Here is a 72,089-nt window from a genome sequence, read left to right on the forward strand (position 1 = left end):
TAAGCTGCCTGGCTCGCATCCCGGATGGTCTTCAACTACTCCATCATGATCCCTGCCTGGCGTATCGCCTCCTTCGCGGCATCAGCTTGGTCCTCTGGGACGTGGTGCATCATGAAGAGGGAGGGCTACAGAGCACTCGTCAGTGGATCTGCGAAGGACACAGTGTGTCGAGTGGTGTTTTCCTCCTCCGCGACCAGAGTCTCAGGCACCGTCACATCCTGGGGCACCCTGCCGGCAGACGCTTTCCTATTCCTTCTATGCTTCAGCGGCTCCTCATCTTCATCATCATCAGGGAGAGTGATAACAACATTGGATGGAGCTACAGAAAAGAATCAGAATTAGAGATCATGAGTCAGTCGACTAGAAACGGTGTTAAGAGTATAGTACCAGGTTTTGAGGTTGTTGCGTCCTCCATCTCATGGTCGTCAGCCCGGGCTGAGGTCTCAGAAGTAGCAGCACTGCAACTCCAAAGAGTCAGTCGACTAACTCCAGCGCCAACCAGAGATAATGTTCGCACAAAACAAGAAGACTCAAGCAACATGATTACCCTGATATGGTGGGGATGGACACCTTCATCTTCGGCAGGAGCTTGGTCAGCTTCGACGGGGCCGCCCTGGGCTGCTTCGATGCCTTTTCAGTCGGCGCCGGAGAGGTGGTCCGAGGGCGCTTGGTCGACTGTGTAACAGTCGCAACCCCCTTGCCACGTTCAGTCGCAGGGTCATGGACAAGTTTCGACCGCCTTTCCGAGCGCGGTGGTGCGACCTCCTCCTTCTCCTCCTCTTCCTCGTCCTCATCGTCATCATCATCATCCTCAGCGGCGTCCGAGTCCCACTCCTCCTCCTGGCTCTCGCCCCCGCTCGCTTCTCCCTCCTCGGTCGGAGCCTGTGCTCCATTGGGCATCGAGTACAGCTCAGTGAGGGCCTGATAGACATCAAGACAAAGATCAGTCGACCGATCGGCAGAGAAAACAGAAATAAATGTGACGAAAATACAATGGGAAGTGGAGCAGACATACCTTGTTTGGATCACTATGGCAGTCGAGTGGAGGAATCCTTCTGGCTCCGCGAGGGTTATCCTTGTTCCCAGTAACAGCGGCCATCCACCTTTCCAGAGTGGCATCGTCGACTGCTTCTGGGTTGACCCGAGTCACATCCTCAGTCCCGCAGTACAACCACATGCAATGGCTCCGGAACTGAAGAGGCTGGATACGACGCCTAAGAAAAACCTCCAGGAGATCCATACCCGTCACTCCCTCCCGAACCAACTGAACTACACGCTCCATCAGCATCTTCACGTCAGCTTTCTCCTCCGGAATCACCTTCAGAGAGGAGGGCTTGTTCACTCGGCCCATGGTGAACTGAGGGAGTCCACTCGACTGCCCCGGCGTCGACTGATCCTGGCAGTAGAACCAGGTCGACTGCCAGCCTCTGACTGACTCGGGAAATGTCATGGCTGGGAAGGTGCTCTTGTTCCTCATCTGGATCCCCAGACCCCCACACATTTGGACAACTCGGGTTTTTTCGTCGCCTGGGCTCGCCTTCTTCACGGTCTGAGAGCGACATGTGAATATGTGCTTGAACAAACCCCAATGCGGTCGACAACCCAGGAAACTGTCACACATGGACACAAACGCGGCAAGATAGGCGATAGAATTCGGGGTGAAGTCGTGGAGTTGCGCTCCAAAAAAGTTCAAGAAACCACGGAAGAAAATGCTCAGCGGCAAAGAAAATCCGCGGTCGACATGGGTAGCCAGAAGCACGCACTCACCCTCTTCCGGCTGGGGCTGCCACTCTTTCCCCGGAAGCCTCGCAGCTCCATGAGGGATCAGGCCCTCGTTGGCCATGTCGAGGAGATCCTTCTCCGTGATGGTCGACTAGATCCAATCTCCCTGGACCCAGCCTTTCGGTAGGCGAGATCTAGACGAAGACCTGCCACGACTGGTGGATCTCCCCTTCGCCTTCTCCGTCGCCAACGCCTTCTTCGCGCGTTCCAACACCGCCGTCTTCTCCTTGACCATGGCTGCCGGCGGGACGCGCGAGGAGAAGTTGTGCGGAGGCGAGAGCGAGCGCGTTGGGCGGAGACGAAGGGAACAGAGGGAGAATGCTGAGGCACTGTTCAAAAAACCCTCGTCGGGCGCATTTATAAGATCCCTTCCGACTGGATGACAGGTGGGCCCGGTCGATCTAATCATATCCTGAACAGTTACGCAGACGCGATACGTGGCGAAAAAAGCGGCGCGGGGATCGAGGCGTCTATGCCCTGTCCCGTCCGAACACCGCGGTCCGCCCTGCTTCGCGCGCTTCCCCAAATTTCGCATCCCGCGGAATCCGCGAACGGCAGATCGGTCTGCCAAACGCGGGATTTCCTGCGATCCGTCGCTCGAAAATCGGCGAAGTCCAAAAGATCACTCGACGAAGGAAAAGAATGGATCGAGTCGACTGAAGAAAAGTTGCTCACTATCAACAAAGAGATTTTTTCAAAACAACGAACGACCAGTACGCGAAGGCTAATCGGAAACAACATCAACTCCTTCATCACTCGAGCCTCAATCCATTCGGGGGCTAATGATGGAGTCATGTACCTAGGGTAGGGTCACAGACCTGATCTAAGTACCCTGCCCGAGGACACCCTTAGAAGAGATCACCTTCCAGTCGACCTACGAGGGTCTCACTCGACTGACTTGAAGGACTCGACCACGAAGACTCACTCGACCACCAGAAGGTCAAGAGGCACTTTGCACTGCAACGGCCTGTAATTAAGTAGACTTTATGATAGTAAAGACACTTTATGTGGGGCGTTACCAGTAACGCCCCGGACTTAATGTACCTTAAACCCTTCATTACGTGGGTTGGCTGGGGTCCTGGCGCACTCTATATAAGCCACCCCCCTCCACAGGCAGAAGGGTTCGGCACCTTGTAATCCATATACACATAATCCACTCGACCGCCTCCGGGCTCCGAGACGTAGGGCTTTTACTTCCTCCGAGAAGGGCCTGAACTCGTACATCTCTTGTGTTTACAACCTCTCCATAGCTAGGACCTTGCCTCTCCATACCTACCCCCCACTCTACCGTCAGACTTAGATCCACGACACCAGTCTCATGAACGAGGTCATGTAATGTCGGCCCGGGACGCTTCATCCAACAATAGCGCCGAATCAAAGTAAGACGTTGGTGGTAAGCAGTATGACTATTATAGCCCACAACTCTTTGTGTTCTACTCGTTCATAAAACATCTCCGCATAGACCTGGCTCGGATGCCACTGTTGGGAACGTAGTATTTCAAAAAAATGTTTGCGATCACGCAAGATCTATCTAGGAGATGAATAGAAACGAGAGGGGAGAGTGTGTCCACGTACCCTCGTAGACCAAAAGCGAAAGCGTTTTAGTAAAGCGGTTGATGTAGTCGAACTTCTTCACGATCCAACCAATCCAAGTACCGAGCATACGGCACCTCCGTGTTCAGCACACGTTCAGCTCAATGACGTCCCTCGTGCTCTTGATCCAGTTGAGGATGAGGGTGAGTTCCGTCAGCACGACGGTGTGGCGATGGTGATGATGATGCTATCGGCACAGGGCTTCCCCTAAGCACTACGGCAATATGATCGAGGTGTGTAACTGTGGAGGGGGGCATCGCACACGGCTAAGAGAAGACTTGGTGTGTTCTAGGGTGCCCCCTTGCCCCGTATATAAAGGAGGGAGGAGGAGGAGGCCGTCCCTAGAGGGGGCGCGCCAATGAGGGAGTCCTACTTGGACTCCCGGTCCAAGTAGGATTCGCCTCCCCCCTTTCCTATTCCAACTAGGAGAAGGAGGAAGGGGGAAGAGGGGAGAAGGAACGAGAGGGGGGCGCCGCCCCCTCCTAGTCCAATTCGGACTAGCCCATGGGGGGGGGCGCGGCCACCCCTTGTGGCCCTTCTCTCCTTTCCCCTAAAGCCCATTAAGGCCCAACTACTCCCCGGGGGGTTCCGTTAACCTCCCGGTACTCCGGAAAATACCTGAACTTGTCCGGAACCATTCTGATGTCCGAATATGGCCTTCCAATATATCAATATTTATGTCTAGACTATTTCAAGACTCCTCATCACGTCCGTGATCTCATCTGGGACTCCGAAAAAACTTCGGTCATCAAAGCACATAACTCATAATATAGATCGTCATCAAACGTTAAGCATACGGACCCTACGGGTTAGAGAACTATGTAGACATGATCGAGACACATCTCTAATCAATAACCAATAGCAGAACCTGGATGCTCATATTGGCTCCTACATATTCTACGAAGATCTTTATCGGTCAAACCGCATAACAACATACATTGTTCCCTTTGTCATCTATATGTTACTTGCCCCAGATTCGATCGTCGGTATCATCATACCTAGTTCAATCTCGTTACTGGCAAGTCTCTTTACTCGTTTCGTAATGCTTCATCCCATAACTAAACCATTAGTCACATTGTTTGCAAGGCTTATAGTGATGAGCATTACCAAGAGGGCCCAAAGATACCTCTCCGATACACAGAGTGACAAATCCTAATCTCGATTTATGCCAACCCAACAAACACCTTCTGAGACACATGTAGAGCATATTTATAATCACCCATTTTACGTTGTGACGTTTGATAGTATACAAGGTGTTCCTCTGGTATTCGGGATTTGCATAATCTCATAGTATGAGGAACATGTATAAGTCATGAAGAAAGCAGTAGCAATGAAACTGTAACGATCATAATGCTAAGCTAACGGATGGGTCATGTCCATCACATCATTCTCCTCTACGGTTAGGAAACATAACCATCTTTGATTAACGAGCTAGTCAAGTAGAGGCATACTAGGGACACTTTGTTTTGTCGATGTATTCACACATGTACTAAGTTTCCGGTTAATACAATTATAGCATGAATAATAAACATTTATCATGATATAAGGAAATATAAATAACAACTTTATTATTGCCTCTAGGGCATATTTCCTTCAACTAGGCGGACACTTTGAAGTTCCCTGTAGTCGACATAGCTGAAACTCCTAGTGGTTAAACTAAATCACACTGATCAAGGGAGCACCTTGCTCTCATACCAATTGAAAGTGCTAGTTATCGTCTAGAGGGGGTGAATGGGTATTTTTATGAATGTCTTTGAACATAGCTAATTCTTCAAAGACGTGGAAGCAAGATTTAAGCACGTCTAAGCTATACATGCAATTAGTATGCAGACAACATCATCAAAAAAGATAGGATGCAAACGAGGTAGCAGAATATGTAAATTAGATGCAGCACAAGAAGGCGCACTAAAGAATAGCTAGACTGAAGACAAAGCAAAGCATGATTACATAGAAATACTAAAAGTCTTTAGGCAAAGTCTTCGAACAGAAAGCAAGCAAAGCCTTCCCATCAAGTACAACAATAAATAGGGTGAAGTGATAGAACCAGTTACTCGACAAAGACACAGGATTTGTTGCACTAGTTCCAATTGTTGTGAGAATTGTATGTTTGGTTAGAGAGGCTGAGATTTAACTCAGAAGACCGAGTCTTCACCTTATTCTCCTTGAGCTAAGGTCACTTAGACCTCGCCCAATCAGTTGTGGTAAGTCTCCAAGGTAGACTTCTAAAACCTTCACAGACTCGTTCTTTGGCCTTTCACAATTGACTGCTAGAAGCTTAGAACATGGGCCTAACTGTATGTAAGATCATATTCTTCAAGTATAATAAGTCTTCGGTTCACGCAGAACAAATTATTTGATAATGCTCAATCACTTTGGCTCTTGGGTGTTTGAGTTTCCTCACTTAGGATTCTCTCAAATGCTTTGGAGGTTGGGTTGCTCTAGAATGACACTTGTCATGCAATAACTCGGAGCAGCCAACCAAATTATGGTGGGAGGGGGCTATTTATAGCTAGGGTAGCAACTCAAGGTGATATGACTGAAATGACCTTGGGCCATCAGCCAACTGACACGTGTCCTAGTGGGCTACAAGTAGAGCTGACTCAACCACTCGGAAGAGATTTCCAATGTCTTCACTCGAAGAAATAGGTTTGGGTTGAGCATCACGTCGAACTCATTCTTTGTTCACCTTGACCCCACTTAATAGTATGCTGGTTCATATGACTCAAATAAGAAGAAAATGAAACTACCAAAAAGACTAAGTCTTTGTGTTCCAAGTCTTCAAGCTAAGTCTTTGCAGGACACCGAAGTATTCAATGTCTTCGGACATTTTTAGGGGTCGTCTACGATGGTTAAACCAAATCTCCAGGGATTTTCTCTTGTGTTATCATGTGTAAACTCACAAACACAATAGTCCTTTAACCAAGTTTGTCCTCATTACACCAAAACCACAAAGGGGGCAGTAGATGCACTTACACAGTGGTGCGGGCTCCTCGCTCATTGGCTCTGAGTCGCTGCCCTCCGGAGAGCCCGGCAGGCCTGCCAGGTGGCCGCAAAGCCAGAGTGCTCCTTCCTCTGTTCGCTGAAGAGGCCGTCCCACAACGCTTTTCGAGGCCATGGCAGGTGTAGTGCAGAGAGCAGATCGGAGAGCGAAGGTGGGATGCGCCTCTTGCGGGCCCTGGCCACGTTTAAATAGCGAGTGGATGGACACCAGGCCAAGCGGCGAGGTGTTTAATGCCGGCCAATAGACAGAAGGACGGGTGGTCTCGCATGCGGGCATTGAAGTAGGTTGCTCGGCAATCGCACATGTTTAATGCGGGGAGGCAGACAGATGGGTGGCATTTGAATGTGGAGTAAGGGCTCATGCACCGATACATGGCGCATGCGGCGCTCTCGGCCGACGTGCCGCTTCAATGTCGGCTCTAGTGAGAGGTCGCATCCACTCTGGGCTGGCATGAATACGACGCCGACACTCTAGAGAGGACCATTTCGGGCAGGAAAGGCACGTGCAATGAAGAGGTCTTTAGGTGGGTCCGGGTTGTCAAAAGCGTGTGTGGCAGCGGTCCGGACACCCGCAAGCCCCCCCCCCCCCAGGCGTTTGCTTCTAGTTTGCAGGGTCTGCCTTGGAGATGCCCTTATCCTTGAAGTTTGTGCGCAAACACAGAGTTGTCCAATAGTTGTCTTCATATCTTTTGTTCTATGTTTTGTTACATCAAACCAATAGTCACACACTAAGTTGGAGGATTAAAACACTATGTTAAGCTAACATTGCATTGTAAAGTTCTTACATAGGGAGAAAAAACTCGATTAGCGACTTTTTACATTCATAAAACTAAATCAATGAAACTAAACCATTTGTCGCCACGACAATTGCGACAACAGCAAGATTGTGAGGATGTTGGAGAATGCTTGAACGGGGGCTAGTATGGTCTAGAATTCCACCTCAACAACCGGGTCCATGGTCAGCAATGTGTGGCCAGGTGCTAGTGTGGGGACATGTGGGGCTAGTATGGTCTAGAATTCCACCTCAACAACCGGATCCACGGTCAGCAATGTGTGGCCAGGTGCTAGTGTGGGGACATGTGCAGGCATGGAGACAAGCACTGGAAGAGGGTGGCTTGGAGTAGGGAAGAGGAGGGGAGGGGGGAGGCCCCGATAAATGGATTAGAATAGGGTAGTGTCTAGCGTTACTCCCTCTGTAAAGAAATATAAAGTGACTGAGACGCTCTTACATTTCTTTAGAGGGAGTACATATGAGCTGTCAGATTACTAAAGCGGGGAGTACACATGAGCTGTCTAGAATGGTGTTGGCCGTGCGATGCTACCCATAACTAGACTTGCGGGGCGTATAAAAAATACTGTGTTGGGTCGGTCACCTAGATGCACTAACCACTTGCAATTTCAAACGAACCTTCCTGGTTGAGCATCCAGCAGGTTACCCATATATCTTGCCCATCAAACCATTGCGCTTAGAGCACAAGACACGGGTTGCACCAAAATAGTAAAGGTAATAGATGTTAAATTTACATTAAATAATGCTTAAATTACATTCAGACACACAGGTTTAGTCACATTGCTCGAGACAAATAAAACTCTGACACCACACGAGGTTTTTACCTGGCCACAGGAAGGCTTCCTAGCATTCCTGAGGAGCCAGCACCAACAACAAAATATGCACCCAGACCTACATCTTCAAGCACGCATTGTGCCAGTACTTGTGGAACTACTGGGTCGTTTAGCTATTGCTGCTGCTGCTGTGGCTCATGCTGTGGGGTGGTTGGGGAGTCTGGAGCGATGGTAAACTGAAGGGCACGGCCCTGGGCTGATTGCAGGATGAATGCTACCTCTGCCGTGGCAATTGAGGCCGCTTCCTGCCAATAATTAAAAAACTGTAAGGTTAGATGCTTCTCAATGGTTAAGAGGATACAAAAACTAATACATGTAACGATTTCAACAAAAAGGTTCACATGAACTAATGGTGGGAGATATTCGCAAAAAAGAATTGGCGAGAGACACCATTGATATTGGATAAAAAAAATACCTCCCTTTGTCGCCGGCGATGCAAAATGCTGAAGATCCATGCCATTATATAGCATGGCAGCAGAAATCCAGCAGCTCGGAGAAGAAAAAGCTGCAAAACATCGGTTGAGAATTCATGTAATGAGATTAACAGGAAAAAAAAGGGAAATAAGACCATGTGACTCACAGAGAACATGGTAGAAGAGTCATCATCTCCTTCATTGTCCGAGATCGACAATGCATGCCTTAGAAGCAACAGGGCCATTAGCTGGGAAAAAATAGCAATTTTCAGATATTCTTCTCTTGAAAATACCAGAAATATGATAAAATGTCAAGGAAGCAGGCTGGAACAGAAAGATGCACTCGATTCTGAACTATTTGTAACCAACTAAAAGAACAGTTACTCAATCCATAAACCAAACTGTAGGTATGGACAATATCTAAAAGCACTGAACAGTAGGAAGTGTTGGAGGCTGGACAATAGAACCTGCAAATAGTAAATACTTACAATGAGTGCAGCAGAACGACAGAATGCAGCACCATTAGCATCAGTACCACCATATTCGTCGTACTCTGCTTCAAGAAGACGACGCTGTGCAGCTGCTACAGCAAGAATTCTTGGGTCGCGCATATCCAGAGGAGCTCCTGTAATGGTCCAATCCCCACTGCAAATCAATAGACCTGACTCAGATATGTTCGAATTTTTAATGCACTTGAATCTACTACACCTATAAAAGCACGAAGGGCGGAGATCCAAATCTATCATGTTCATCCATACAACAAATTCTACAGCCTAAGATCCTCGAATGTTTAACGCTAATTGCAATTAGCACGTAACTCCCGAATGCATGTCTCCCACTGCCCACCTTCAGTCAATAACTGCCGAATTGCAGAGCAGTATCCTCTTGAAATCTCTCGGTGCAGCTGTCCGTTCCATACACCCTATTTTACAACCAATTGCTTCATTCATTACTTCACACACCATGGCCCATGCTACGAGTTAACCGGATTCAACATTTGTGTACATCAAACCTCCAGTGGGTGCAGATTCGGGGTGTACTACTAAAAGAGTGAATGCATATTAGGTATCTGTAATAAGTTATTGCTCCTTTATATACATGAATTTCCAGCAGAAACTTGGTCGATCTTTTAGTTATGTATATTCTTGAAAATGTGTATCGATTTTTCTGTTGTCCTTACAATTTTATTGGTAGTTAGGTGCCTAAGTGCCTTAGGTCAGTGAAAGGAGAGCAAAGTGCCATTCAGATCATAGTTGTTCCAGGATATTTTTGCACTTGCACTTGGGTTAACAATTTGCTATGATTTTCAATTTTTGATAACTGGGCATACGCCCCTTAGAAATTTAGCCGGTAACTTTCTCCCTGTTACAATCATTTTATTTATCTTTACTTGGATTAGCAAGCAAAGCATAGATAATAATACACTTAATTTCTATCTCTAACTTGTTAACTACACCAAAGTCCTACATGTATGTCCTTCTGATATGTTCTCTCTATCACAATTGGGTACTCAAAGTTGTTAGAAAATATGCAATACCTGGTACAATATGAAGATAGCCCCTTATAGAAAAGAGAAAATACAACCCCCCCCCAAAAAAAAACTCATGGTGGATCAACAACACTGAGTTTTGAGAGATAGAAGCCGTGTTGTGCTGTAGCTTGGGCCTTCGTAAAGTTCGTAAAGAAGTCCAGCAACTCTAACTCGGAAGGCAAATACTGAAGAGCAACAACCTGAATGAAGCATCAACACCAATATGCTTGGTGAGCTCATGCTTCACAGGGTCGAGCGCAAAGCTGACAGCACTTGTACGACAATAATGCAGTCAGTGTAGTGACAGACACACCAAACTACTGAAGTAACCACCGGAACCAAGTAACCTCTGTTGTCAAAGGAGCCATAGCTCGCAACTCAGCCTCTGCACTCGAATGGAAAACTGCAGACTGTTTCTTCATAATGAGAGAACCATCAAGGAGAACACAATAAGCAGAAAGTGAACAGCGATTCGAGAGATCACTAGCCCACGTAGCATCCGATATCTGAAGTAGTAAGGAACTAGAGCGAGGAAAGAACAGACTCTGAGAAATCATGCCATGAAGATACTGTTGAACACGAAGAGGGTGACTAGTGAACCAAAGTAGGCACAAAAACAAACTGACTCAAAACATGAACAGGATAGGAGATACCCGAACGAGTGACAGCTAAATCAACAAGAGTCCCAACAAGATGACGATAAAGCGCCGGATTAGACAAGGGGTCACCATGAGAAGCACGGAGGTGAACATTGAGCTCCATGGGAGTCTCAACAGTGCGCTCATCAGTAAGAGCAGCACGAGCAAGATGCTGGGTATACTTTTCTTGGGAAATAAAAAAGGCGTCAGAGGTCGAAGAGACCCCAATCCCAAGAAAGTAGCGAAGAGAGCCAAGATCAGACATAAGAAACTGCTCACTGAGACGTGCCTTAACAAAGTCAATGTACTAGGTCGTCGCCAGTGATGATCATGTCATCAACATATAAAAGAAGAGTCCAACTACGAGGAGAAAGGTGGACAAACAGTCAGGATCATGAGCAGTCAGGATCAATGTACTAGGTTGTCGCCAGTGATGATCATGTCATCAACATATAAAAGAAGAGTCCAACCACGAGGTGAAAGGTGGACAAACAGTCAGGATCATGAGCGCTCGTCAATAAACCAGCGACAGTCACCACAGAGGCGAAACGCTCAAACCAAACACAAGGGACTTGCTTGCCATATAGAGAGCAACGAAGACGGCAGACCATGCCATCAGGAACAAAATACCTAGGTGGCGGCTGCATGTAAACCTCCGCACGCAAGTCACCATTAAGAAAAGCATTCTTAACATCAAGCTGAGATACAGACCAATGATGAATAGAAGCCACAACAAATAAGTGTGCAAACAGTGATCATATGGGCCACATGAGCGAAACTCTCATCGTAATCACGACCATGCTCCTGCAGAAAACCACGAGCCATAAGACAAGCTTTGTAGCACTCAAGAGAACAATTGGAGCGAGTCTTAACCTTGTAGACCCACTTACAAGCGATGAGACGAACATGAGGAAGAGAGAGAAGATCCCACGTGTCGGTCTGCACAAGAGCAGCAATCTCCTCTGCCATCACAAGTTGCCATTCAGGATGAACAAGAGCATCATGATACGAAGTCGGCTTAAGAACAGCAGCGCCAACACTAGAAAAAACAAGGCGGTCAACAGGCGAAAATGGGCAAGCACGTAGCCATAAGTAGGCTGAGACAAGGAAGATGGCACATCAAAAGTAGATTGCGCATCGGTAGAATCATCCACGACATGCGAATGGCGAGTATAATAGTGAGGAGAAGATGGAAGAATACGAGGATGAACCACCACGATAGACTCGGTGATGGAGGCCAGGAAGCCACTGACGAAGGTGCAGAATCCTGTGATAAGTGAGGTAAGGAAACCATAGGAGATGGCGTCGTTGGATCTGCAGCAGTCTGAGAAGTAGTAGTAGTGAGAAGGGTAAACAGGGGCTCCACCGGAGTGATAGGTGTCGGGAAAAGTGAGCAAGGAGATATCCTCCACTGAAAAGGTCGAGGAAGATGGACGCGGGTAGAAGGGGTGAGGCTCATTAAAAGTCACAACCCGAAAAATACGCATCCGACGACCGACGGGATCCAACAATGATAGCCCTTATGCTCATCATTGTATCCTAAGAAGACACACTCGATAGATTGAGCGGTCAGTTTGGTGCATTCGCGGGAGGCGGGAAGAACATAGCAAACACAAACAAAGCGTTGAATAATCAGGAGAACGATCAAAAAGACCCTCGAAAGGAATGCCACCGTGTAGAGCAGCAGACGGCTGAATATAGATGAGACAGGTAGAAGTGGAAACAAGCCCAAAGTTGAGGCAGAAGAGAGGTGGCAATCATCAATGCACGAGCAGTCTTAAGAAGATGACGATGCTTACGCTCAGCCACACCATTCTAAGACGGGCACGATGGACAGGGGACCTTGCCGGAAAGCCCCCGAGACAAATGCCACACATATGAATGCACATAAAGGCAACAAACTAGGTGTACTCCCTCCGTCCCATAATGTAAGACGTTTTTTTTACGCTAGTGTAGTGTCAAAAAACGTCTTACATTATGGGACGGAGGGAGTAGTTAGTATCATAAAAAAAACTGGGCAACAAGGGAGAGCAACAAAGCGGAGGATGAAGACATTGTACCCGTTTTTCTTTCCTTTTCTTTACAACTGAAATCAACTACTCAGGAACCGGCTCTGTTCCAGGACAGCGGAGCACACACCCGATGCAACAAAGAGGAAGTCCGCCAGACGGTGGAAGGAGCACGTGCAGCCGTAAGAGTCAGGTGTCGTTGACTTGCAATCCAAAGCCCACGGGACTGGGTGGACCGGCTAGATCCAGTTGGTCAGATCTGCAGCAACCAGGTCGGGCGGATCAGGCAACTACAAATGCAGCTTTCAAGGCGTTGACCAGAGCAGCCTTCAGGACAAGCGAATCAAGCGGGGTTACGCGGCGGGTAGCGACCAGGGCAAGTGATCTGGCAAGGAGGTTGTTTGACCAGGCGGCGGCAACCTTGACGACTGGATCGAAGAGGTGGCTCATGGATGAAGCATGGACCAGGGCGGAAAAAGACAGCAACCACCAGCCCAAGGAGAGGGGTGGCAGCGCAAGCAGCATCGACCAAGAGGAGCCGAAGACGCAAGAGGGGATCAGCACGACTTGTGCGTGCGAATAAAAATACCTAGGGCTCTAGTACCATGTTAGGAAATATGCAACTTGTATTTCCAGGTGGCCATAGGCCGATATATATACATGTACAGGTGTGATACAATATGCAAAAGGCCCCTTATAGAATGGAGAAAATACAAAGGGCACACGGCTAAATATAAATAACTCTAACAATTATCATATTACTATTTGTAAACATCTGAGATCCTATGCTAGCAGACAAGTTGGTATATATTTCTTCTAATTGCATATTCATGCTAGCAGAGTATCAAAGGCAGAACCAAGAGCAGTGTTCATGATGATCTCGAGTAATGCTTTGTCATGTGAAAGATCTAGGACGGTCGATATATCCTTTCAAAATTGCATCAATGTGGAAACATGGTGGGCACAATGAATATTTATTTAACTTGTCATGTTCTTAATTTCATGGGTAGTGCTTTGTTTATATATCCAATAGTACTGTGAATTTGATTGTAGACGTACAATTCACTTGATTGAACTGTGTGAAGGTAATTAATTTTCATACAGTTTAGAATCACACAAGATGATGCATCACCCCTCTTTTCATTACGCATGCTCAGGTCGTATATGTAGACTAAGAAAAAAGGTTGTGTGACAACATATGGCGAGGTTATGTGACAACATGGCGAGGTTGTTGCTCTGCATGTGATCGAGATGGTCGATCAGCGTGTGTAGCGGGCACGAAGACCTATTGCAAAAAAAATACCGAGTGGGAAACATGGGGGAAAATAGCACAAAACGGGACTTTATTAGAGTTAAATGAATAATCAAATATTTGATGAATGACATTTGAAATTACAGGTTTCATGTAAATGGTGGAGTACTACCAAGCTATATATGTGCTCCAAAGCTCCATGTTTCCGCTGGAGCACAACAAGTGGGATTCCGTTACACATTCGCCTTTTTGTATGTACTCCCTCGACGTTCCTTTAGTACTCCCTCCGTCCCAAAATAAGTGTCTCAACTTTGTACTAGCTCTAGTATAAATTTGTACTAAGCTCAAGACACTTATTTTAGGACGGAGGGAGTACAACTTTAGTACAAAGTAAAGTTGTACTAAAGGAGCGTCAATTAATTTAGATCGGTAGGAGTAACTCTTTTCCATGTTTCCGAGTGGGAAACATGGGGGAAACATGGGGGGAAAATAGCACAAAACGGGACTTTATTAGAGTTAAATGAATAATCAAATATTTGATGAATGACATTTGAAATTACAGGTTTCATGTAAATGGTGGAGTACTACCAAGCTATATATGTACTCCAAAGTAAAGTTGTACTAAAGGAGCGTCAATTAATTTAGATCGATAGGAGTAACTCTTTTCCATGTTTCCGAGTGGGAAACATGGGGGGGAAATAGCACAAAACGGGACTTTATTAGAGTTAAATGAATAATCAAATATTTGATGAATGACATTTGAAATTACAGGTTTCATGTAAATGGTGGAGTACTACCAAGCTATATATGTACTCCAAAGCTCCATGTTTCCGCTGGAGCACAAGTGGGATTCCGTTACACATTCGCCTTTTTGTATGTACTCCCTCGACGTTCCTTTAGTACTCCCTCCGTCCCAAAATAAGTGTCTCAACTTTGTACTAGCTCTAGTATAAATTTGTACTAAGCTCAAGACACTTATTTTAGGACGGAGGGAGTACAACTTTAGTACAAAGTAAAGTTGTACTAAAGGAGCGTCAATTAATTTAGATCGGAAGGAGTAACTCTTTTCCTAGCCTGATTAGGGAATGACTCTAGCAAAAACAAGGCCTTCTATTTTACTCACATGTATGCACAATTCTTTTGGTACAATGCTACTTGTTGTAATCCAAATATGTCATAAATTTACCTGAGAATTTCCCAGAGTAAGGCTCTGTACTTTGAACTTTGAACTCAACCCACAACCAACAAAACAAGCTATTTGTCTATAGTAAACTCACATGACTTGACATCTATTACCTCCGTCCCAAATTACTTGTCTTTGTCTAGATATGGATGTTTTTGTTTGTTTTTCTTTTTTGCGGGGAAAAAAATATCTGTATCTAGACAAAGACAAGTAATTTGGTACGGATGTATCTAACACTAAAACGTTTCTAGAAACATCCGTAGCTAGACAAATCTAAGACAACCTTTTTAGGACGGAGGGAGTACAATTATGTCGAGTTGTTGAACCAATTTGTTGGACTATATAGGTTACCTTCTCCTTGGGAATCTTAATGCAGTTCCTTCTACTCCCTCCGTTCCTAAATATTTGTCTTTCTAGAGATTTCAACAAGTGATATATGTAGCAGTAGTTGTTAGAAAAAGCATTCCTGTCTTCTGCTCAAGAAAAGACAATCCATCCGGTTGGGTTAACTTCGGTTTTTCTACAAAATATTGCTAATTACCGGTTCTAAAATAGTTTCATTTCCTGTTGCAGTGTTCAGGGTTATCAAGCAGGGGTTAGCCGTTTGCTTCAAGCTGCTTCAGAGGACATCGCCGCGTGTTTGAGCCATGCCCATGTCTTCCACAATGCATGATTGGTACAGCAGGATGTGCCCTGTTTTGCAGGCGCTTGCTGTCGATTCCTTCCGCTATATAGACTAAGACCATACATGATGCATGGTTTTTGTGAGGCGATGGACATTCTTTTGTATGCAACTAGAAACACTTCAAATGCTATCGTTGTTTGACGGACTTCCCCAGACTGTTGAGTTATGTTAGTTTTAATTGTATTTGATACCACAATTCCACTGAACAAAATCTTTTGGTTTAATCTCTGCAAAGATGGGTTTTATGCTATGGAGAAAGTGAAAAACTACTAGCACCAGCCATAATAAGGTTTTTGTGCATTAATTGAACAAAAGGCAGTATCTGAAAATAAACTTGCCTTATATCTATGCTGGTCTCATCTGGTTGAACACGTGGTGGTGCTGTGTACCCAGGCTTATATTGCTGCAGGGTACCATCAGAGCTTCAAATTAGTAAACAGGGATAGCAAGGGCACCATAAATGTGCACACTGGACAAATCAACGAGTATCCTACCAGAATATAACCATATCTGAAACATTTGAATCCATGAAAACAGCATCGAATTTCTCATTCTCTTAATGATTTCTTATTATCTACCATGGTAATTACCGGCAAAATTTAGGAAATACAGAATAAAAGATGATCTGGAAGAACAACATACGGACACTATATGAGAAAACTAGAAATGGAGCAGTTAAGTACCCCCAGCAAATCTTTTTTTTATTGCATGTCCACCTCATCGAACTTAAGAAAATCGAAGAAGAAAAAATAACTTCGCCCCTCCAGACAACAATCATTCATGGCAGTAATTCCTCCAGGTAGACAATACAGCAACTGCACATACTCATGCATGAGCAAATGAGACAGCATTTCTGGGTGGTGGCACATAAAGGCATAAAGCTCCATGGAGTGAGGCTTTCATGTGAGCATAACATAAGGCACACAACATGAAATGCTAAGTGGTGTCGCAGGGAAATTCTGGTGGAACTACTGTGACGCATGAAGTCAACAGGTCACAACACACGGAAAAAATTTAAGTGGGAAAACTGGGGTTGCCGTTCTGGATTGTGTGTAGATTAACATACTATTCAAAATTTGGATCAATACAAAGATGAAACATGTACAATTGGTGTGAAATGAGAAAAATACTAACCTCATGGCAAATTTCACATGTAATGTCTCCTTTCTCATTGCACCAGCGTTGCACACACGCTCTATGAGCATACTGTACATGAGAAATAGAACTGTCAACTAGATACTGCATAATTTGATAGATCAAACATACAAACATTTATATGATTTACAAGGATGAAAGTAGAACATAGATAGCTCAAGGTAAGGGCACGTACAATGGTTGATAAGATAGTCTTATCTTAAGTTTTGCATGTAATTTAGAGATGACAAAAAAACATGTCTACAATGGGTCATCTCTTAGCCTTATCTTCAATAACTAGTTATTCCTAAAAACATGGTGAGGCATATTATGCTAAGAGATCATCTCTTGTCTTTTCTTAAATAAGAGAAGTCAAGCCTTTTCTTATGGGTTCTCTCTCCTCCACCTCATCATTTATCCTACGTGGCAGTCCTAAGATAGTACCATTGTACATGCCCTAAGTTTTACATATATGATGTGCGTCTCCGCAAGCACAATAGGACAACATGCATACACGATTCATGTAACGGGATTCAGTTGACATACATAAGCAACACAAAAGATAAAGATGTAGGATCAGCAGTTCCAATGTCAATAAATCATCATTACAATAGATCTAAAAAGATTGAACTTGATAAATGACCCATAAACTGAACCAGAAAACACAGGGTTAAATTACTGGTGAGGCAATGATACGAAACAATGAAACATGTGGATGCAAAATCAACCACACAACTCGATGCTGCAAATATGTGAATGATCTGAAAGATCATGAGAACTAACGAAGATGCACTAGGTTGTAGGTATTATTGAGGCCAAGCCAGATAATTTCAGTAGCCTTTAACGCTCCCACTAGAAGAAGATATGCAGCATTAAGACTTAGAATAATTTAAGTGAAACAATCATGCTTTATTCTTGGTGTAGATTGTACGAATTTTGGCCAGCAAAACTATCATATATCTCATTGTCGCATGCTGCTTGGGAAGTTAGCGCCAAGGTAGCATCGGAACGACATAGTGGCAATACAAGCTTTGCATTGTTCGTCTCTTTTTACTCTACATACAGTACAGAAGATGAACATAGCTAGTCCCTTAATGATGTAAAACGGATTTTAAAGCTCCTTTATTCAAAGCCCGACAATGTTATAAACTTCACTGTCATGTAAGTTTCTCCATACAAGATCAAAGTCAGTTCTTTGTTAAGAAATAGATGGCAGGTCATCCAACTTGACCATGGCATGGCGCACCTTAGAGGAACATAAATGACATGACCCAACTGGACATAATTATAGGATGAGTCAAAACTTTTGATACATAGCGTTTTTCCAGTTAGTGTCCTTTAAAGGTGGATCCTTCCACTAAACTATTGCTGCCATATGGAAGAAAAAGAAAATACAAACATGATACTATCCTAAATATACACACAATCGGCTACTGCCTAGTAAATTTGAAACATATCGGAGCATACTTATAAACTATACCACATGTCAAAGGAAATGGCTGACACATGCTGAAATAAAGCACAAAAACTAAGGACCCCCACCATATGTGCAGTGCACAAACAACAAAACGCCTAGCAGTTTTCAGCCTTCCAGGAACATGAGAATCATATGCGAGATTTGAGAATAAGATTGGAGAGGACCCAAACCTTCAGACTGCCGTTGCACGTACACGGCTTCTCGAGATTCTTGATACTGTCCTCTTCCTGGCATATGCGGCACTCTGCAGCCTGGATGAGTGGCTCATCCTCGCCACCATCCTCCGCCATATCAACAACAGCCACCGACACAGCCTCAGATGGCTTCTCAGCAACGCCATCATCCTTGGTGTTCGCAAAACCGTCCACATTCACCACCACATGGTCCCCCATCCAAAACTCCCCTCAACAAATCGAACTCCTGTAACAAATGATCGCAACAATCGCAAGACGTTCAGATACTAGCAGAGACACAGTTGCAGGCCATAAAGCATGTATTGAAGTGACGGAACAGATAACAGTGACCAATATAGGGTGCAGCGGCGGTGATCAGTGCCTAAAAATGGAGAAAACAAGATGCGAATGGTACAGAAATCCCTCTTAAAAATCAACGGGTATACTCAAAATCAGGCAACTAGAGAGCACCATGTAAACCCTATCTCTGGCTGGCGTCTATACTGTTGCATTCTCACCTAACTCTGTCTGCCAAATCCAGGCCCTGACTACCAACCAAGTTCACGCACACCACACGATTCGACACGGCGGTGGAGAGCAATCCGATTTCCGGTGGACTGCACGAAGAAGGAAGGTGAAGGCGCGAGCGAACCGGAGCCCCCGCCAAGAGAGGGGGACATTCGCAGCGGACGGCTCGTCTGCCAGCAGGAGAGGTCGCCGGCTTCCACCAGCCCCCAACCCACACATCCACAACTACAACCACTAAATCAACCGCCGTGGCAGGTGAGGAGGGAGAGATGCCCCACACGCCGAATCGCCACCGGTCCCCCGGTGCAGCCGCAGATTTCGCACCGGAGCTAGAGAAAGGGGGGAAGGGATCGGAGGAGCAGGGCACGCACCTTGCCGGCGGCGGCGGCGTCGTCGAGGATGACCGTTCTCCTCTCTTGGTCCGGTGGGCTGAGTCTAGAGACGTCCTCCTCCTCTCGATGTCCAATTCGTTGGCTTCGGTCTGGTCGTCTAATCAACACGCGATTTCGCTCTCTTGGTTTTGCTGGTTCGCGAGGAAAGGGAAGAAAGAGTCAAGAGAAGGAAGCTGGTGGTAAGAGGGAGTAAAATATAGGAGTACTTAAATAATAAATTGATATTATATTACTATAAAATATTACGACACGATTGGCCGACGCGGTGGTCGAGGAGGGTAGGGACGCGCTCGCAACGGTCAAATATGGCGCGCCCATCGGCTACACGGACATCTCGCCGCCGTCTCGACGTCGGTCGTTATATGTCCGATGCTGATCCCACGTCTTGCTCCGGACCTTCTGGACGGGGCGACCGCTTTGCTGCCTATACTAATGGAAGTAGAAAATTTTCATATGTTCTTAGAGCAACTCCATCGCACCGATTCAAGCGGACGCATATTTTATTATTTTTAATTCGTTTGAGTTGGCTGTCCGCTCACCGTACGTGTGTAGGACTGATGCATCCAGCCAGCCTACCCAATTCTCGTCCACGTAGAAAACAGTTTAAACTTAAAAAGGCCCTCGATAAAAGATCGTGCCATCGCTTAGAGTTGATGCCGGCGGCCAGTACCGGCGGCAGACATACATGCCAAATTCCAAAAAACACCGCACAGTTTAAGTTGGCGCACTTGCAAGCGGCGGACACGTATGCCAGCACAAAAAAGATGGGAGTTCAACCACGCCATCTTGGTCTTGGTCATGCCAGCATACAAAAAAGATAGCGCTCTTCACCGTAGATTAATCATCAAGTTTGAGCATGTCGGCCTGCATCTTCTCAAAACAAGGCTTCTTTCTCGGGAACACCGTGTTGTTCACCTTCATGATCTTCACCCCTTTCAACATACAAGTGAGCGCCACTTCTTTTGCTTTGATAGCCTCTATCTCAAGCATCTTGGCTTGCATCTCCGCCTCCATCTCGAGCTTCTTCCTTTGTATCTCCATTTAGGCCTTCATTTGTTCTTCTTTCTCTTGTTGTTGAGTAACGTGATTGTATTAGGAAACATAGGTTAGACTAGGAAATATTCTGGCTTGCCTTGTACTCCAAATAGATCATGTACTCCTATATATATATATACCCACGAGGCTCGAGCAATACAACAACTATTCCACAAGTCCCTCTCTCCCTTCTGACATGGTATCTATCGCAAGTCGATCCTAAACCCTAGCCGCCGCCGCTTCGGCACCTGTGCACCGTCCCCGGGGCGGTCGGCCTCCATGACCGCCGCTGGGCGCCGCGCCGCCCGTACCTAGGTTCGTCTGTCGGTCGTGTTGACCGGCTGCCCTAGAGAGTTTCTTTTTGGTTTTTCTCTCTCCCGCCTGTCACCTTGATCGCGCGGTTTCTTTTTGGTTTTTCGATCTATTCTTGATCGGTTTGCGTCGCCCACCGCCGCCGTCGATCCCGAGCGCCTCTACTCCAACCCCGGCGCGGCCCGCCAGCCTCTCCTCCGACCCGGCGGCCAAGCGCGCCGAGGCGGCCCGTCAAGGCCAGCCGTCATCCGCGCTTCAGTCCGCCCGTCGCCCTACGCCGGCCGTCACCGCCCTGCTTCGACTGGGACACCTGCATCACCCCGACCCGGCGGCCACGCGTCATGAGACGGTCAATCATAGTCGTCGCTCGCGCGCTGGCCCGCCCATCGATCCACATCACCCGCCTCTGGCGCGTCTGCACGGCGGCCCGGCGGTCTACCTCGCCGGCCTCGTCCTCGGCTGCGTCAGGCTTGTCGGTTGCCTCAACTCGGGCGCCACTGCTCCGTTGGTCGCTCGGGCCTCGCTGCCCGGGCGCCGACGTTGCTTTGGCAACCCGGGTGCCGGTGCTGACAAGCTCGTCCGCACAACGTCTCACGTCGTCCGTCGTCGCCAGCTTCATCTTGGACTTCGCCGCCACCACGCCTCCACCGAGTGGCGTCCCCGACCTCGCGCGCGATCGGCTTGATCACCCGCTCACCGCTGCGATCCGCCTCATCTACGCCGCGCGACCGACCTAGCCCGTCGATTACGCACGCCTCCGCAGGTCCCGTGAAGATCATCCCCGAGTTCAGCGCGTCTCTCCACCGATCGAGCATTGGGCTGCCGCTGCGTTGCCCCGTCGGGCCGCAGCGCCGCCGCCCCGTGGTTCTCCTCGCGGCTGCATCGACCCGTGTGTCGCCCCTGCGTCGCCCCTTCGGGCCGTAGTGTTGCGATACGCGGTCCTCGCCACCGTCCCGAGGCCGTCCCCGCAGCTGCACCGACTCGTGAACCGCCGTTGCGTCGCCCCTTCGGGCCGCAGCGTTGCGGTCCGCGGTCCCCGCCGTCGCCCCGACCCTCCTGCCGCCGTTGCGTCGCCCCTTCGGTTCGTAGCGCCGCGGTTCGTGATCCACTCCGCCGTCATCGCTCGTCGACCTCCTGTGGTATGCGTCGCGCCGTCTCCTTTGGAGCGGGAACGCCACCGTCCGCGTCGGTCTTTGTCATGCTGTCAGTGTTCTTCGCCTACTTCGAGCACCGTCGCCGCACTCCTAACCTAGCCGCCGCCGCCGCCGTCAGGCCACCGTCGCCGCTCTTCTTTGGCCGCCGCCGCCGCTACCTTCGTAGCCGCCGCCGCCTCCCGTCCACCTCCTTCGGTCTTCGTCCAAGCACCAGCCCCTCGCCAACGTCCTCGTCATCTACCCCGACCACTTCGTCTACTCCGACCACCATTGGTGACATCGGCCCCGCGCCGATGGACGCCGCCATCGTCGTCGAGTTCTTCTCTGCTAGCCCCTCCGACTTCTCCGACATGGCGTACAGCTCGTGCAGGTCCCTCGTCTACGCATGCCCGGTGCTGGCAACACCGATGCGTGCCTTCATCCACGACGTGTCCCCGAGCCTAGCAAGCCTGATCGGCGCTTCGTCAACTTCGTCTTCATCCGTCTACGCATGCCCGGTGTTGGCAACACCGGTGCGTGCCTTCGTCCACGATGTGTCCCCAGGCTTGGCAAACCCGCCGCGACGCGTCGTCAACGCCATCATCCTTTCGGCGCACCACTACCTCGTCACCACTGCGCCCATGACTAACTCGGTGCCCTCTTGCCACTACAAGAAATATGTCAACTTGTGACCACCACTATTGGTCACTGAATGGTCACTGTTTTCCATTTGTGACCTTTTTGTGACCAAAAACAGAAGGTCAAAAGATGGCCGTCGTAAACTGACATTTTTTACCTTTCTTCTGGAATGGTCGTAGACGTTTATGACCAAAATATGTGTACTATGGCGTTTTGGTCACAAGCAACCTCCCCAGACCACGTAGGCATCCAGCGTGGCAAGCTGATGTGGCACAAGAATCAGCCCGGTCCAATTCGGTTTTCTACATGGGCCGAGCCCATTAATTCGGCCTTTGTAATATTTATTTTTCCTATTAATTTTTGCTAGCTACATGGGTGGCCCAGCAATTCGGCCTTTTTATTTCTAGATGCGGCCTTTTACAGCGTATAATCTTTTATTTTTGCCATTTTATTTTCCACTGTTTTACATTTGTCCCAAGAGTTTTAGTTTTTCTTTTTCTCAGAAGATTGGTCCCACTTGTCAGTTTCTAGTAACGGGACCCGGTTGTCAGGGTCAATTTCTTTAGATTTCATTTCATAGTAAATAAGTAACCAATATCTAAATCAGCACTGGCAAAATACACTGCTTGAAATAGTAGCCAGAATGGCAATCACGGTATTACAACGTGAATACATTTTTTTGTGGGTAAACATGGATACATCATACAACACAAATACAATGGCAAGGACAGTATTACAAGCTCTACTGCTTCTATCGACCTTCTTCACCATGGACTTCCTTTAGTCCTTCTATAGCAGACACAAACTCTCCTTCTCCTTTCAACCTTCTTTTGCATGGAGCTACTGTGAGAGGAAATCTACAGTTAAGAACAAAATACGTATATAAGCAGTTGGGTACATATCACTTTGGAAAGAACAAAATACGTATATAAGCAGGTGGGTTTGACAGATTTGATGGGGGAAGGTGGTGCAGACGTCTTCACAATAATGTCTCCAGTTTTGTTCTTGATAATTTAGGCAAAAGGTTAGCAAAATGCTACTGCTGCAGCACACTGAAGCACAAGATTTTTCACTAACAAAAGCATTTACAAACACAGAATTGACACTAAAGAAAGCACGAACTGAACTTTAGCCCTATTGTAATGTATCCAGTAGTAGTTAATTTAGCTTCTGAACTCAACATGATATAGTTAATTAGTCCTATTGGCCATTACCCGATTGGGACCAATCACTTCCGACATTTAACCAGCCAAGAACTTGAACTAGTTAATTCGACTATTGTAGTGGATTCAATACTAGTGATTTTAGTTGAACTAGTCAATTGGCCTCATCACGTGCAAACTTTAACCAGAGAAGAAAAACATAGATCGTGGTAATGCTAGAAGGAACCAATCAATCGGAAGCATCCAACCGACTGGTATATGGAGCGACAGGGGACAGAGGGAGCGGGAGTGGACCTGGATGGTGTTGCTGCTGAAGACGAACACGAGGCCCACGCCGCTTGCAGGATGGCCGACGACAGGATTGCAGGAAGAGCGAACGAATGGCCGGTAAATCGCCCCCGTCCAGGTTGCGGTCAAGGTGGCTGGCGCCACGCCCTCGTCGCGGCCACCGTCGCCATTGGCTCGTCCTCGTCACGGTCAAAATCCAGGGTTAGTTATGGTTCGAAGGCACCCAAATACGTTTGGCTGGACATGAATATCACTTGTGCATGGGACAGTAAAAGGAATTACAACTAAACAACAATTCAGCATGAATTGATAAAATGAAGTGGCAAAGAATGCACTGTCCAACTGATTCAGCATGAGAGTCCGACGGCGACAACACCAAGCAAAATTCAGTAAAGCGTATAAATAGATTCAGACCAATTGGTAAAATGAAATCTACTCCATGAGATTTAGTCAACTTTAGGGAGCATCGTAGATTCAGACCAATATTCGCAAGCATGTAAATACTGATTCAACACTAGGGAGTACTGACTTTTTCTGGCAGCGAGAAAGCAACTCAATTTGGCAAGCAGTGCAATACCAAGTGAATTTAGTCAAACATGCAAGTGAATTTAGAGCAGTAGCACAAGGGACTAGTAGCACTAGGGACTAGGGATTGACAGCAGTAGCACTAGATTCAGTCAAGTGAAAGTGAATTAGAGCAGCAGCAAAATCAAGGAACATGAGAGAGGTAGAGGGAGGCTCAACCATGAATTGTTGCTGCCCCATGGTTTGGTATGTAATTGGCGCCGCTCCTCCTTGTGGATGCCAAGGTCAGAGACGTCGGATCCGTGCGGGCATCCACCTCCTATTCGCACGAGCTGAAGCAAATCGTAGCAGGTAGTCCACCAGAACCTTCTTCCTCTTTGGTTGCACCAGCGGTGTCTGCAGATCCGCCATGGCCGGAGGCTGACTTCTGAAATGAAAAATAGCACAATGAGATGTTAGCTTTGCCATGATGATATAGTAGTAACAGGGAAGCATACCAGGGATAAACTGTACACAGGGAAGGCGATAAATAACAAAAGCAGCAGTAACATATTCTCATGACAACCAGGACATAACCATACCAATTCCATTTTACCATGTACTGTACAGTTTAAAATTGAAGCATATCAAGAAGAAATTGTACACAGGCAAGGCTGAAAAGAAGAACAGAACATTAGCATTTTCATGGCCCCCAAAGACAATATTTTAGAAAATATTAGGCATTGTTCATCTTATATAACAAAAAAACTCATAAATGTCGATCGACTGCTCTAGAAATGCAATATATAAACCCAGTTGGAATTGATAACTATAAGCTACAGCAGCTCAAAGTGGCAGTAGCTAAAACGCAAGCATTTGTTCAAAGACAAACAACAAGAATCCCAGTAATGGATTGAACTCAAGATCCAGCATCACCAATCTTATTGTATGCAAACAATCTTATTTTATTTGTTTATATTACTAAAAAAAGGTGTATGTGGTCAGATCAAGAACACTATTATTAAACCAGACATGTCTTCCTTTATGTGAAGAAGTCCGCTCCCTTCCTTTATGTCTTCCTTGGAGATTTATAGTGGATTAATACATTTGTCCAGTTTAGTGGAGTCCTTAAACTAGCAATGACATTTTATCAATGTTGAACAAGCAACTCCAGTATAAATTTGAACAAGCAACTCCAGTATAAATTCGAACAAGCAATGGTATTTGTCAATGCTGGAGATACAGTCAAACTGTAATCACAACGAATGATTGAGTGCATTGGAGATACAGTCAAACTGTAATCACGAAGAATGATTACACATACCCTAACTAAACAGGAGTGCAATTGGAAGGATAAAGCAACACTTGTTCTAAGGACAATAAGCTGATTGGTGCCAAACAGTGTGGGGTATCATCAGTCACCTAGCTGAACAGGAGTGTTTAAACTTGCCAACTAAGACTAACAAAGTGCCAAACAGAGCTGATTCAGGCCACAGCAGCAACATACCGGATTAGTTCAGAAAAAACTGCCACATGACTAAATAGGCATGCACCTCTCTGTACTTCTGTAGATAAACCTTGAGAGGCTCGATGTACTCCTCAAACCGCACCGGTGCCATCGCCCAGAGCTGTTGACGAAGCTGAGATTGTTGCTACTCTGAAGTGTAACAAAGGTTGAAATTAGCATACTGCAGGTGCTGGGAGCAGCATCTGACAAGGCTGTGATCTAGGATGCATGGCATATCGAGCAAGAAGGCAAGAACCCTGAAGAATTTACTGAATGTGCATGTACTGCGACTAGTATGTGTGTCTATCTGCAAGTGATAGTAGTAGCTAATATGTGCAATCCAGATGTATAGCACGAGGACACGGTCCCAGTCCCAGCTAGCGCTATCGGAATCTGCCCAGAACCAATCTGGCAACTGTGCTATCTACTGTAACTAATAGCACACCAAAACACGATTCAGACACGCACCTGGATTCTGGAACTCCTGGTGGCACGGTCCAAGCCGGCGACGGGCGCAGAGAAAGCCACCTGCAGAGAGTGAGGGAAAAGGTGAGAACACGGAAGCCGTCGCCCAGGAGCGGTACGGGGTCGGCGCGGACGTACGTGGGACGCGGCGGCGGTGGCCATCTTATCCCTTAACCCTGTGACCGCGAGCGGGATGTACTTGCGACGACCTCGCGGACGAAGACGGTGATGTGCGGCGTGGAGGGGGAGGAGTGGTCGAGCGGGACGGTGAAGCGGTGGTCGCGGAGGCTGAGGTCGGGCACCGCGTACCATGGCCCGGCCTGGTGTGGCGCGGGCGCGGGCGCGGCTGCGGTGATGCTGGTGGCCGGCGAGGACGACGACATGGACATCCTCGTTGGGATCCGGTGGCGCGGGAAGCGGAGGCCAGGATGTAGTCATCCCTGTCGACGAGGATGGAGCGCTCGAGCGTGGCGGATCCGGTCCCATTCCCGTCGTCGAAGTCGGATCTCCCGGCGGCGGCCTCAGCGGAGCAGGGAAACAGGGCGAGGGAGGAGGAGGGAGGTGGTGGCGGCAATCTGGAAGGGGAAGGGAGCAGGGAGCCGGGGCGAGGAGGGAGGGAGGAGGATTGGATCTGGCATCGGAAGAGGGGTTCTGGTTGAGGATGGATCGATGGATGTGGGATCTTGCCGGAGGGGAAGGAGGGAGGAGCAGAGCATGGCGATCTGGATCTGCGAGGGGAGGGGCGGGTGGCGGCGAGGGGAGGGGAGGTGGGAGCGATCTGCGAGCGCTAGGGAGTGGATCGCTAGGGTTAGCTGAGAGAGCGGAGGGGTGGATGGACGGACGGATGGATGGATGGATGGATGGACGGATGTTTGCCATGTCACTGATCCATGCCACAGCTGGTTCCACCAATCAGAATTAAGCATTTTTTTGTTTTTTCTCTTATAGTTTGTACCCTCTTATTCAGGCAAACATTTAACCTCTTATAGTTAGTTCAAATAAACCAATATTTTGTACATGTGTGTATTTAGGCATGACAAACAATGTTGATTTGGGAGGTTTTCATTTTCTTTGCTCAAAAGAACCATTTTTCATTTTCTGAGTGACCAAAATGTGTTTTTTTGTGAAGGACCTACCATATGTTTCTTGCAAAATTGGACCAAATATTTTTTCTAAAATTCTAGGCCATACTTAATGCAGATTTGACCAAATGGTTGGGTGTAAAAAGTTTTGATCCACCTCTGGTGAAAAAGACAAATTCCCGCCGATTCAGCTGGAAACGGGTCAAATTTGAACTGCAACTGCCTCATAGTTTGCTATTTATTTTTTTCAAAAATCATTTCTAGGTACATAAGTATCTATTTAATCAGAGAAACATCAAAAGTTTTCCAGATTCAACCACTAGCTAGGAACGGTCAAGCCCGCCGTTTTGACCGCATTTTGAAACGGGCATAAAAAATTCAAAAAAATCAAAAAATTAGAAAACCTTCGCATTGTGTCATTATATGTGGACAAGTTCCCAGGAAAAATAATAAACTTGTAATACGGCAATTATTTTAAAAAAGCGTTCTCAGAAATGAGCTGTCATGCGTGAAGATTCATGGCTTCAAGCCAAATGATCAATCTTATGGCCACATTCATGGCATAGTTTGTTCAAATGATCTCATATTGTGCACAAGGGTGCATTTTGGAATTCCAAACAATGTTGCCTAAGGGAGTTTTCAGTTTTATTGCACAAATCAGCCATTTTCCATTTTTCGAGTGCCCCAAATGAGGTTTTTTTGTGAAGGACCTACCAAATAATTATTGCAAAATTGGACCAAATCATTTTTCTAAAATACTAGGCCATATTAATTGCACAATTGACCAAATGGTTGGGTGTAAAAAGTTTGATCCACCTCTAGTGAAAAAGACAAATTCCCGCCGATTCAGTTGGAAACAGGTCAAATTTGAACTGCAGCTGCCTCATAGTTTGCTATTTATTTTTTCCAAAAATCATTTCTAGGTACATAAGTATCTATTTAATCAGAGAAACATCAAAATTTTTCCAAGATTCAACCACTAGCTAGGAACGGTCAAGCCCGCCGTTTTGACCACATTTTGAAACGGACATAAAAAATTCAAAAAAAATCAAAAAATTAGAAAACCTTCGCATTGTGTCATTATATGTGGCCAAGTTCTGAGGAAAAATAATAAACTTGTAATACGGCAATTATTTTTAAAAAGCGTTCTCAAAAATGAGCTGTCATGCGTGAAGATTCATGGCTTTCAAGCCAAATGATCAATCTTATGGCCACATTCATGGCATAGTTTGTTCAAATGATCTCATATTGTGCACAAGGGTGCATCTTGGAATTCCAAACAATGTTGCCTAAGGGAGTTTTCACATTCATTGCACAAAAGAGCCATTTTCCATTTTTTAAGTGCCCCAAATGAGGTTTTTTGTGAAGGACCTACCAAATAATTATTGCAAAATTGGACCAAATCATTTTTCTAAAATACTAGGCCATATTTAATTCACAATTGACCAAATGGTTGGGTGTAAAATTTTTTGATCCACCTCTGGTGAAAAAGACAAATTCCCGCCAATTTAGTTGGAAACGGGTCAACTTTGAACTACAGCTGCCTCATAGTTTGCTATTTGTTTTTTCCAAAAATAATTTCTAGGTACATAAGTATATATTTAATCAGAGAAACATCAAAAGTTTTCCAAGATTCAACCACTAGCTAGGAACGGTCAAGCCCGCCGTTTTGACCGCATTTTGAAACGGGCGTAAAAAATTCAAAAAAAATCAAAAAATTAGAAAACCTTCGCATTGTGTCATTATATGTGGCCAAGTTCCCAGGAAAAATAATAAACTTGTAATACAGCAATTATTTTAAAAAAGCATTCTCAGAAAATGAGCTGTCATGCGTGAAGATTCATGGCTTTCAAGCCAAATGATCAATCTTATGGCCACATTCATGGCATAGTTTGTTCAAATGATCTCATATTGTGCACAAGGGTGCATTTTGGAATTCCAAACAATGTTGCCTAAGGGAGTTTTTAGTTTCATTGCACAAATCAGCCATTTTCCATTTTTTGAGTGCCCCAAATGAGGTTTTTTTGTGAAGGACCTACCAAATAATTATTGCAAAATTGGACCAAATCATTTTTATAAAATACTAGGACATATTTAATGCACAATTGACCAAATGGTTGGCTGTAAAAAGTTTTGATCCACCTCTGGTGAAAAAGACAAATTCCCGCCGATTTAGTTGGAAACGGGTCAAATTTGAACTGCAGCTGCCTCATAGTTTGCTATTTATTTTTTCCAAAAATCATTTCTAGGTACATAAGTATATATTTAATCATAGAAACATCAAAAGCTTTCCAAGATTCAACCACTAGCTCGGAATGGTCAAGCCCGCCGTTTTGACCGCATTTTTAAATGGGCATAAAAAATTCAAAAAAAATCAAAAAATTAGAAAACCTTCGCATTGTGTCATTATATGTGACCAAGTTTACAGGAAGAATAATAAACTTGTAATACGACAATTATTTTAAAAAAGTGTTCTCAGAAATGAGCTATCATGTGTGAAGATTCATGACTTTCAAGCCAAATGATCAATCTTATGGACACATTCATGGCATAGTTTGTTAAAATGACCTCATATCGTGCAAAAGGGTGCATCTTGGAATGACAAACAATGTTGCCTAAGGAACTTTTCATTTTCTTTGGATGAAAAATTCATTTTCCATTTTTTTGAGTGCCCAAAATGAGTTTTTTTTGTGAAGGACCTACCATATATTTGTTGCAAAATTGGACCTAATCACTTTTATAAAATAATAGGCCATATATAATGCACAATTGACAAAATTGTTGGGTGCCAAAAGTTTTGATCCACCTCTGGTGAAAAAGACAAATTCCCGTCGATTCAGCTGGAAGCGGGTCAAATTTGAACTGCAAGTGCCTCATAGTTTGCTCTTCATTTTTTCCAAAAATCATTTATAGGTAAATAAGTATCTATTTAATCATAAATAAATGTCTTGATGGCAAGACATCGAGGTTTGGACGGTGGCCGAGGGCCCCAACTCTAGAGCGCATATGCTCGCATGCCGTCGCGTGGTCACCGCGTGACCGTGGCGTTGCCATGCGTTCTGGGCGGCCTAGGCATGTCTAGTGGGTTGGGCACGCCCCAGGTAGGTGCTAGGAAGAAAATTATAACATAAGATTCTCATGAGGAAACCGAACTATGCTCAAACATGAATTAGCAGCCAAGTGTTTGATTAGCGGTACGGGAAATGCACATGGACAATGGGCGTGAGTTTTGGCCGAGGATGATCATATACTAAGAAGAATGTCTTCACAAATTTTTAGGGAAATCAAGAATATATAAATAACACTTCCTTCACAAAGTGCTGCTGTGAACAGAATAGGAAAATGAATATTGTTGAGTTATTTTTGAACTAGGCAAGGAAGGTTTTTGACATATTTGATGAATATATGATCCAAACAATTTATGAGAATTTTTTGGGAATTTTTGGAATAACAGAAATATAGGTTGCTTCACAACCTAGGGCAAAAATTGACACATGGACATGACACATAGGCAAAACTGATGAGATGGCGCCTAGTCATCACAACCCACCATAATCTACAAGGCTATGACCATCTATATTGGTCGTTAACAACTAGAAGTAAGGCAGCGAACCAGCACTATTTGCTTTATAACCATTTCGTGTAAGGAAATTATGACCTTTCTGACCAAAATGGTCGCAATGGTTTAGGGTTTGGAGCCCCCCGAACAGCTTTTGACCAATTGGTCTCAAATGGTCATAGATTTATGACCAATTCTTCCAGGGTCACTGACAGAAGGTCACTAGTTGACATATTTCTTGTAGTGTGTGCCCGCGGCTCCACGGCGACTTCCTCGACACCGGGACTGGCAAGCCTGGTCGGTGCACCCCGACTCGACATCAACCACGACATTCTTCGCACGGCTACCTCGACCACGGCTCCACCACCCACGCTCTTGGCTACATCGACAAACGACACAAAGGGCTACCGCCTGCTTGAGCAACCTTGTTGGTTTCCACTCCAGCCACGACTCCATGATGCGTCGACCGTTATGACTGTGGGAGGGTGTCCGTCGGCTTGCCTTCGGATTCTTCTCCAGTCTCACCGTCTGCGTCTCTACCATTGTGACTGCGGGGGGATGTTGAGTAACGTGATTGTATTAGGAAACATATGTTAGTCTAGGAAATATTCTGGCTTGCCTTATACTCCAAGTAGATCATGTACTACTATATATATGCCCACGAGGCTCAAGCAATACAACAACTATTCCACAAATCCCTCTCTCCCTTCTAACACTTGCTAACGCTTCTCCTCCCTTGTATCCTTTTGGGTCATCATGACTTGCAAAGTTTCTTGCAAGGCAATCGATGTCGCATCACGCTTGTCCTCTTCCTTTGAGTTGTTTTCCTCACGGCTGCGGCTACTCTCCATCACCATGCTCCTCGACGGCTTGCGGCCCTCCATTCTTCCTGAGGACCGCATATTGCACCTTTTATCACCATCCAACAATGGGTGAGAGTGAACGTCTTGTCCCCATGTTGGGCCTTGAATGCTTCCAAAGCTTGGAATGCCTACAAATGAAGACACAAATGCATATTCATATGGGCAATGGACATGCAAGCATGAAACAACAAATGCGAAGATGGAGGAATGTATACCAAGTCTTTGATGTCGAGGCCACTCACGGGATGACCCTCTATTCTCTCAAGGGTGGCACAAAAACTTTTTGCACTCTTGTTGTATAACCATCGAACGCTTCGAGAGAGAGAGACACATCCACGCTTGCTCTCCATCTTGTATGGCGTGAACTTCTTGCGCTCATGAAATTGGCGATGGACTCTTAGTCAAAAGGTTGATCCCTTTTGCTCGGCGCCGATCTTGGGGTCTTATCCAGTATCCCTCCAAAATTCACAAAGGAGCTTGTTCTCATCCTTTGTGTATGTGTTCGTCTGAATGCTTTTATGATTCTTGTTTGCATTGGCTTGGGTGGTGAGCTCGTCGACAAACAAAGGCTCCCCTTCGATGTCCACTTTATCTTCTTATTCTAGGTCGTAGTCGTCCGGGAACTCATGGACTTGAAGGAAAGTGCTGCCCATGCCATCTTGGCCCTGCGTGAAGGGGTCGGCCATGCCACCATGGCCTTGAGCAAAGGTGTAGGTTGTGCCCTCGTGGCCGACCATGGAGGGGCCTCGACCGTCTTAGCTTTGGGTCTCGTCGGGATTGTAGGCTGCGCCACCCGTGCCACCCTCGATGATGATGTTCTCCATGATGAAACGGTTGGCCGTGTCATCGTCCATGGTCGCCGACATTGTGTCGAACAGGTTGCGGGCATCGGGATGCATGTCAGTGGGGATCTCACACTGCCGTTTCCTTTGCCCCCGGTGGACGACCCGCCCGCTGATACGTCACATAAAGATTTTGGTATGGTAGAGACGCTAGCACCTAGATCACACAAGGCATTACATTCATAATCTTTAATATTAACTTTAATAGTAGGTTCCCATTCATCATGCAATTGCCTTGGTATAGAAATCTCCAATCCTAACTTTTCGTCATGAACTTTTATCATTGTTTCTACATATGTTTAGTAAAGCTTTATTTTGTTCAATAAGCATTAGGTGAATTTATCATAGATTGCAACAAGGAAATACATTCAATCAAATAACAATTATCATAATTAAAGTTCTTGTAATCCAAAGTAGTGGATACATCACAATTTCAAGTCTTGACCTCTCCAAACCTACTTTTATCATTTTTATTATTAAGATCATCATCCTCCGAACAATTGGGACGCCTTTTAGATAAAGTTGACTATCTCCAGTCCCTTTTTCATCAAGTTTTATGTTACTAAAGAAAGTTTCAATGGGTGTCACACCAATCATTTTAATATCTTCATCGTGATTACGATAAAAACCGGGTGGAATAGCCTTTTCTAGAAATTCTCGCTTAGCTCTCAACCTAGCGGTTCTCTCTTTACTTTCATTAATGGAGACTTGGATAGACTTTATGGACTCATTGATATCGTGATTAGGTGGCAAAGTTTTAATTTTAAGAGTTTTCGCATCATGAGTAATTATATCCATGTTTCTAGCCATATCATTAACTTTATGTAGTTTTTCTTCTACCATAGCATTGAAAATCTTTTGAGAACTAATAAATGATTTAATTTTGTTCTCAAGTTCAATACGTATCCTATTATTATTACTATATGAATTACCATAATTATTAGTGGAATTTCCAGGATACAGTCTAGGATTGAAATTACCTCTATAAGCATTGTTGTTGAAATTATTTCTGGAGACAAAATTCACATCAATAGAATCATTATTTTCCTCAATCTAAGTAGATATTGCCATATCATTAGGATCTACTTGAGCATTTTTACTAGTAAACATATTCATAAGAGCATCCATTTTATCACTCAAAGTAGCAATTTCTTCGATAGAGTTTACCTTCTTACCAGTTGGAGCTCATTCAGTGTGCCATTGAGAATAATTTGTCATCATATTATCAAGAAGCTTTGTAGCCTCTCCTCATGTAATTCTCACAAAAGTACCACCTCCAACAGAGTCTAGAAGATTCCTTGACACAAAGTTTAGTGTCGCATAATTTTTTTTGTATTATCATCCATAAGCTTAAACCATGAGTGGGACAATTTTTAATCATTAGTTTCATTCTCTCCCAAGATTGTGCAACATGTTCTTACTCAAGTTGCTTAAAGTTCATGATTTCATTTCTAAGAAAAATAATCTTAGCGGCAGGAAAACACCTGGCAATAAAAGCATCCTTACATTTATCCCATGAATCAATACTATTGCGAGGCAAGGATGACACCAATTTTTAGCATGATCCCTTTGCAAGAAAGAAATTATTTCAATTTAATAATATCTTTATCAAAATATTTTTCTTTTGTATATCACGCAATTCAACAAAGGTATATATTAAGATGGGATGCAACATCCTCATTAAGATTTCTGGAAAATTGTTCTTTCGTAACAAGATTTAGCAAAACAGCAAGCATTAATATCACATGACTCCGCACTTATGGTGGGAGGAGAAATTGGAGTACTAATAAAATCATTATTATTAGTATTTGAAAAATCACACAACTTAGTGTTCTCTTGAGACATAATGACCAAGCAAGCAAACTAACAAAGTAAATATTGAAGTAGAGGGAGATGAAAAAGGGAGGCAAATAAAAATTAGAACAAGTAATTGATAATTTTTATGTAGGAAGCTGGTAAGAATTTGATGATGTCTCTCCGGCAATGGCGCTAGAAATTCTTTCTACTACTTGTGAGCTGTGTTGGGATTTTCCCTGAAGAGGAAGGGTGAAGCAATATAGTAGCGGTGAAGTATTTTCCTTTGTGAGAACCAAGGTTATTGAACCAATAGGAGAATCATGCAAATCCTCGTCATCAACATCTATAGACACAAAAGCAAATACTTGCACCCAACGCGGGCAAGAAGGTTGTCAATCCCCTTGAACTCATTACTTGCAAGGATTAATTCTGATAGTGGTAGATAGATAAGAAGAAAAGTAAAATAAAAGGAGTAAAATTGCAGCAAGGTAATTTTGGTATTAGCAATATAATTAAAGTAGACCCGTGAGCCATAGTTTTCACTAGAGGTTTCTCTCCCGAAACAATAGCATACGATGGGTAAACAAATCATGGGCAATTGATAGAAAAGTGCATAGTTATGATGTTATTCATGGCAACGATTACATATATAGGCATAACATCCGTGACAAGTAGACCGACTCTTGCCTACATCTACTACTATTAATCCACCAATCGACCACTATCAAGCATGCATATATGGTATTAAGTTCATGACAAATCGAGTAACGCCTTAAGCAAGATGACATGATGTAGACAAACTAAACTCAAGCAATATGAGTAAACCCCGTCGTTTTATCCTTAATGGCAACAATAAAAATACGTGCCCGCTACCCCTTCTATCACGAGGTGAGGACACGGCAAGATTCAACCCATTACAAAGCACCTCTCTCGCCGAAGATAAATCAATCTAGTTGGCCAAACCAAATAGATAGATCAGAGAGAAATATAAAGCTATCATAATCATGCATAATAAAGTTCAGAAAAGACTCAGTTACTTTCAACGAATAATCTGATCATAAACCCACAATTCATCGGATCCCAACAAACACACCGCAAAAGAAGATTACATCAGATAAAACTCCAAGAAGATTAAGGAGAACATTGTATTGAAGATCAAAGAGAGAAAAGAAGCCATCTAGTTACTAGCTATGGACCCATAGGTCTGTGGTGAATTACTCACGCATCGTCGGAAGGGCATTAAGGTTGATGTAGAGGCCCTCCATGATTGACTCCCTCTCCGGTAGAGTACCGGAAAAGGCCTCCATATGGGATCACAGAAGAATAGAAGCTTGCGGCAGCGGAAAAATTGTTTCGGGTGGCTCTTTGGGGGTTTCCCAATATTTGAGAACTTATAGAAATGGAATTGGGCCAGATGGAGCCACGTAAGCCCCATAAAGGTAACAAGGCGAGCCTAACCCCGGGGCGCTCTGTTGCCTTCCCATCTCCAATCCTCCTGAAGCTTCTAGGGTCTCTTTTTTCCAGAAAAAAATTGTCAAAAAGTTTTGTACCCTTTGGAATTTGTTTGGTACTGATTTTCTGGAAAAGCGAAAACAAGCAAAAAACAGCAACTGGCACTAGGCACTGGGTTAATAGGTTAGATCCCAAAAATGATATAAAATAGCACAAAATGCATATAAAGTATCCAAGATTGATAAAATAATAGCATGAAAGAATCAAAAATTATAGATATGTTGGAGACGTATCAACATCCCCAAGCTTAATTTATGCTCGTCCTCGAGTATGTAAATGATAAAAACAGATTTTTTAATGTTGAACGCTACCTAACATGTGTATCATGTAATCTTTTTACGATATAAATGATGAGAAACGGTGAAGTAATGATACCAACATAATAATATCCATGAATATAAGAAACAAAAATCAAAATATACGATCCTTAACGAATGTTATCCCAACTCATTTTATCATGTTAGCATGGCATGACTCCGCCTTCATCGCATAAATATAAATCATGAGCACCCGGTGTCAAACCAGGCAATTGTATCATACTTCTAACGTGCTTTAGCATTTTCAACCCCACGCATACATGAGCGTGAGCTATGGATATAACACTATAGGTGGAATAGAATGCGGTGAGAGAGATCAATAAGGAAAGTCAAAAAGGAAGATAGTCTCGCATAAATGCAGCTAATCGGCGGGTAATGGGAAGGCCCATCAATCAATATCAATGAGAGGGGTAGGGATTGCCATGCAACGGATGCACTAACAGCTATAAGTGTATGAAATCTCAACGGAAACTAAGTGGGCGTGCCAGAGCTCTTCCACTTTGTTCTATCCCCGCTCCATCGTCTCCATGGCCGACGGTTGCCGTGTTCGTGCCGAGTGCCACGCGGCTGGTGTCGCCTAGACAGAGCCGGCGGGCCGCGACGGCCGCCACCACTCCCCGTCGGCCGCAGACAACACCGCCACTGAACCTGCCGCTCATGAGCAGCAGGACTCTTCCCTGCCACCCTCTATGCAGCACGACGGCCGCACCGCCACGCCTTCTCTCACCCCAGCCACGGCTTCGTCTTCCCATGCTCGTCACGGGCCAGCAAACGTGCAGGCTGCGCTGCTCATGGCCCGCGAACTGCTGTGCTACCGACCACCAATGAAGGCTATGACGTCTGGCTTAGCCGCATCACCGAGCTCTTATGACCCACAAGTGTAGGGGATCTATCATAGTCCTTTCGATATGTAAGAGTGTCGAACCCAACGAGGAGCAGAAGGAAATGACAAGCGGTTTTTAGTAAGGTATTCTCTGCAAGCACTGAAATTATCGGTAACAAATAGCTTTGTGATAAGGTAATTCGTAACGGGTAACAAGTAACAAGTGTAAATAAGGTGCAGCAATATGGTCCAATCCTTTTTGTAGCAAAGGACAAGCCAGGATAAATTCTTATATGGAGAAAAGCGCTCCCGAGGACACATGGGAATTATCATCAAGCTAGTTTTCATCACGCTCATATGATTCGCGTTCGTTACTTTGATAATTTGATATGTGGGTGGACCAGTGTGATGACCCACAAGTATAGGGGATCTATCATAGTCCTTTCGATAAGTAAGAGTGTCGAACCCAACGAGGAGCAGAAGGAAATGATAAGCGGTTTCCAGCAAGGTATTCTCTGCAAGTACTGAAATAAGTGGTAACAGATAGTTTTGTGATAAGATAAATTGTAACGAGCAACAAGTAAGAGAAGTAAATAAAGTGCAGAAAGGTGGCCCAATCCTTTTTGTAGCAAAGGACAAGCCTGGAGAAACTCTTATAATAGGAAAAGCGCTCCCGAGGACACATGGGAATATCGTCAAGCTAGTTTTCATCACGCTCATATGATTCGCGTTCGGTACTATGATAATTTGATATGTGGGTGGACCGGTGCTTCGGTGCTGTTCTTACTTGAACAAGCATCCCACTTATGATTAACCTCTATTGCAAGCATCCGCAACTACAACAAAAGTATTAAGGTAAACCTAACCATAGCATGAAACATATGGATCCAAATCAGCCCCTTACGAAGCAACGCATAAACTAGGGTTTAAGCTTCTGTCACTCTAGCAACCCATCATCTACTTATTACATCCCAATGCCTTCCTCTAGGCCCAAATAATGGTGAAGTGTTATGTAGTCGACGTTCACATAACACCACTAGAGGCTAGACAACATACATCTCATTAAAATATCGAACGAATACCAAATTCACATGACTACTAATAGCAAGACTTCTCCCTTGTCCTCAGGAACAAACATAATTACTCACAAAGCATATTCATGTTCATAATCAGAGGGGTAATAATATGCATAAAGGATCTGAACATATGATCTTCCACCAAATAAACCAACTAGCATCAACTACAAGGAGTAATCAACACTACTAGAAACCTACTAGCACCAATCCCGGACTTGGAGACAAGAATTGGATACAAGAGATGAACTAGGGTTTGGAGATGAGATGGTGCTGGTGAAGATGTTGATGGAGATTGCCCTCTCCTAATGAGAGGAGCGTTGGTGATGACGATGGTGATGATTTCCCCCTCCCGGAGGGAAGTGTCCCCGGTAGAACAGCTCTACCGGAGCCCTAGATTGGTTCTGCCAGGGTTCCGCTTCGTGGCGGCGGAGTCTCGTCCTGAAAGGTTGCCTGCTATTTTTTTCTCATCGAAAGACTTCATATAGGAGAAGATGGGTGTCGGAGAGCCACCAGGGGGCCCACGAGGTAGGGGGGCGCGCCCCAGGGGGCGCCCCCACCCTCGTGAGCAGGGTGTGGGCCCCCCTGGCCTTCATCTTTGGCGACGATTTTTCTTTATTTATTTTAAGATATTCCGTGGAGTTTCAGGACTTTTGGAGTTGCGCATAATAGGCCTCCAATATTTGTTCCTTTTCCAGCCCAGAATTCCAGATGCCGGCATTCTCCCTCTTCATGTAAACCTTGTAAAATAAGAGAGAATAGCCATAAGTATTGTGACATAACGTGAAATAACAGCCCATAATGCAATAAATATTGATACAAAAGCATGATGCAAAATGGACGTATCAACTCCCCCAAGCTTAGACCTCGCTTGTCCTCAAGCAAAAAGCCGATAACAATAAATATGTCCTCATGTTTAGAGGTAGAGGCGTCGATAAAAATAAAATACGGACATGAAGGCATCATGATTATTTCATAACAGCAACAAATATAGATTTTGTCATATGATTACTTATGTTCAAGCGATGATCTTTTCACAATGCAAAAGTATGAATCAGAAACCTTATTAAGCACTAACAAATTATAACCTTAGTCATTGAAGCAATTGCAATTTATCATAACATCGGAAAGAGTCTATGTCAGAGCTTAAAAGCAAGTCCACATACTCAACTATCACTTAGTCCTTCATAATTGCTAACACTCACGCAATACTTGTGGTTACGGAGTTTTAGTCAGACACAGAGAAAGATAGGGGCTTATAGTTTTGCCCCACAACTTTTTACCTCAAGGGTAATGTCAACAATAATAATTCATGCTCCCCTACATCCAATTAGATATATATATCATGTTATTTCCAACATGCTGAGCTTGCCAAAGGATAAAATGAAAAAGGAAAGGTGAAGATCACCGTGACTCTTGCATAAGGTAGAGAATAGTAATAAAAGATAGGCCCTTCGCAGAGGGAAGCAGAGGTTGTCATGCGCGTTTAGGGTTGATGCACAAAATCTTAATGCAAAAGAACGTCACTTTATATTGCCCCTTGTATGTGGACCTTTATTATGCAGTCCGTCGCTTTTATTACGTCCACAACAAGTTCATACAAAGCTTATTTTCTCTGCACTAATAAGTCATGCATATTTAGAGAGCAATTTTTATTGCTTGCACCGATGACAACTTACTTGAAGGATCTTACTCAATCCATAGGTAGACATGGTGGACTCTCATGGCAAAACTGGTTTAAGGGTATTGGAAGCACAAGTAGTATTTCTACTTGGTGCTGAGAATTTGGCTAGCATGAGGGGGAAAGGCAAGCTCAACACGTTAGAGGATCCATGACAACATAGTTTATCTCAGATGTAAGAAAACATAACTCATTATGTTGTCTTCCTTGTCCAACCTCAACTCTTTAGCATGTCATATTTTAATGAGTGCTCCCAATCATAAAAGATGTCAATGATAATATATCTATATGTGAAACCTCTCTTTCCTTATTACTTCCTATTAATTGCAACGATGACCAAAGCTATATTGCCAACTCCTAACAACTTTTAATCATCATACTCTTTCTATGTGAAGTCATTACTTTCAATAAGATCAATATGAATTCTTTGATTCTTTTTATTCTTTTTCTTCTTTTCTTTTATTCACCCAAGATCATGGCAAAATAATCAAGCCGTTGACTCAACACTAATCTTTATTATATAGCTCACGAACTCGAATACAAAGAAGGGTCATAAAGCAAAACTCAAAACTAGATCATGCCATGACTTTATTTTACTAAATCAAGATACTACTAAAAGGATTGAACTAAGAAAAATGGTAAAGATAGGAGTTGTGATGGTGATACAATACCAGGGCACCTCCCCCAAGCTTGGCAGTTGCCAAGGGGAGTGCCCATACCCATGTGATTATTTCTCCTTCTTTGTTGTTGGTGTAATATTCTTGGCGATGATTCCCCTCAAAATGCGGTTCTCCTCCTCGATCTTATTGACTTGCTGCTTGAGGTCCATTATTTCCTTGCGAAGCTTTCCTGTAACGGCTAAAGCTCCTTGCACACAAGGGTGTTGCATAGCTGCGGGAGAACAAGAGACACTCCTCCTCATATTTTCATAAGAAAGAAATCTAACATTGGAAGGGATAACCGAGTTTGGAATAGCTTAGCTCTGTAGTTCCCCCATCGTAAACCCAACTCGGAGGCGAGAGGTGACTTCTTGATCTTCCATGGCATCTACCCTCATCAGGTCAGCCTCCATCTCTTCCTCCGTTGCTGGCCCAAAGTGGTCAGAGTCGCTGTTTGCCCTTGGTTCCGGTGCTAGGTTAGATACCCGGCTCTCCCCGACTGACTCTTGAGAAGACATCTTGCTCTAATCTGCAGCAGCAACAACTTGAAACAAAAACAGAGGATATTTGCGTGATATGGGAGTCAAAACCTTCGGGAGTATATATGATGAATTTTTACCGACCAAAATATGTATCGTGCAAGGAGACGGAGTCCGTAGGGCACACGAGGTGCTCACGAGGTAGGGGGGCGTGCCCAGGGGGGTAGGGCGCGCCCTCCACCCTCGTGGAGGCCTAGTGTCCTTCCCGGACTGCTACTTATTTTTCTATTTTTCTAAATATTCCAAAACGGAGAAATATTGCTTTAAAAATTGTTTTGGAGTCGGTTTACTTACCGTACCACATACCTATTCCTTTTCGGAGTCTGGAACGGTCTGGAAAGTGTCCCTTATGTATTCCTTAGGGGTTACGGTTTCAATAATATTAGTTTCAACATTTATAGGATTACCTGAGATATAGTGTTTGAGCCTTTGACCGTTTACCACCTTCGGATTTGTGCCTTCAAAGTTGTTGATTTTTATGGCACCGGAACGATAGACCTCCTCGATAACGTAGGGATCTTCCCATTTAGAGAGAAGTTTTCCTGCAAAAAATCTTAAACGAGAGTTGTATAGCAACACATAATCACCTACATTAAACTCACGCTTTTGTATCCTTTTGTCATGCCATCTTTTAACTTTTTCTTTAAACAACTTGGCATTTTCATAAGCTTGGGTTCTCCATTCATCGAGTGAGCTAATATCAAATAACCTCTTCTCACCGGCAAGTTTGAAATCATAGTTGAGCTCTTTAATAGCCCAATATGCCTTATGTTCTAGTTCAAGAGGTAAGTGACATGCTTTTCCATAAACCATTTTATACGGAGACATACCCATAGGATTCTTATATGCAGTTCTATAGGCCCATAATGCGTCATTCAGTTTCTTGGACCAATTCTTTCTAGACCTATTGACAGTCTTTTGCAAAATTAATTTGAGCTCTCTATTGCTTAATTCTACTTGACCACTAGACTGCGGGTGATATGGAGATGCAATTCTATGATTAACATCATATTTAGCAAGCATTTACGGAAAGCACCATGAATAAAGTGTGAACCACCATCAGTCATTAAATATCTAGGGACTCCAAACCTCGGAAAAATAACTTCCTTAAGCATTTTAATAGAGGTGTTATGATCAGCACTACTAGTTGGAATAGCTTCTACCCACTTAGTAACATAATCAACAGCAACTAAAATATGTGTATATCCATTAGAGGTAGGAAAAGGTCCCATATAATCAAAGCCCCAAACATCAAATGGTTCAATAACAAGTGAATAATTCATAGGAATTTCTTGACGTCTACTAATATTACCAATTCTTTGACATCCATCGCAAGACAAAACAAACTTACGGGCATCCTTGAAGAGAGTAGGCCAATAAAAACCGGATTGCAATACCTTATGTGCAGTTCTATCTCCAGCGTGGTGTCCTCCATAAGCTTCAGAGTGACACTTGCATAGGATCCGTACTTGTTAATGCTCAGGTACACAACGTCTAATAACACCATCTACTCCTTCTTTATAAAGATGTGGGTCATCCCAAAAGTAATGTCGCAAATCATAGAAAAACTTTTTCTTTTGTTGGTATGTGAAGATAGGTGGTATAAATTTAGCAACAATATAATTAGCATAATCAGCATACCATGGAGTGCTACGAGAAGTGCTTATGATATTTAATTGTTCATCAGGAAAGCTATCATCAATAGGTAGTGGGTCATCAAGAACATACTCTAACCTAGATAAGTTATCTGCAATGGGGTTCTCAGGTCCTTTTCTATCAACAATATGCAAATCAAATTCTTGCAGCAAGAGAACCCATCTAATAAGTCTAGGTTTTGCATCTTTCTTTTCCATAAGATATTTAATAGCAGCATGATCAGTGTGAATAGTTACTTTAGAATCAACAATATAGGGTCTGAATTTATCACAAGCAAATACAACTGCTAAAAGTTCCTTTTCGGTAGTAGCATAATTTCTTTGAGCATTGTCTAGAGTCTTACTAGCATAATGGATAACATTTAATTTCTTATCAACTCTTTGCCCTAGAACAGCACCTACAACATAATCACTAGCATCACACATAATTTCAAAGGGTAAATTCCAGTCAGGTGGCTGAACAATAGGTGCAGAGACTAATGCTTTCTTAAGTATTTCAAATGCTTCTACACAATCATCATCAAAGACAAATGGTACATCTTTTTGTAGTAAATTAGTCAGAGGCCGAGAAATTTTTGAGAAGTCCTTAATGAACCTCCTATAAAATCCGGCATGACCAAGGAAACTTCTCATACCTATGATGTCCTTGGGACATGGCATCTTTTCAATAGCATCAACCTTGGCTTGATCAACTTCAATACCTCTTTCAGAAACTTTGTGCCCCAAGACAATACCTTCATTAACCATAAAGTGGCACTTTTCCCAATTCAAGACAAGATTTGTTTCTTCACATCTCTGCAAAACTCAATCAAGATTGCTCAAGGAATCATCAAAAGAGGAACCATACACGGAAAAATCGTCCATGAAAACCTCACAGATTTTTTCACAAAAATCAGAGAATATAGCCATCATGCATCTTTGAAAGGTATCAGGTGCATTACATAAACCGGAAGGCATACGTCTATAAGCAAAAGTACCAAAAGGGCATGTAAAAGTAGTCTTTGATTGATCTCTAGCCGACACAGGTATTTGAGAGAAACTAGAATAACCATCTAGAAAGTAGTAGTGTGTATGTTTGCATAATCTTTCTAGCATTTGATCAATAAAAGGTAAGGGGTAATGATCTTTCTTAGTAGCCTTATTTAATTTGTGGAAATCAATTACCATCCTATAACCTGTGATAATTATTTGCGGAATCAATTCATCTTTATCATTAGGGACAACAGTAATACCTCCCTTCTTAGGGACACAATGGACAGGACTTACCCACTGACTATCAACAACGGGATAAATTATACCTGCCTCCAGAAGCTTGAGTATTTCTTTTCTTACCACTTCTTTCATTTTAGGATTCAAACGTCGTTGAGGATCACGAATTGGTTTGGCATCCGCTTCCAAATTTATTTTATGTTGACATAGAGTGGGACAGATGCCCTTAAGATCATCAAGAGTATATCCAATAGCGGCACGGTGCTTCTTTAGAGTTTTCAATAATCTTTCTTCTTCATGCTCTAAAAGGTTAGCACTAATAATGACAGGATATATTTTCTTTTCATCAAGATAAGTATATTTAAGATTATCAAGCAATGGTTTAAGCTCAAACACGGGATCACCCTTTGGTGGAGGAGGATCCCCTAGGATTTCAATAGGCAAATTGTGTTGCAGAATAGGTTCCTGTTTAAAGGATACTTCATCTATTTCCCTTCTTTCATTCATGAACATATCATTTTCATGGTCTAGCAAATAGTGTTCTAAAGGGTCACTAGGAGGTACGACAATAGAAGCAAGACCAATAATCTCATCTTTACTAGGCAATTCTTCCTCACAATGTTGTTTACTAAATTTAGAGAAATTAAACTGATGAACCATATCATCCAAGCCAATAGTAACAACATTCTTTTCGCGGTCTATCTTAGCATTAACAATATTCAAGAAGGGTCTACCAAATATAATGGGACAAATGTTGTCTTGTGGAGATCCAAGAACAAGAAAATCAGCGGGATATTTGGTTTTTCCACACAAGACTTCAACATCTCTAACAATTCCTATTGCAGATATAGTATCTCTATTGGCAAGTTTAATTGTAACATCAATATCTTCTAACTCAGCAGGTGCAATATCATGCATAATTTCTTCATACAAGGTAATAGGTATAACACTAGCACTGGCACCCATATCACATAAGCCATGATAACAATGATCTCTTATTTTAACAGAAATAACAGGCATGCCTACCACAGGTCTATGTTTATCTCTAGCACAAGGTTTAGCAATTCTAGCAGTTTTACCACGGAATTGAATAACATGCCCATCAATATTATCAGACAAGAGATCTTTAACAATAGCAATATTAGGTTCTACTTTGACTTGCTCAGGAGGTGTATAAGTTCTAATATTTCTTTTTACGAACAACAGTTGAAGCTTTAGCATGATCCTTCATTCTAACGGGGAAAAGTGGTTTCTTGACATAAGAAGTGGGAACAATAGGATCATTATAAGTGACAGTCTTTTCTTCAACTTTAATAGGTGCAGCCAGTTTTACTTCTATGGGAGGATGATATTTAAACCACTTCTCCTTGGGGAGATCAACATAAGTAGCAAAAGATTCACAGAAAGAAGCTACTATCTCAGAGTCAAGTCCATATTTAGTGCTAAACTTACGGAAAATATCGGTATCCATAAAAATTTAACACAATCAAACTTAGGTGTCATACCTAGCTCCTTACCTTCTCGAGGTCCCAATCTTCAAAGTTGTGTTTAATTCTATCCAATAAATTCCATTTAAATTCAATAGTCTTCATCATAAAAGAGCCAGCATAAGAAGTATCGATCATGGTGCGATTGTTATCAGAAAGCCGAGCATAAAAACTTTGCATAATTACTTCTCTTGAGAGCTCATGATTGGGGCATGAATATAACATTGATTTAAGCCTCCCCCAAGCTTGAGAGATGCTTTCTCCTTTGCGAGGCCAAAAATTATATATGTAATTGCGATCACGATGAACAAGATGCATAGGGTAATACTTTTGATGAAATTCCAATTTCAATCTTTTATAGTTCCATGATCTCATATCATCACATAGCCTATACCATGTCAATGCGTCTCCCTTCAAAGAAAAAGGGAAGGCCTTCTTCTTAACAACATCATCGGGTATACCTTCAAGCTTAAATAGTCCACAAACTTCATCCACATAGAGTAGATGTTCATCAGGATGCTTTGTTCCATCTCCTGTAAAAGTGTTAGCTAGCAATTTTTCCATCATACCCGAAGGAATTTCAAAAGGAGTTTCATTTTCAATAGGTTCAGTAGGTTTAGTAGGTTGAGGAGCAACTCTTTTCTCTACTGGACGGGGTGAAGATACCCCGAACAAGCCCCTCAGAGAATTACTTTCCATAGTAACAAGTGACAGAAAATTTCAGCACACTAAATAAATTTTTCCTTACCAAATTCCACCTACCAAAGGCGCTACACTCCCCGGCAATGGCGCCAGAAAAGAGTCTTGATGACCCACAAGTATAGGGGATCTATCGTAGTCCTTTCGATAAGTAAGAGTGTCGAACCCAACGAGGAGTAAAAGGAAATGATAAGCGGTTTTCAGCAAGGTATTCTCTGCAAGTACTGAAATAAGTGGTAACAGATAGTTTTGTGATAAGATAAATTGTAACGAGCAACAAGTAACAAAACTAAATAAAGTGCAGCAAGGTGGCCTAATCCTTTTTGTAGCAAAGGACAAGTCTGGACAAACTCTTATAATAGGAAAAGCGCTCCCGAGGACACATGGGAGTATCGTCAAGCTAGTTTTCATCACGCTCATATGATTCGCGTTCGGTACTATGATAATTTGATATGTGGGTGGACCGGTGCTTGGGTGCTGTTCTTACTTGAACAAGCATCCCACTTATGATTAACCTCTATTGCTAGCATCCGCAACTACAACAAAAGTATTAAGGTAAACCTAACCATAGCATGAAACATATGGATCCAAATCAGCCCCTTACAAAGCAATGCATAAACTAGGGTTTAAGCTTCTGTCACTCTAGCAACCCATCATCTACTTATTACTTCCCAATGCCTTCCTCTAGGCCCAAATAATGGTGAAGTGTTATGTAGTCGACGTTCACATAACACCACTAGAGGCTAGACAACATACATCTCATCAAAATATCGAACGAATACCAAATTCACATGACTACTAATAGCAAGACTTCTCCCTTGTCCTCAGGAACAAACGTAATTACTCACAAAGCATATTCATGTTCATAATCAGGGGGGTAATAATATGCATAAAGGATCTGAACATATGATCTTCCACCAGATAAACCAACTAGCATCAACTACAAGGAGTAATCAACACTACTAGCAACCTACTAGCACCAATCCCGGACTTGGAGACAAGAATTGGATACAAGAGATGAACTAGGGTTTGGAGATGAGATGGTGCTGGTGAAGATGTTGATGGAGATTGCCCTCTCCCGATGAGAGGAGCGTTGGTGATGACGATGGTGATGATTTCCCTCTCCCAGAGGGAAGTGTCCCCGGCAGAACAGGTCTGCCGGAGCCCTAGATTGGTTCCGCTAAGGTTCTGCCTCGTGGCGGCGGAGTCTCGTCCCGAAAGGTTGCCTGGTATTTTTTTCTCATCGAAAGACTTCATATAGGAGAAGATGGGCGTCGGAGAGCCACCAGGGGGCCCACGAGGTGGGGGGGGGGGGCCCAGGGGGGCGCCCCCACCCTCGTGAGCAGGGTGTGGCCCCCTGGCCTTCATCTTTGGCGATATTCCGTGGAGTTTCAAGACTTTTGGAGTTGCGCAGAATAGGCCTCCAATATTTGCTCCTTTTCCAGCCCAGAATTCCAACTGTCGGCATTCTCCCTCTTCATGTAAACCTTGTAAAATAAGAGAGAATAGCCATAAGTATTGTGACATAACGTGAAATAACAGCCCATAATGCAATAAATATTGATACAAAAGCATGATGCAAAATGGACGTATCACGGTGCTTGGGTACTGCCCTTTCTTGGACAAGCATCCCACTTATAATTAACCCCTATTGCAAGCATCCGCAACTACAAAAGAAGTATTAAGGTAAACCTAGCCATAGCATGAAACATATGGATCCAAATCGGCCCCTTACGAAGCAACTCATAAACTAGGGTTTAAGCTTCTGTCACTCTAGCAACCCATCATCTACTTATTACTTCCCAATGCCTTCCTCTAGTCCCAAACAATGGTGAAGTGTCATGTAGTCGAGGTTCACATAATACCACTAGAGGAGCGACAACAGACATCTCATCAAAATATCGAATGAATACCAAATTTACATGAATACTTATAGCAAGACTTCTCCCATGTTCTCAGGAACAAACGTAACTACTCACAAATCATATTCATGTTCATAATTAGAGGGGTATTAATATGCATAAAGGATCTGAACATATGATCTTCAACTGAATAAACCAACTAGGATCAACTACAAGGAGTAATCAACACTACTAGCAACCCACAGGTACCAATATGAGGTTTTGGGACAAAGATTGGATACAAGAGATGAACTAGGGTTTGAGAGGAGATGGTGCTGGTGAAGATGTTGATGGAGATTGACCCCCTCCCCATGAGAGGATCGATGGTGATTATTTCCCCCTCCCAGAGGGATATTTCCCCGGCATAAGAGCTCCGCCGGAGCCCTAGATTGGTTCCGCCAAGGTTCCGCCTTGTGGCGGCATTGTTTCGTCCCGAAAGCTTATGATTTTTTCCAGGGTAAAAGACTTCATATAGGTGAAGATGGTCACCGGAGGGCTGCCAGGGGGCCCACAAGGCAGGGGGCGCGCCCAGGGGGTAGGGCGCGCCCCCCACCCTCATGGACGGTGGGTGGCCCCCCCTGGTATTTCTTCCGCTCAGTATTTTTTATTAATTCCAAAAATGACTTTTGGAGTTGTGCAGAATAGGTCTCTAATATTTGCTCCTTTTCCACCCAGAATCCCAGATGCTGGCATTCTCCCTCTTCATGTAAACCTTGTAAAATAAGAGAGAATATGCATAAGTATTGTGACATAACGTGAAATAACAACCCATAATGCAATAAATATCGATATAAAAGCATGATGTAAAATGGACATATCAACTCCCCCAAGCTTAGACCTCGCGTGTCCTCAAGCGGAAGCCTATATCAAAAAGTATGTCCACATGTTTAGAGATAGAGGTGTCGATAAAATAAAATACGGACATGAGGGCATCATGATCATTCTTATAACAGCACCATATATATATATATTGTCATATGATTTCTTATGCTCAAGTAATAATCTATCCACAATGTCAAGTATGAATCAGAAACTTCATTGAGAACCAACAAACTATAACATCGGTCATTGAAGCAATTGCAATTTATCATAACATCGGAAAGAGTCAATATAAGAGCTTCTCAGCAAGTCCACATACTCGACTATCATTTAGTCTTTCACAATTGCTAACACTCACACAATACTTATGGGTATGGAGTTTTAATCGGACACACAGAAAGATAGGGGCTTATAGTGTTGCCTCCCAACCTTTTACCTCAAGGGTAATGTCAACAATAATAGTTCATGCTAAATTACATCCAATTGGATATATATATTAGGATCTTTCCAACACAAGGTGCTTGCCAAAGGATAAAATATAAAAAGGAAAGGTGAAGATCACCATGACTCTTGCATAAAGCATAAGACAAAAGTAAAAGATAGGCCCTTTGCAGAGGGAAGCAGAGGTTGTCATGTGCTTTTATGGTTGGATGCACGAAATCTTAATGCAAAAGAACGTCACTTTATATTGCCACTTGTGATATAGACCTTTATTATGCAGTCCATCGCTTTTATTGCTTCCATATCACAAGATCGTATAAATCTTATTTTCTCCACACTAATAAGTCATACATATTTAGAGAGCAATTTTTATTGCATGCAACATGACAACTTACTTGAAGGATCTTAATCAATCCATAGGTAGATATGGTGGACTCTCATGGCAAAATTGGGTTTAAGGTTATTTGGAAGTACAAGTAGTATCTCTACTTGGTGCAAGGAATTTGGCTAGCATGAGACAGAAAGGCAAGCTCAACATGTTGGTTGATCCATGACAATATACTTTATTTCAGATATAAGAAAACATAACCCATTACGTTGTCTTCCTTGTCCAACGTCAACTCTTTAGCATGTCGTATTTTAATGAGTGCTCACAATCATAAAAGATGTCCAAGATAGTATATTTATATGTGAGAACCTCTGTTTCTTTATTACTTCCTATTAATTGCAACGATGACCAAAACTATGTTTGCCAACTCTCAACAACTTTTAATCATCATACTCTTTATATGTGAAGTCATTACTCTCCATAAGATCAATATGATCTCTTTTATTTCTTTTTATTCTTTCTTTTATTCCCTCCAGATCAAAGTAAGATAGCAAAGCCCTTGACTCAACACTAATCTTTATTATATAAAGCTCATGGACTCGATTACATAGAAGGATCAGAAGGCAAACTCAAAACTAGATCATACTAAAACTTTATTCTACTAGATCAAGATATTACTAAAAGGATCGAACTAAGTAAAACAGTAAAGATAGGAGTGTGATGGTGATACGATACCAGGGTACCTCCCCCAAGCTTGGCAGTTGCTAAGGGGAGTGCCCATACCCATGTGTTTATGTCTCCTTCTTCGGAGGTGATGAAGGTGGTGGTGATGATGGATAGTCACACATTGAGCGTAGGAGTTCCTCTAGTTTGCGGATAATGCCCTTGAGTGCGGTGATATGACCCTTCAACAAAATATTTTCACATGTGAGATACTTGTTTTGTATGCGAGCTAATTTAATCATCTTGAAAGCTTCAAGCTCAGCTGGAGTAAGAAGATTTTGATGAGGTTGAAGGATGTCTTCTACTTCTGCCGTCCAAGCTTGATCCTCCATGACCTTCTTGATCCCATCATCCTTGTTGATCTCCCCGGGTTCTTCTCTCTTTAGCTCTGTCTTCATTAGCCAAGCATCGTTGCCTTCATTGTTGGAGGAGGGTGACGACATGATGCCTGGCCTTGACAAATCTGACAGAAAAATAGCTTGAAACAAAGATAGAGGATATTTGCGTGATACGGTGGTCAAAACCTTCGGGAGATTATATAATGAATTTTTACCAACTAAAAGAAGTATCATGTAAGAAAACGGAGTCCGGAGAGCACACGAGGTGCCCACGAGGCAAGGGGTGCGCCCAGGGGGGTAGGGCGTGCCCTCCACCCTCGTGGACGCCTCGTGTCCTTCCCAGACTACTTCTTATTTTCCTATTTTCTTAAATATTCCAAAACGGAGAAAAATTGCTATTAGAATTGTTTTGGAGTCGGTTTACTTACCGTACCACATACCTATTCCTTTTCGGAGTCTGAAACATTCTGGAAAGTGTCCCTTATGTATTCCTCCGGGGTCATGATTTCAATAACATTAGTTTCAACATTTATGGGATTACCTGAGATATAATGTTTGATTCTTTGACCGTTCACCACCTTCAGATTTGTGCCTTCGAAGTTGTTGATTTTTATGGCACCAGAACGATAGACCTCCTCAATAACGTATGGCCCTTCCCATTTAGAGAGTTTTCCTACAAAAAATCTTAAAAGAGAGTTGGAGAGCAACACATAATCACCTACATTAAACTCACGCTTTTGTATCCTTTTGTCATGCCATCTTTTAACTTTTTGTTTAAACAGTTTGGCATTCTCATAGGCTTGAGTTCTCCATTCATCAAGTGAGCTAATGTCAAATAACCTCTTCTCACCGGCAAGTTTGAAATCATAATTGAACTCTTTAATGGCCCAATATGCCTTATGTTCTAGTTCGAGAGGTAAGTGACATGCTTTTCCTTAAACCATTTTCTATGGAGACATACCCATAGTATTTTTATATGCAGTTCTATAGGCCCATAATGCATCATCAAGTTTCTTGGACCAATTCTTTCTAGATCTATTAACAGTCTTTTGCAAAATTAATTTGAGCTCTCTGTTACTCAATTCTACTTGACCACTAGACTGTGGGTGATATGGAGATGCAATTCTATGATTAACATCATACTTAGCAAGCATTTTACAAAAAAGCACCATGAATAAAATGTGAACCACCATCTGTCATTAAGTATCTAAGGACTCCAAACCTCGGAAAAATAACTTCTTTAAGCATCTTAATAGAGGTGTTATGATCAGCACTACTAGTTGGAATAGCTTCTACCCACTTAGTAACGTAATCAACATCAACTAAAATATGTGTATACCCATTAGAGCAAGGAAACGGTCCCATATAATCGAAGCCCCAAACATCAAATGGTTCAATAACAAGAGAACAATTCATAGCCATTTCTTGACGTCTACTAATATTACCAATTCTTTGACATTCATCACAAGACAAGACAAAATTATGGGCATCTTTGAAGAGAGTAGGCCAATAAAAATCGGATTGCAATACCTTATGCCCAATTCTGTCTCCAGCGTGGTGTCCTCCATATGCCTCGGAGTGACACTTGCGTAGGATCTGTTCTTGTTCATGCTCAGGTACACAACGTCTAATAACACCATCTACTCCTTCTTTATAAATGTTTGGGTCATCCCAGAAGTAATGTCTCAAATCATAGAAAAACTTTTTCTTTTGCTGGTATGTGAAACTAGGTGGTATAAATTTAGCAACAATGTAATTAGCATAATCAGCATACCATGGACCAGTACGAGAAGCACATATGACAGCTAATTGTTCATCAGGGAAGTTATCATCAATAGGTAGTGGGTCATCAAGGACATTCTCTAACCTAGACAAGTTGTCTGCAACGGGGTTCTCAGCTCCCTTTCTATCAATAATATGCAAATCAAATTCTTGTAGGAAGAGAACCCATCTAACAAGTCTAGGTTTAGCATCTTTCTTTTCCATAACATATTTAATAACAGCATGATCAGTGTGAACAGTTACTTTAGAATCAACAATATAAGGTCTAAACTTATCACAAGCAAATACAACTGCTAAAATTCTTTTTCAGTAGTAGCATAATTTCTCCGGGCACTGTCTAGAGTTTTACTAGCATATTGAATAACATTTAATTTCTTATCAACCCTTTGTCCTAGAACAGCACCTACGGCATAATCACTAGCATCACACATAATTTCAAAGGGTAAATTCCAATCAGGTGGCTGAACAATAGGTGCAGAAATTAAAGCTTTCTTAAGTATTTCAAATGCTTCTACACAATCATCATCAAAGACAAAAGGAATATCTTTTTGTAAGAGATTAGTCAGAGGCCTAGAAATTTTAGAGAAGTCCTTAATGAACCTCCTATAAAAACCGGCGTGACCAAGGAAACTTCTTATACCTTTGATGTCCTTGGGACATGACATCTTTTCAATAGCATCAACCTTGGCTTTATCAACTTCAATACCTCTTTCAGAAACTTTGTGCCCCAAGACAATACCTTCATTAACCATAAAGTGGCACTTTTTCCAATTCAAGACAAGATTAGTTTCTTCACATCTCTGCAAAACTCGATCAAGCTTGCTCAAGCAATCATCAAAAGAGGAACCATAGACGGAAAAATCGTCCATGAAAACCTCACAAATTTTTTCACAAAAATCAGAGAATATAGCCATCATGCATCTTTGAAAGGTAGCAGGTGCATTACATAAAGGCATACATCTATAAGCAAAAGTACTGAAAGGGCAAGTAAAAGTGGTATTTTCTTGATCCTCTGCTAACACAGGTATTTGAGAGAAACCAGAGTAACCATCTAGAAAGCAAAAATGTGTATGTTTGGATAATCTTTCTAGCATTTGATCAATAAAAGGAAGAGGGTAATGATCCTTTTTAGTAGCTTTATTTAATTTGTAGAAATTAATTACCATCCTATAACCCACTGACTATCAGCAACGAGATAAATTATACCTGCCTCCAGGAGCTTTAGTATTTCCTTTCTTACCACTTCTTTCATCTTAGGATTTAACCATCGTTGGTGATCAATAACTGGTTTGGTGTCTTTCTCCAATCTTATTTTGTGTTGACATAAAGTGGGACTAATGCCCTTAAGATCATCAAGAGTATATCCAATAGCAGCACAGTGCTTCTTCAGAGTTTTCAATAATTTCTCCTCTTCTTGCTCTGAAAGGTTAGCACTAATAATAACAGGATATATCTTATTTTCATCAAGATAAGCATATTTAAGAGTATCAGGTAATGGTTTAAGCTCAAACACGAGATCACCCTTGGGCGGTGGAGGATCCCCTAGAATATCAACAGGCAAGTTGTGTTTCAAAATATGTCCCTGTTTAAAGAATACTTCATCTATCTCCCTTCTTTCATTCATAAACATATCATTTTCATGGTCTAGCAAATATTGTTCTAAAGGATCATTAGGAGGCACGGCAATAGAAGCAAGACCAATGATTTCATCCTTACTAAGTAATTCTTTATCATGAGTTTGTCTACGAAATTTAGCAAAATTAAACTCATGAGACATATCCCCCAAACCAATAGTAACAACATCCTTTTCGCAATCTATCTTAGCATTAACAGTGTTCAAGAAGGGTCTACCAAATATAATGGGACAAAAGCTATCTTGTGGGGAACCAAGAACAAGAAAATCAGCAGGATATTTAACTTTCTCACACAAGACTTCAACATCTCTAACAATCCCAACTGGTGAAATAGTATCTCTATTGGCAAGCTTAATTGTAACATCAATTTCTTCTATCTCAGCAGGTGCAGTATCATGCATAATTTCTTTGTATAAGGAATGAGGTATTGCACTAGCACTAGCACCCATATCACATAAGCCATGATAACAATGATCTCCTATTTTAACAGAAATAACAGACATGCCTACAACAGGTCTATGTTTATTCTTAGTATCTGGTCTAGCAATTCTAGCAGCTTCATCACTGAAGTAAACAACATTCCCATTAATATTATCAGCCAAGAGATCTTTAACCATAGCAATACTAGGTTCAACTTTAATTTGCTCGGGTGGTTTAGGTGTTCTAGTATTACTCTTACGAACCATAGATGAAGCTTTAGCATGATCCTTTATCCTAACAGGGAAAGGTGGTTTCTCAATATAAGTAGTAGGAACAACAGGATCATTATAAGTGATAGTCTTTTCTTCAACTTTAATAGGTGCAACTACTTTTACTTCAGTGGGAGGATTATAATTAAGCCACTTCTCCTTAGGGAGGTCAACATGAGTAGCAAATGATTCACAGAAAGAAGCTATTATCTTAGAGTCAAGTCCATATTTAGTGCTAAATTCACGAAAAGCATCAGTATCCATAAAAGATTTAACACAATCAAACTTAGGTGTCATACCTGACTCCTTACCTTCATCGAGATCCCAATCTTCAGAGTTGCGTTTAATTCTTTACAATAAATCCCATCTGAATTCAATAGTCTTCATCATAAAGGAACTAGTATAAGAAGTATCGAGCATGGAGCGATTGTTAAGAGAAAGCCGAGCATAATTTTTTTGAATAATCATTTCTCTTGAGAGCTCATGATTGGGGCATGAATATAACATTGACTTAAGCCTCCCCCAAGCTTGAGCGATGCTTTCTACTTCGTGAGGCCAAAAATTATATATATAATTACGATCATGATGAACAAGATGCATAGGATAAAACTTCTAGTGAAATTCCAATTTCAATCGGTTGTAGTTCCATGATCCCATATCATCACATAGACTATACCATGTCAACGCCTCTCCCTTCAAAGATAAAGGGAAGACCTTCTTCTTGATAACATCATCGAGCATACCTGCAAGCTTAAAAAATCCACAAACTTCATCCACATAGATTAGGTGTAAATCGGGATGCAATGTTCCATCTCCTGTAAAGGGATTAGCTAGCAGTTTCTCTATCATACCCGAAGGAATTTCAAAGTAAACATTTTCAGTAGGTTTAGTAGGTTGAGGAGCAACTCTTTGCTCTACTGGTCGGGGTGAAGATACCCCGAACAAGCACCTTAGAGGATTATGTTCCATAGTAACAAGTGACAGTAAATTTTAGCACACTTTATAAAATTTTCCTTACCAAGTTCCACTTACCAAAGGCGCTTCACTCCCCGGCAACAATGCTAGAAAATAGTCTTGATGACCCACAAGTGTAGGGGATCTATCATAGTCCTTTAGATAAGTAAGAGCTTCGAACCCAACGAGGAGCAGAAGGAAATGACAAGCGGTTTTCAGTAAGGTATTATCTGCAGCACTGAAATTATCGGTAGCAGATAGTTTTGTGATAAGGTAATTCGTAACGGGTAATAAGTAACAAGTGTAAATAAGGTGCAGCAATATGGTCCAATCCTTTTTGTAGCAAAGGACAAGCCGGGATAAATTCTTATATGGAGAAAAGCACTCCCAAGGACACATGGGAATTATCGTCAAGCTAATTTTCATCACGCTGATATGATTCGCGTTTGTTACTTTGATAATTTGATATGTGGGTGGACCGGTGCTTGGGTACCGCCCTTTCTTGGACAAGCATCCCACTTTATTAACTCCTATTGCAAGCATCTGCAACTACAAAAGAAGTATTAAGGTAAACCTAACCATAGCATGAAACATATGGATCCAAATCAGCCTCTTACAAAGCAACTCATAAACTAGGGTTTAAGCTTCTGTCACTCTAGCAACCCATCATCTACTTGTTACTTCCCAATGCCTTCCTCTAGGCCCAAACAATGGTGAAGTATCATGTAGTCGACGTTCACATAACACCACTAGAGGAGAGACAACATACATCTCATCAAAATAACGAACGAATACCAAATTCACATGACTACTTATAGAAAGACTTCTCCCATGTCCTCAGGAACAAATGTAACTACTCACAAATCATATTCATGTTCATAATCAGAGGGGTATTAATATGCATAAAGGATATGAACATATGATCTTCCACCGAATAAACCAACTAGCATCAACTACAAGGAGTAATCAACACTACTAGCAACCCACAGGTACCAATCTGAGGTTTTGGGACAAAGATTGGATACAAGAGATGAACTAGGGTTTGAGAGGAGATGGTGCTGGTGAAGATGTTGATGTATATTGACCCCCTCCCGATGAGAGGATCGATGGTGATGACGATGGTGATGATTTCCCCCTCCCGGAGGGAAGTTTCCTCAGTAGAACAGCTCCGCCGGAGCCCTAGATTGGTTTCGCCTTGTGGCGGCAGTGTTTCGTCCCGAAAGCTTGCTTATGATTTTTTCCAGGGTAAAAAGCTTCATATAGCAGAAGATGGTCACCGGAGGGCTGCCAAGGGGCCCACGAGGCAGGGGGCGCGCCCAGGGGGTAGGGCGCGCCCCCACCCTCGTGGACGGTGGGTGGCCCCCCTTTGGTATTTTTTCCGCTCAGTATTTTTTATTAATTCCAAAAATGATTTTCGTGGAGTTTCAGGACTTTTGGAGTTGTGCAGAATAGGTCTCTAATATTTACTCCTTTTCCAGCCCAGAATCCCAGCTGCCGGCATTCTCCCTCTTCATGTAAACCTAGTAAAATAAGAGAGATTAGGCATAAGTATCGTGACATAACATGAAATAACAGCCCATAATGCAATAAATATCGATATAAAAGCATGATGCAAAATTTACGTATCAAGCTCGTCAACACCGCGGGCGAGGCCCCAACACCCTCGCACTCACTCCATCGTCCACCGTCTCACGCAGGCGACATGGCGCGTGGAGCACCTTCGCCTCCTACCCTATGTGGCCATGGCAACGGGCCCTGGCACGATGCACGGTCACACAACCCGCCACGTGGAGCACCGGTGTCGGCTCGAGACGAGGTCAGCTGCCAGATCATGCATCAGCTGCCGCACGACATGCGTGCACCTCCTGCCGCCACGTCAACACCAAGAGCGGGCCATCCAAGAAGTTGCGGTGCATGGGCGCCAGGACCGCGGGGCTCTTGCACGAGGCGCTCCCGTGAGCGCCGCCGGCTGCCACGCCTTCACCCACGAGCTGTGTCGGCTGGTTTGGCTGGTCAAGTTCAAGCCGGAGCTGCCCCGTGATACAACGGCATCCCCGACCCCACGGAGTTCCTCCATATCTATGCGCTGAGCATCGAGGCAGCGAATAGCGACGATAAGGTCATGGCGAACTGGTTCCCCATGGCCCTTAAGGATGGTGCACGCTCCTGGCTCATGAACCTACCTGAGGGGTCAATCTCCTCGAGGGATGCGCTCCATGAGTGGTTCATCGCAAACTTCCAAGGCACCCGCGACCGCGCCCTCACCATCAACGACCTGCGACACGTGAAGCAGCGCCCTGGCGAGACCCTTCGCAAGTACATTCAACATTTCACCCAAGTACGCCTCAAGACCCCGAAGGCCTCGGACAAAGCTATCATCTCAGCGCTCACTGACAACATCACAGACGTCTAGATGAGCGAGAAACTCGCCATCAACGATGACTTGTGCATGGCGTTAGAGCTGTTCAACCTGGCAGACAAGTGCGATAGGGCAAAGGAAGGCTGCCTCTCCCTTCTAAACAACCCCAACGTCGAGCACGAGGACAAGAAGGCCAAGGAAGTGAAGCACAAGGGCCCCGCCATGCTGGCGGTGGAGCCAGACTGAAGCGCGGCCGCGATCGCGACGAGCCCGCCAAGGATGGCCACCTGGTTTGCGTCTACCACAATGTGCGCACCCACAACACTGACGACTGCCAGGAGCTCAGGGCGCTCTGCGACGAGTGCTTGGGCCGCCGCCCCGGCCGCAACGACCGTGGCTTCGGCCGTGGAGGAGGCCGTGGTGGAGGCTGATGGGACAACCGCAACCCCTGTCAGAGCTGCCATGACTAGCCTCGCGAGGATGGCTGGCGCGATCAGACTCGCGAGGTCCGTCCTCAAGGCAACACGGACCTTCCGCCGCTGCCACCGCCACACAAGAGGAACAATGTCAACCAACAGGACGAGGGGGTTGGGGGCTAACAGGAGCCTCGTGTGGTTGCTTGCATCCCCGGAGGAGCTGAGGCCCCTGCATCCAACCTCCTCTTCAAGCAGTTCTCCCGCGAGGTGAACGCTGCCCTCTTGAGGCTTGAGGTTGTGCGTCCCCACAAGTTGTCGCAGTACACAATCACCTTTGACTCCAAGGACCACCGCAGGTGTTCAGCCGCCGCCGGTGCGCTCCCCATGCTGTGCACGCCCACCATCTGCATTGTCTCTGTCACCAAAACCCTCATTGATGGTGAGGCCGGCCACAACATCCTCTCTGTTGAGACTTTTGAGACACTCCAAGTGCCTTATGACTAGCTCATGCCCACCAGGACATTCTCTAGGGTGACCGACGGCTCCACCACTCCCCTAGGGCAGGTGCGCCTCCCAGTCACCTTCGACACTCGTGACAACTACCATACCGAACTCATCGACTTCCACATGGCCCACATTGGCCTCCCATACAATGCCATCCTAGGGTATCCCGCCCTCGCCATGTTCATGGCGGCAACCCACCATGGCTACAATGTCCTCAAGATGCCAGGGTGCAGTGGCATCATCATTGTCGCCTACAATGAAAAGGATGTAGTCTGCTCCCTTGAGCATGCCTATTGGGCTGCAACGACCGAGAATTCCGATGGCGAGGGTGACATCACGCTCCCCGAGGCTATCCCTGTGAAGAAGAAGCATCTCTGTCGGTGTTCTGGATACGGGGGTACCCAGACTTGCCTACCTGCAGCCCGCGGCATGGCTCCACCGACGGCCTGGTACGGCTCGGCTACAACATCAACAACTCAAGACCCTCACGAGGGGCCAAGCCTCGCAAGGCTAACGGCGCCAAGACCTCCAAGGGGATTAGCCTCCCCAGGCTGGCTCCCGAGGAGCGGAGATTTCTATGCAAGGTGCACCTCGCGAGGCTCAGCTGACGTGAGCCATGAAGACGAAGGCTAGGCGGGCGCCAGCGGGCACAGTGTACCAATTTCCTCTTCGGTGGAGAGGAGGCAAGAAGCAGGCGCAGAGTCCCGAGGAATCAACCAAAGGTTTCCATTCTGGTGTAGCAAGACCAAGAACGCCAGGACGGAGGTCATCGCCAAGCCCACTGTAGCGTCACAACCAGAGGCTTTTGCAAGCAAAGACAACTTTAGTCAGGATAGGGCGTACTTGTTGTATCCCTTCAAATTTTGGTGTTGTGGGATCCCTCCCCGCCTACATTTGGGAACAGGACCAAGGCCACTATAAATAGGACCTAGCCACCACCATAGAGAGGGATCGGATCCCTCGAATCCATTCCGCCCTCACCACCTCACCAGCTCACTTGAGCTCAAGAACACCTCACCTCCTGAGGCTATTCAACCATTGTACTAGTTCATCCTCAGCCCCTCGAGGCAATCCACCACAAGGCTAGAGTAGGGTATTACATCGCAAGGTGGCCCGAACCAGGATAAACTGACATGTCTTCCTTCCCCTTTGAGCTCGATGCGCTAGGCTATGAGGTTTGCGAGTTGGTAGGCTGGGTAGGTTGAGATCTTCGCACGCACCCCAGGGTTCGAACCTCTCAAGGGTTTGCGGAACCCAAAATCCGACATTTGGCGCGCCAGGTAGGGGTGCATCGGAGATCAGCCGCTTCGTCCGCCACATCCCACCACCGGGTCCGATGGCAGGCGCTCCTCCACCGACTGGGCCGTCACGCACCTTTGGGGGATCCATGGGCCTCCGTGCTTTCACCCCCACCTTGCGACAGGTGGAGTGGCCACCCAAGTTCGGGTCGGAGATGCCACCCCACTATGATGGTGCGGCGGATCCGGCTGGCTTCCTCCAGGCGTACGAGGAGGCAGTTTGGGCGGCCGGTGGAGACGACAAGGTGATGTCCAACTGGCTCCCCATGGCCCTGGTGGGAGTGGCATGTGCTTGGCTGCTCAGCTTGCCAGAATCTTCCGTGGCCTCCTGGGAGGAGCTGCGCGGCCTCTTCATCACGCACTTCGCGGCACCAATGCCTCCCGCTGTCGCAGCTCTCCTGGGTGGCTCATAGGCACCACCCTCCCACCGCCACATCAAGCAGTTCTACCGCCAGGTAAGCGCCGCCCAAGTGCAGTCGGGGGCTCCCCCGGGCTGGGCAGCGCCCCAGGCCGACCTCACCTTTGGGCCAGAAGATCATCCCGCTACCACGGTGGGAGCAGGCGCGCTCCCAATGCTCTGCACCCCCACCATCTGGAACGTGGCGGTCACCAAGACCCTCATCAACGGCGGAGCCGTCGTCAACGTGCTCTCCATGGAGGCATTCGGCTTGCTTCACGTACCCCATGGCCGACTCCCCACCAAGCTTTTCTCCGGGGTCTGCGACGGTTCTACCAGTCCCCTGGGGAAAATCCGCCTCCCCGTCACTTTCAGGACCCGCGACAACTACCCCACCAAGCTCATCGACTTCGACATCGCCCGGATCGACCTACCATACAATGCCATCCTTGGGTACCCAGCCCTGGCCAAGTTCATGGCGGCAACTCATCCAGCCTACAACCTCATGAAGATGCCAGGTAGCAGCGGTGTCCTCACGGTGGCGGGGGACACCAAGGACGCGCTGCAGGCCCTCAAGCTCGCCTTTAGGATGCGGCGTCCGCGCTGTCAAGCAAGAAGGGGGGCCCTAAGGCTCCAGGGGCAGCACCAACCAAGAAGAAGTAGTTGTTTTCCCAAGACTGAGCCGAGACAAAGCAAGTGCCAGTTGATGAGGATGGAGCGTCAGGTGCCACCTTCACCATAGGGGCTGGCCTCCCCCTAGACCAAGAAAAAGCGTTGGTTAACTTCTTGAGCGCCAACAAGGAAGTGTTTGGATGGGAACCCAAGGACCTGGTCGGGATCCCAAGGGGAATAATAGAGCACCACCTGAGGGTGTGCCCAAATGTGCGCCCAGTGAAACAGAAGGCCCGACGACAGTCCACCAAGAAGCAGACTTTCATCATCCAAGAAACCCGCAAGCTGCAAGATGCTGGTGTCATCCGGGAGGTGCGGCACCCGGAGTGGCTGGCAAACCCAGTCATCGTCCCCAAGAAAGGGGGAAGGAGCGCATGTGCGTCAAGTTCACCAACCTCAACAAGGCTTGCCATCAGGATCCCTTCCTGCTTCTACGCATCGACCAGATCGTCGACTCCACCGCCGAGTGCGACCTGCTGTGCTTTTTGGATGCCTTCTCGGGCTACCACCAGATCAAGATGGATGTGCAAGATGTAGAGAAGACGACATTCTTGAATCCCTGCGGGGTGTAATGCTACACCTGCATGCTTTTCGGGCTGCATAATGCTGGGGCTACCTTCCAACGGCTGATGCACATTGCCCTGGGCCAGCAGCTCGGGAGGAATGATGAGGCTTACGTTGATGACATAGTGGTGAAGTCTTGGGAGGTGGAGAGCCTGATCAAAGATCTGAAGGAAATGTTTGCCAACCCGTGCAAGGTGGACCTGCAGCTCAATCCCTAGAAGTGTGTGTCCAGGGTCCCCTCTGGCAAGCTGCTGGGTTTCCTGGTGTCGCACAGAGGAATCGAGGCCAACCCGGAGAAAGTCAATGCCATAGAAGACATGAGCCCGCCACAGACGCTCAAAGAGATGCAAAAGCTGGCGGGCTGCGTGACCTCGCTAGGGTGCTTCATCTCCAAGCTGGGGGAACGCGCCCTCTCGTTCTTCAAACTGATGAAGAGGAAGGGGCCGTTTGAGTGGACCCCTGAAGCTGACGCAACCTTCCAAGACCTCAAGAGATACCTAACCAGCCCGCCGGTGATGGTGGCGCCGCGCCCTCTCGAGCCCCTGGTGTTCTACTTGGCCACCACCCCTCACTCCACTAGTGCTGCTCTGGTGGCGCTGAGGGAAGAGCGCCCAATAAAGGACCCTCAGCGGGGCGCCTCGTCACCAAGCAAGGCGCGACATCCTTGGGATGGCGCTCCTGATGCTTCAGCTGGCCCGACAGCCAGTGTACCTCCCGAGGCTCAAGCCGACCCTTTGGCCGGAGGGGCTCCTAAGGCTGAGGCTCGCGAGGCCGTAGCTGACGTGGCAGGTGATGAGACCCCCGAAGGTCAGCATCCTCAAGAGATACAAGACCTCACCGACACCTCCTCCCTCATCAAGCATCCGGTCTACTTCGTCAGCACTGTGCTACGGGAGGCACGAGCGTGCTACCCCATGCCCCAAAAGCTTTTGCTCACACTCCTCGTCACCTCCCGAAAGGTACACTACTACTTCCAGGGCCACCCCATCAAGGTCGTTTCATCCTACCCACTGGAGAGGGTGCTCCGGAGCCCTAACGCCGCCGGGCGAGTTGCAGAATGGAACATCGTGCTTCAGGCGTTCCAGGTCGAGTTCAGCACCACTAGGGTCATCAAGGGTGCGACCCTCGCAGATTTCATGGCAGAGTGGACTGACGTCCCTGACCATAGAATATGCAAGGATTGCTCCCTCTTGCCTGGAGACGAGGCACCGGACGGGTGGATCATGTACTTCGACGGAGTGTTCGCACGGCAGGGCGCGGGGGCTGGAGCCGTCCTCATCTTTCCCGGCAAGGACAAACTCTTCTATGCTGTACAACTCTGTTTCCAGCAGGGCGAAAAGGTCTCCAACAACATCGCAGAGTACGAAGGCCTACTCGCCGGCCTCAGAGCCGCAACGGCGTTGGGTGTGAAGCGTCTCACGATCAAGGGCGATTCCTAGCTCCTCATCAACTTCTCCAACAAAGAGTACATACCCAAGGAAGAGCACATGGAAGCATACCTGGAAGAGGTACGCAAAATGGAGAAGTGGTTCTTGGGCTTGGAATTGTAGCATGTGCCACGAGGTACAAACAAGGAGGCGGACGACATCGCCAAGAGGGCGTCCTGGCGGCTTCCTCAGGAGCCAAGAGTGTTTGAGGAACGGCTCTTCAAGCCATCGGCGGCTCCACCAGCACCACCTCAGGAAGGCCTACCCCGAGCACCAGCAACAGGTGCCCCGACCTATGGCCCATCCTCAGGGGCCCGCCTGCTCCTCGTGCTTGAGCCTCAGGAGGGGAGGTGGACCGAGGAGTTCAAGACGTACCTGCTTCAGGGGACCTTGCCGGAGAAGGAGGAGGGTGCCGAGCGCGTGGCTCGCCAGGCCACCGCGTACTGCATCCGGGACGGTGAGCTTTACCGCAAAAGGCCCAATGACATTTCTTTGTGATGCATCTCCAGGGAGCAGGGGCTCGAGCTGCTGGCAGACATACATGGAGGGGACTGTCGACACCACTCTTCATCGTCCTAGTGGCAGCACTTAGCTTCGCTCTGATGAGAAGACTAGATTAGGTGCCGGACGCGGCTGTTCATTTGCTTGCTTTCCGAAGTTGTTTCACAGTCTTTTAATGGAATTCGGAGTTTTCGCGTTTTGGTTCGCCAAGTTGGATTTTCCCACTTCTCATTTCACTTGTTATTATCCTGGGCCAGGAAAGGGTGGCAGTTGCCCGTCGCTCTTCCTCGAGCACCTCGCGTGTGGGTGCTAGGCAGGTGTGTGCGCACGGGCCAGCCCTTGCACAAGCACACCTTGCTGAACCCCGTTGCCATAGTGCTACGGCTTTATCCTCGTGAGGAGCCCTCGATCAAGCTCATGGGAACTAGCACCCTCTCATGTCCGTGCCCCTCGGGCAGCGCGACATGGTGCATTAAGCCACAACTGAACCTATGGCAGGGGGGGCTCGCGCAAGGAAGAATGAGGTGCTCGTTAAGATTTCTTTTTCTCTAAACAGCTCTGCGGCCGGTCTATGGTATCTCCCGAGGCCTCCAGTACGTCCCGAGATTGGTAACCCCCAAGTCGTCAGGAAGGAGGGATCCACCAGGCGTCAAGGGTCATGCCCTCGTGAAGTAAGAAGCTGCCGCAAGCATGTCAAGCTAAGTTACCCTACCCTTGCCTACCCAGAATACAAACATAATGACACGACATTAAGATAATGAGCATAGCATAAAGGGCCTGACTGCCATAGTTCATTACACACCCTAGCAGGGCAACCAACTTTTTTCAAATTGTAGAAGGAAGGAAAGGTTAAACAAAAGAGGCCCGCAAGGCCCCGACAGGTCTCGAGTCCAAGTTCGGCGGCCCCGAGCTCAGGCCGGGCTCTCCTCTTGCTTCACCGAGACGTGGTGGCGAGATGATCCGCTGCCTCCCTCGATTCTAGCTCGGCGGCACAGAGGTTGATTGCCACCACTGCTCGAGCTCTTGCCCGAGGAAGAGCTGCCGCTGTGGGAGGAGGTGTGTAGCAACCCTATCCCAATGGATCGAAGTCTCTGTGCTTAAGTGTCATCCCTGGATCGGTATGATGACACACACAGTACTCGAGGAATTATAACAGAGTTCAATCACACACTTATTACATCGAGGTCTTCATAAAAGTATTCATTACAAAAATAATATGGCTGAAGGCCATCTAAGTAAAGTAACTGTGGAAGCTTCGAAGATAAATGAGTCCATCAACTCCATGGCATAATTGAGTGCCTGACAATGACCTAGCGCACCATATTCTTCATCGATAAACTCTGCAACATGAGACGTTGCAGCCGTGTAGGTCAACACATGGAATATGCTGGCAGAGTCACATTGTAGCGCAAATGAATGAAAGCAACTATATCTACATGCATATTTGGCTGGTGGAGGCTCTAAGTTTAAATTTTGCATAAAGCTAATTTTCCCAACAATAAAGGAATACATTTTATTCACTACCAAGTTTATGCCATTATTGAGAAGGTTCCTCCAACTCAATCCCATAATTATCCAAGTATAATCAATAAACGCAATACATTAATTAAATAGTGATGAGATCAACAAAATATTCACTCCTAGATACTCAAATTGTCCATAACCGGGGACACGGCTAACCATGATTAGTTTGTACACTCTGTAGAGGTTTGCACACTTTTCTCCACAAGACTCAACTGCATCCATGATCGGAAGATCGAGACATAGTCTTTCTGAAGCATTAACTCTTTACTTTGGGTAGATCGGCACACCTACTTTCCCTTACATATGCTAGTCCACCACTGAAAGAGGTCACACAACTTACTCAACTATGCCAGAGCCGATAATGGCTTGTGGCTGCACACGGAAGTTTCTAGGCATGAAATACCATATGATCCCTTTGATCCTGGGTGGCGGACTGAGGATAATCACACGAGTACTCCAGTATTCCCATGGGCAAGCACTGGTTTCTCTAGGTGCCCCAAACAATCCACCCAGATGTGTATTAAAGTTGCCACCTTAATGTTGTCCAATAATTATTGTCTCTCACAACTTTCATGAATCTCATGAACCAATCCCCATCTACGAGCATGGCTAAGCAACGAATGAGCATAACGTATGTTCCCGGGGTGATCAAAGGTAATAGGTTCCTACCTCATGAACTACAACCAAACCACATGTTCCCAATCCTACTCATGCAAATCTTTGAGGGTTAAAACTAATGCATAGTAAAGACTGGGTATTGAAAAGTATGATCAGAGTGTAACTTGCCTTGCTGTTGATCAAAAACCTCTAGGGATTCGTAGTAACAAGCTTTTCACACCGGAAAAGCTATCGTAAACAAACAATAGCATACATAAGCACTCAAGCAAAAGATGCGAAGAGAAATTGAAGAAAAGATCCAGAAAACTTGAAAACAAGCAAATAACTAATCTAAACAGAAAACAATTTTTATCAGTACCATAATTATGTGGATTAGATCTTAACAAAAGGAATATGTGATTAGCTACGATTTGCAAAAAGAATCAACTAAAACGGAGCTACGAAACTCAAGATACGAACAAAACAAGATCAAATTCAAATATGAACTAAACTCAAATTTTAATTTTTCAAAAACATGTTCAAGTTGGTTTACTGGATAGATGAGATTGCTCTGAAGATTTTGGCATTGGTTTCATCGAATTTGGACAAACGAGCAAAATGTTGTGCTAGTTTGAAACATAGGGACTAATTTGTAATTAAAAAACTATGAAGAGGTCCCTGGCAGAAAACTAAAATAAAAAGAAAAATCTATCGAGCGAACGTTCGCTACAGAACCTAATAGAACAAAACCGTTCGCTACCAGAGTCTAACGAGCGAACACTTGCTAAATAGAATGTTCGAAAAACCCCCAGAAAAGAAGATCTAATCCATCGGATTTCGATCCGCCGGTCGAGATCGGATTGGGGGGGGGCTATCGGCGGCGGTGGTCGACAGCGACGGAGAAGATGGCAGCGATGGGGTTGGCTGCGAGCGGGGAGGCAGCATCGGTGTTGGCTGGCGGCGACGGCGACGACTTGCGGCGGCAACTTGCGGTGGCGGCGGTGGCGATGTGCGGCTGCGGCGGCGGCTTGAGGTGAGGAGGGGGCCGAGGTGGCCTCTATTTAAGGGGGCCGAGGGGTGTCGGGCAGCTTGGGGTGGGGCAAAGGCGGCGGGATGGTGGAGTCCGACCCGGACTTCGCGACGGCAATGGCGAGGCGTGCTCCGGCCGGACTCCAGGAGGGAGTCGGGCGGGCGGGCGAGTTGGGTTGGGCCTTGGCCTGGCAGGAGCTGGGCCGGCCCGGTCCGGCGGGAAGAAGTTAAAAAAACAATTTTCCAGAGACAAAAACCCGCAAAACTAAAATAAATAAAATCCTAAAAATACCAGAGAAATTCACATATTAATATGGCCCGATTAATGACCTAGTGAACATTTTTCTGGGCCTAAATGCCTAAACTAAAAACAAACATTATAGTACTAATTACTCCGCAAATAAATAAATAAACTAGCAAATAAAAATCAAATAAAATATCCAAAAATTCAGAATTTAATTTCCAATATTTCTTTGCTGATTTTGAAGAAGTCCTTTTATTGTCTCTCTTTATTGTAAAATAATTGGAAACGAATTTTGAAAAACAAATTGATCCAATTTACCATATTTTGATAAATCAAAATTGGACTTTTTTGTGAAACCCTAAACTATCTCAAATTGGTCCTTGAGTTGCTTAAGGTCTCTTGGATCAAAATTGCAACTAAAACAAATGCAACAAAATGCATAAATCATGGATGCATATGAATGATCTATGAATAACATCCAAATTGAAAATTGGGATGTTACAAACCTACCCCCCTTAAGATGAATCTCGCCCTCAAGATTCGGGTTGGTCAACAAAAATGTGTGGGTGGTCCTTGCGGAGGTGTTCTTCACGCTCCTAGGTGGCTTCCTCCTCAGTATGGTGGCTCCACTGAACTTTGCAAAACTTGATGACTCTGTTGCAAGTAACTCGGTTGGCAAACTCAGAATTGTCGGTGTTCTGGGAACGCGGTTCCCCAGACTTGCCTGCCTGCGGCCTGCGGCGTGGCTCAAGTGGTGGCCCAGTGTGGCCCATCTTCATCAGCACAAGACTCAAGACCCTCGCGAGGGGCCAAGCATCGCGGGGCAAATGACGCAAGGCTACCTCAACGACGACCTCGCCATGCAGGCTCACGAGGAGGCGGAGAGATCAAGGCAGGGTACCTCGCGAGGTGCTCGTGACGCAAGCCGTGACGATCGAGACCAGGTGGGCGCGAGGAGGGCGCCGGCCTGCGCAGTGTCCTTGTTCCCTCTTTGGTGCAAAGGGGGCAAGCACAGACGTGGAGTACCGTGGCATCAGGCAAAGGTTGCCATTTCAGTGCAACGATACCAAGACCAGCGGAGTGGCAGGATGGAGGTCACCGTGGAGCCCAAGACGATGTCATCACCAGTGCTTTTGGCAGCCGAAGACCAACTTTAGTTAGGGTAACTTGTACTATATGTTCCCCTTCAAAATGGCCGTTATTGGCGCCCTTCCCGCTCAATATTTGGGATGAGGCCCAGGGCCTCTATAAATAGAGCTAGCCACCACAGTAGAGAGGCAGCGGATCCAGACCTTGGAAAGCCTAGAGAGAGAGAGAGGCGATCGAACTCACCCAAGCAGTTCATCGCACCAGCTCAAGAACACCTCTTGCGAGGCTGTTCTCCCTTTGTACTGTTCATCATCAGCCCCTGAGGCAATCCACCACACCACACACTGGAGTAGGGTATTACACCACAACGGTGGCCCGAACCAGTTTAAATCTCGTGTCCCTTGCGCTGTTCATCGTTTCCAGCCTAGATCTCACGAGGCGATTGAGCGTAGATCGGTAGGGGAGAGATCTTCGTGCACACCCCAGTGTTCGCACCTCAAGGGTCTGCCGGAACCCAACATCCAACATTTGGCGCGCCAGGTAGGGGTGCGCCGGAATCTTTTTTCCGCTGTTCGCGTTCGATCTTCTGTCATGTCCATGGTTGACGCTCGTCGGGCTCGCGCTGAGCGTCATGCTGCTCTCACCGCCCGCGTCGCCCAGACGGCGCCCGTCGGTGGGCGCCCCCATTGCCTGCCGCCAACACTAGCACCGGCCCGGCGGGGAACGAGCAGCAGGCCTCGTCTCTACATCCTTCGGTGCGGCGGGAAGGCCGCACCGCCACCCCGTCGCTGACTCCAGCTGGTTCGTCGTCCCACGCCTGTCGCGCCCCCACGGACGCACATGCCGCACTGCTCCTGGCGCGTGAGCTCCTGCACTACCGTCCCGTCGACGACCTCTACGAGGACTGGCTCGCCCGCATCACCGAGCTTGTCAGCACCGCAGGGGGCTCTCCTATGCCTTCCCTCTTGCTGCCTCGCCCTCCATCCTGCGCAGGAGGCGTGGATCAGGAGGTGCCTCCACCACTTCCTCCCCAAGAAGGCACCCTGGCTCCAAGGCGCGCGGCCCCAGAACAAGACCCACCGTGTCAGGCGCCTGCATGACAAGAAAGGAGCTGCCAAGAAATCCATCGCCCCCAAGAAGGTGCTCGCGTGCTCCCGGCACCGGTGCGCCATGACCGCATCCCTGCGCCACCATGTGAAGACTCCATGCTGCTCCAAGCGGCAGCGCGTGGGAACTTCCAGGAGCAAGCCCAACACCAGCAAAGGGCCCCGGTGGCCACCGCAGGCTGCCGCGCCTTCACCCCCGAGCTATGCAGTGTTGCCTGGCCAGGCAAGTTCAAGCCTGACCTGCCTCCTCGCTATGACGGCACTGCAGACCCCGCGGAGTTCCTACAACTCTATGAGCTGGGCATCGAAGCCGCCAACAAGGACGAAAAGGTCATGGCGAACTGGTTTCCCATGGTGCTCAAGGACGGTGCCCGCACCTGGATCCTGGCACGATCTCCTCTTGGGACGAGATGCGCACCCGCTTCATCGCCAACTTCCAGGGCACTCACGACCGTCCGCTGACCGTGGGTGACCTGCGCCACATCAAACAGTAGCCTGGAGAGACCTTGCAGAAGTACATCCAGCGCTTCAACAACGCTCGCCTCAAGTTTCCTAGGGTGACTGAGGAGGCCATCATTTCAGCGTTCTCTGATGGCGTTCGTGATGTCAAGATGAAGGAGGAGCTGGCAATCCATGAAGATCTGTGCACGTCTCTGGAGTTGTTCAACCTGGCGACCAAGTGCGCAAGGGCTGAGGAAGGGCGCCTCTCCCTTCTCGAGCTCCCAGCAGCGGACTCAGAAGAGAAGAAAGCCAAGGCCAAGGATGCGAAGCGTAAGGGAGCAGCTGTACTCGCAGCAGAGCCAGACACAAAGTGCGGCAGGGACCAGCCAGAGTTGTCCAAGGGCAGCCGGTACTATGTGTACCACGATCTCCACACCCACAACACCAACGAGTGCCAAGAGCTCAGGGCCGTGCGAGAAGGCTGTGTCGGTCGACATCCCGAGCGCAACGATCGGGGCTACGGCCGAGGCAGAGCAAGAGGTGGAGGACGATGGGACGACCATGGCCCTCGCCAAGGGCGGCGTGACCGACCTCGCGAGGACCGCTGGCAGGACCAGCCTCGCGAGGAAGCTTGGAGAGATCAGCCTTGCGAGGACCACCTGCAAGGCAACACATGCCTTCCTCCTCTGCCACCACCACCAAGAAGGAATGAAGACCATCATCAGGACGAGGGGGATGGGGGATTCCAGGAGCCACAAGCAATCTCTTGCATCCTGGGCGGCGCTCAGGTCCCAGCCTCACAGCACATCTTCAAGCAGTTTGCTCGCGAGGTGAATGCAGTCCTTCCGAAGCTTGAGGCCACGTGCCCTCTCAGGTAGTCTGCATGCGCCATCACGTTTAGCTCAGCGGATCATCTCAAGTGCACGGCAACAGCCGATGTCCTCCCAATGCTTTGTTCCCCAGTCATCAGCAATGTGCAAGTCACCAGGACCCTCATCGATGGCGGAGCAGGACTCAATGTTCTGCCCGTCGAGACGTTCAACAATCTCCAAGTGCCATATGATTAGCTTCAGCCAACCAAGCCTTTCTCAGGAGTCACTGATGGTTCCACTGTCCCGAGAGGGCAGGTCCGCCTTCATATCACCTTTGGACAGCGCAACAACTACCGCATGAGCTCATTGACTTTGGCGTCGCTCACATTCGCCTGCCATACAATGCCATCCTCGGGTACCCAGCCCTGGCCAAGTTCATGGCAGTGACTCGCCATGGCTACAACGTCCTCAAGATGCCAGGAAGCGGTGGGGTCATCACGGTCCCCTATGAAGGGAAGGATGCGATGTGCTCCCTCGAGCGCGCCTTCCAGGCCGCGTTGATCGAAGACCTAGACAGCAAGAGTGGAAACCTCCCTGGAGCAGCTCCCAAGAAGAAGAAGACATCACCGGGATCAAGGCCTCAGGATGCAGGCACCTCCGGAGGCGCCGCTTCTGGACATGCGCCCGTCCAAGGGGCTCCACCCTCCGTCGCATAAGGAGGCGCACCCGGTGCCCTCCTCGGGCAGGGCTCGAGGGCTCTCTCCTGGAGAGCCACCGACTTTGCCAAGGTCACGAGGGAGGCGCTTGGGCACAACCTGGAGGCGTGCTTCACGGCATGCTTCCCTCAGGAAGGCGTAAGGAAAGAAGAACCCAACCCTCAGGAGTTCATCACCAAGGCCACTCAAGATGTGGAGGAATCGAGAGTCATGCGCGGCAACCGCCGTCTGCCCGGCGTAGCTCCCCATCCAGGCAAGGATGGCGGGCTGCACGTCTGCGTCGACTACCCAGGGCTCAACCGAGTCGCTTCTCAGGAGTGCTTCTGGCCTTCGCGTGTGGGGCATTGCGCGGGCCCACCGCACAGCTTCGTTCGCATGCCCTTCGGCTTGCCGAACGCGGCCGCAGCCCACCAGCGCCTGATTAGGAGCATTCTGGAAGCTCAGGTGGCCAGGCATCACGCATTCCTGGAGGAGATGGAGATGGACCTCAACGGGTCGCCCGGACCTCCTGAGCCTCCAGAGGCTCGG

At 45.7% G+C, this 72,089-nt stretch overlaps 1 protein-coding gene and 1 long non-coding RNA gene across 3 annotated transcripts; both read right to left on the reverse strand.

Moving 5' to 3' along the window:
- Positions 1 to 7,874: 7,874 nt before the first annotated feature.
- On the reverse strand, positions 7,875 to 19,609 carry LOC123091853 (uncharacterized). Of its 2 annotated transcripts, none has more exons than XM_044513453.1 (8): positions 19,393 to 19,609; positions 18,491 to 18,740; positions 16,844 to 16,915; positions 16,048 to 16,112; positions 8,900 to 9,056; positions 8,579 to 8,659; positions 8,414 to 8,503; positions 7,875 to 8,243 (listed from the first exon to the last, which is right to left on the reverse strand). In XM_044513453.1, the coding sequence occupies exons 2-8, from the start codon at positions 18,710 to 18,712 to the stop codon at positions 8,112 to 8,114; spliced, it is 819 nt and encodes a 272-aa protein (XP_044369388.1). In that variant the 5' UTR covers positions 18,713 to 18,740; positions 19,393 to 19,609; the 3' UTR covers positions 7,875 to 8,111. The 2 variants fall into 2 exon arrangements, with proteins under 2 accessions (XP_044369388.1, XP_044369390.1); XM_044513455.1 differs by lacking the exon at positions 19,393 to 19,609 and adding an exon at positions 19,012 to 19,222.
- On the reverse strand, positions 9,722 to 16,030 carry LOC123091854 (uncharacterized). Its single transcript, XR_006443605.1, has 2 exons — positions 11,471 to 16,030; positions 9,722 to 11,384 (listed from the first exon to the last, which is right to left on the reverse strand). It is a non-coding gene; the product is annotated as an uncharacterized lncRNA (long non-coding RNA).
- Positions 19,610 to 72,089: the final 52,480 nt, after the last annotated feature.

This window comes from Triticum aestivum, chromosome 4B, assembly GCF_018294505.1.
Source record: "Triticum aestivum cultivar Chinese Spring chromosome 4B, IWGSC CS RefSeq v2.1, whole genome shotgun sequence".
Lineage (NCBI taxonomy): Eukaryota > Viridiplantae > Streptophyta > Magnoliopsida > Poales > Poaceae > Triticum > Triticum aestivum.

Bases quoted from the DNA above. Each gene is read 5' to 3' on its own strand.
- LOC123091853 (XM_044513453.1), bottom strand. From the start codon at position 18,712: ATGGGGGACCATGTGGTGGTGAATGTGGACGGTTTTGCGAACACCAAG. The intron at 16,916-18,490 runs GTTTGGGTCCTC...TCTCATGTACAG, and splicing joins CGTGCAACGGCAGTCTGAAG to TATGCTCATAGAGCGTGTGT. The intron at 8,660-8,899 runs GTAAGTATTTAC...ATTTTTTCCCAG, and splicing joins GTCGTTCTGCTGCACTCATT to CTAATGGCCCTGTTGCTTCT.